This window comes from Oncorhynchus mykiss, chromosome 3, assembly GCF_013265735.2.
Source record: "Oncorhynchus mykiss isolate Arlee chromosome 3, USDA_OmykA_1.1, whole genome shotgun sequence".
In the NCBI taxonomy this organism is placed as follows: Eukaryota; Metazoa; Chordata; class Actinopteri; order Salmoniformes; family Salmonidae; genus Oncorhynchus; species Oncorhynchus mykiss.
The window spans coordinates 75,081,144-75,140,653 of record NC_048567.1 but is presented as its reverse complement, the minus strand read 5'-3'; the positions used below and the strand labels follow the sequence as shown (position 1 = coordinate 75,140,653).

At 49.1% G+C, this 59,510-nt stretch overlaps 1 protein-coding gene across 1 annotated transcript; it reads right to left on the bottom strand.

Moving 5' to 3' along the window:
- Window positions 1–9,856: 9,856 nt before the first annotated feature.
- LOC110520589 (coiled-coil domain-containing protein 80) lies at window positions 9,857–47,082 on the bottom strand. Its single transcript, XM_036975211.1, has 9 exons — window positions 45,622–47,082; window positions 37,936–38,699; window positions 37,416–37,781; window positions 36,707–36,863; window positions 33,022–33,158; window positions 30,555–30,706; window positions 27,946–28,049; window positions 25,900–25,983; window positions 9,857–10,986 (listed from the first exon to the last, which is right to left on the bottom strand). The coding sequence occupies exons 1-9, from the start codon at window positions 46,316–46,318 to the stop codon at window positions 10,667–10,669; spliced, it is 2,781 nt and encodes a 926-aa protein (XP_036831106.1). The 5' UTR covers window positions 46,319–47,082; the 3' UTR covers window positions 9,857–10,666.
- Between the last annotated feature and the right edge of the window lie 12,428 nt (window positions 47,083–59,510).

The following is a 59,510-nucleotide window of genomic DNA, read 5'->3' as shown; positions in this document are numbered from 1 at the left end:
CCTCGGGGCCGTGGTCATCAGTACCTAGTGGATTGGGAGGGGTACGGTCCTGAGGAGAGGAGTTGGGTTCCCTCTCGGGACGTGCTGGACCGTTCGCTGATCGATGATTTCCTCCGTTGCCGCCAGGTTTCCTCCTCGAGTGCGCCAGGAGGCGCTCGGTGAGTGGGGGGGTACTGTCATGTATTGTCATGTTGTGTCTTGTTTCTGTCCTTTCTCTTCACCCTGTCTCCCTCTGCTGGTCGTACTAGGTTACCTTTTCTTCCCCTCTTTCCCCCAGCTGTTCCTTGTCTTCTCTGACTACCTCGTTCACCCCTTTTCCCACCTGTTCCCTTTTTCCCTCTGATTAGGTCTCTATATCTCTCTCTGTTTCTGCTCCTGTCTTTGTCGGATTCTCGTTTGTGTTTCTCATGCCTGAACCAGACTATCGTCGTGTTTGCTGCAACCTTGTCCTGTCCTGTCGGAATCTGCCAGTTCATCTAACCTTGTCCTGTCCTGTCGGAATCTGCCTGTCCATCTGAGCCTACGTGTGTTTCGTCATTAAAGAAACTCTGTTTTGTTAATTCGCTTTTGGGTCCTCATTCACGCACCTGACAATAGGAACTAAGGGCTGAATCCAATAGGAACTAAGAGTTGAATAATATAGGAACTAGGGGATGAATAATATAGGAACTAAGGGCTGAATAATATAGGAACTAAGGACTGAATAATATAGGAACTAAGGGCTGAATAATATAGGAACTAAGGGCTGAATCCAATAGGAACTAAGGGCTGAATCCTATAGGAACTAAGGGCTGAATAATATAGGAACTAAGAGCTGAATAATATAGGAACTAAGATCTGAATAATATAGGAACTAGGGGATGAATAATATAGGAACCAAGGGCTGAATAATATAGGAACTAAGGCCTGAATAATATAGGAACTAGGGGATGAATAATATAGGAACTAAGGGCTGAATAATATAGGAACTAAGGGCTGAATAATATAGGAACTAAGAGCTGAATAATATAGGAACTAAGAGCTGAATAATATAGGAACTAAGGGCTGAATCCAATAGGAACTAAGAGTTGAATAATATAGGAACCAAGGGCTGAATAATACAGGAACTAAGGGCTGAATCCAATAGGAACTTTGGGCTGAATTTAATAGGAACTAAGAGCTGAATAATATAGGAACCAAGGGCTGAATAATATAGGAACTAAGGGCTGAATAATATAGGAACTAAGGGCTGAATCCAATAGGAACTAAGAGCTGAATAATATAGGAACCAAGGGCTGGATCCAATAGGAACTAAGTGTTGAATCCTAATCTGAGAAACATAATTCATACTTTAGCTCATATTTTCTATTGACATCAATGCATGATGTATGTGCTAGTTTGGTTTAAAGTGTATGTGCCTGATGCTTGGATGTGTGTGATACTCATGAATACCACATATTTGATCAGTGCATGTGTGTGTCCCTTTCCACTGTATCTGCTATCCTTCTAGGAAAGTGTCTATCACTTAAAGTCACAGCTGCAGGTGTGTGTATGCGCGTGACTGAGGTGTGGGCTCTAATAGAGGATTGGGGAGCAGACAGAGAGGGCAGGGGGACTGACTTTGAGACAACTAGAAGCATGTAAAGACGTTGTTTTAGTTTAACCTGTGCGGTCCATTATACATGTACTGTATGTGTAGTCCTAGTCCCAGGCACTGCAGCGATATGGTAGTATTTCTTCCTGTCTAAGGGCTTCTCTGCTTTAGAAGCTGGAGACTTTGAGCCCCTTGTCAAGGAATTAAGTCTCATGTCTGAGGTTGAAACTCCAGGTATGAGTGGTCCGTCTGTTCTAGATGGCAGGAAACTTAGATCTGACAAGAAGAGTCCCCTCTGTGCTTTATCACAGGACACAGACAAAAGACAAAAGACAACGGACACACACAGGCAGGCAGGCAGGCAGGCAGGCAGGCAGGCAGGCAGGCAGGCAGGCAGGCAGGCAGGCAGGCAGGCAGGCTCAAACAGAATATGGCACACAGACTTGCACGTACACACTCACACACACTCTCTTTCACACACGCAAACACACACGCACAAAACAAGTATCAACCAGGGCATTGCTCATGTTGTTCCCTTGTTAATTGAAACCATGTGTTTACTGCTAGACACTCCCAGTGAAGTTATTCCCATCACACATGTTACAATGCACTGGAGATGGCCCTCTTGTTTTGATATTTAATCAGAACTGTTCCTGACCTCAGACTCAAGAGAACATTTGATTCTTTACTGTGCACCATGGGTGTCCCACAGATGATTCTCCAGAAAAATTTCAGATAAGCCTGGTCCTGTTCATTGATCCCCAGGGACTGACAGTTCAATAACCCATGCACAACAATGGTCAGGAAGACAAACAGGAAGACTGATCAGTTAGACAAACAGGAAGACTGATCAGCTAGACAAACAGGAAGACTGATCAGTTAGATAAACAGGAAGACTGATCAGTTAGACAAACAGGAAGACTGATCAGTTAGACAAACAGGAAGACGGATCAGCTAGACAAACAGGAAGACTGATCAGCTAGACAAACAGGAAGACTGATCAGTTAGACAAACAGGAAGACTGATCAGTTAGACAAACAGGAAGACTGATCAGCTAGACAAACAGGAAGACTGATCAGTTAGACAAACAGGAAGACTGATCAGTTAGACAAACAGGAAGACTGATCAGCTAGACAAACAGGAAGACTGATCAGCTAGACAAACAGGAAGACTGATCAGCTAGACAAACAGGAAGACTGATCAGCTAGACAAACAGGAAGACAGATCAGCTAGACAAACAGGAAGACTGATCAGCTAGACAAACAGGAAGACTGATCAGCTAGACAAACAGGAAGACTGGTCAGCTAGATAAACAGGAAGACTCTGATCAGTTAGACAAACAGGAAGACTCTGATCAGCTAGACAAACAGGAAGACCCTGATCAGCTAGACAAACAGGAAGACTCTGATCAGCTAGACAAACAGGAAGCCGCTGGTGAGCTAGACAAACAGGAAGCCTCAAAAGAGAGGTGCTAGCATTAGCTCCTGTCAGGACAACACTAGTTACTGTATATAGGTCATGGGATGGCAGATACCCTAGTGGTTAGAGCATTGGGCCAATAACCAAAAGGTTACTAGATCAAATCACCAAGCTGACAAAGTAAAAATCTTGTACTCTGCACCTGAACAAGGCAATTAACCCAGTGTTCCTAGGCCGTCATTGTAAATAAGAATTTGTTCTTACCTGACTTGCCTAGTTAAATAAAGGTTAAATAAAAAATATCCTGTGGCTTAAGGGAGGAGAAGAATAGTTCAACCTTATCTGTGACTAAGATGTTGTTGATTGGGAGGTGGACGAGTTAAATGTGGCTACTGTTGAGGCCTTAATGTAAACGTGTGTGTCGTGAACAACATTGGTGAGAGAAAAAAATTGTGGAATCTGCGGTTCACCTTCAAAATGAATGTCCCCCATTTGAAATGAATAAAAATAGTGAAAGCATGCCTGACCTGGACTAGATAATGCTAAACAGGATTAGAATGTTGTTATATACAGCAACAGTCAAAGGCTTGGACACACCTACTCATTCAATGGTCTTTCTCTATTTTACTATGTTTTACATTGTAGAAACATTGTCAAGACCATACAAAGCTGTCATACAGACAAAGGGTGGCTACTTTGAAGAACCTAAGATCTCAAATATATTTTGATTTGTTTAACACTTTTTTGGTTACTACATGATTCCATATGTGCTATTTCATAGTTTTGATGTATTCACTATTATTCTGCAACGTATAAAATTGTAAAATAAAGAAAAACCCTTGAATTAGTAGGTGTGTCCAAACGTTTGACTGGTACTGTGAGCCCGCAACATTTCAATTTGAACCAAATACTTTCCCTCATTCAATGAACCAGGGAGGAAATGGCTAAGGTGGGCGACTTCAAAGAAAGGTAGCTAACTAAGACATTTTTATCTATTTGTAAGGCTAAAATATTACATTTTCAGATTTTGACAGCATAGCAGTTACTTGTCAATTAGCCTATTCAAATAATATATATTTTTTACGTTGTCAGAAGTACGTTACATGGCCAGTATTGAATGACCAAAAATGTGCTATAACTGGGCAAATAACTAACTAGCAACGAATATCAACAAATGTGCACACTTGCTTTGATCTCACAAACGTATCTGACAACTGCGTGATTGATAGACTGCATGGTGCCTGGCAATGCAAGCCTAGAATAAGTCTACTGTGATGAGCTCTGCAGAGATTGGGAAGACAGATGCATCTTATCCAAAGGACACACTAATGTAATTCTAATTGGAGTAGCCTAATTGTTTGATATTGTGATTTTTGCCTGATTTTGTCTCACTTTTGAATCTATAATCTGCTTGTACGACAATTTGTTTTCCTTGCCCCCGGACAGGTGTTAATGTAGAGTCCTGATGTATCTGATGATCCACCCAAAGAGGGAAAGCACACCAGAGCAACGGATGGACGAGTGTACTTAAAAACAGCGGGAGGCCATCCTATTGCCCTTTGACCACAGAACATTGGCCGTCAATTTCAGGTTCATTTCCTGTCGATTCTACATGTTAAATTTTCACCGTTCGTTGACACCCAGCAGGTAACCGCTGACAGGTCGCGGCAACACACTGCTTTAAGACATTTGTCTTGCTTGTGTGTTTCCTCTCTGCGTCCTCTCTGTGTTTTGTGTTGTTTATGAGGAGGAGTTTGGAGACGCTGACCAAGCCCAACACAGACAGCGAATCAAAGGAGGAGGCTCTCTAGCCACCCATTATGACCATTATCATAATGGCTCAACCCTTGTGATGTCATAAGAAATCCACTTTGCACTGTTGGCCGCTAAATGTATTTATCTCTCTGATGGTCAAACATAAACATGCAGCGGTAGGGAATGCTAGCCTTACCGTTATTCTTTACTCACACAGACCATACAGTAACCTCACACAGACCATACAGTAACCTCACACAGACCATACAGCAACCTCACACAGACCATACAGCAACCTCACACAGACCATACAGTAACCTCACAAGGACCATACAGCAACCTCACACAGACCATACAGCAACCTCACACAGACCATACAGCAACCTCACACAGACCATACAGTAACCTCACACGGACCATACAGCAACCTCACACAGACCATACAGCAACTTCACACAGACCATACAGCAACCTCACACAGACCATACAGCAACCTCACACAGATCATACAGTAACCTCACACGGACCATACAGCAACCTCACACAGACCATACAGCAACTTCACACAGACCATACAGCAACCTCACACAGACCATACAGTAACCTCAAAACAGACCATACAGTAACCTCACACAGATCATACAGCAACCTCACACAGACCATACAGTAACCTCACAAAGACCATACAGTAACCTCACAAAGACCATACAGCAACCTCACACAGACCATACAGCAACCTCACACAGACCATACAGCAACCTCACACAGACCATACAGTAAACTCACACAGACCATACAGTAACCTCACAAAGACCATACAGTAACCTCACACAGACCATACAGCAACCTCACACAGACCATACAGCAACCTCACACAGACCATACAGTAAACTCACACAGACCATACAGTAACCTCACACAGACCATACAGTAACCTCACACAGACCATACAGCAACTTCACACAGACCATACAGCAACCTCACACAGACCATACAGCAACCTCACACAGACCATACAGCAACTTCACACAGACCATACAGCAACCTAACACAGACCATACAGTAACCTCAAAACAGACCATACAGTAACCTCACACAGATCATACAGCAACCTCACACAGACCATACAGTAACCTCACAAAGACCATACAGTAACCTCACAAAGACCATACAGCAACCTCACAGAGACCATACAGCAACCTCACACAGACCATACAGCAACCTCACACAGACCATACAGTAAACTCACACAGACCATACAGTAACCTCACAAAGACCATACAGTAACCTCACACAGACCATACAGCAACCTCACACAGACCATACAGCAACCTCACACAGACCATACAGTAAACTCACACAGACCATACAGTAACCTCACACAGACCATACAGTAACCTCACACAGACCATACAGCAACTTCACACAGACCATACAGCAACCTCACACAGACCATACAGCAACCTCACACAGACCATACAGTAAACTCACACAGACCATACAGTAACCTCAAACAGACCATACAGTAACCTCAAACAGACCATACAGCAACCTCACACGGACCGTACAGCAACCTCACACAGACCACAACCTCACACAGACCATACAGTAACCTCACACAGACCACAACCTCACACATACCATACAGCAACCTCACACAGACCATACAGTAACCTCACACAGACCATACAGTAACCTCAAACAGACCATACAGCAACCTCACACGGACCGTACAGCAACCTCACACAGACCACAACCTCACACAGACCATACAGTAACCTCACACGGACCGTACAGCAACCTCACACAGACCACAACCTCACACGGACCATACAGTAACCTCACACGGACCGTACAGCAACCTCACACAGACCACAACCTCACACAGACCATACAGTAACCTCACACAGACCACAACCTCACACATACCATACAGCAACCTCACACAGACCATACAGTAAACTCACACAGACCATACAGTAACCTCACACAGACCATACAGTAACCTCAAACAGACCATACAGCAACCTCACACGGACCGTACAGCAACCTCACACAGACCACAACCTCACACAGACCATACAGTAACCTCACACGGACCGTACAGCAACCTCACACAGACCACAACCTCACACGGACCATACAGTAACCTCACACGGACCATACAGCAACCTCACAAATACCATACAGTAACCTCATAAGGCCCATGTGATTAACTCTGGTCACAGGGGTCCATGTTGCATTCAGAATACCGTATTTGATGACATGATGGTAGAACACATAAGGTTGTGGTTTACATTACACACAGGGACCAACTGCCTTCCCTACTGGTTACAGAAACCCACAGCTATCAAATCAAATCAAATCAAATTTTGTTTGTCACATACACATGGTTAGCAGATGTTAATGCGAGTGTAGCGAAATGCTTGTGCTTCTAGTTCCGACAATGCAGTAATAACCAACAAGTAATCTAGCTAACAATTCCAAAACTACTACCTTATAGGGATAAAGAATATGTACATAAAGATATATGAATGAGTGATGGTACAGAGCGGCATAGGCAAGATGCAGTAGATGGTATTGAGTGCAGCATATCCATATGAGATGAGTATGTAAACAAAGTGGCATAGTTTAAAGTGGCTAGTGATACATGTATTACATAAAGATGCAGTAGATGATATAGAGTACAGTATATACGTATGAGATTAATAATGTAGGGTATGTAAACATATTAAGTAGCATTGTTTAAAGTGGCTAGTGATATATTTTACATCATTTCCCATCAATTCCCGTTATTAAAGTGGCTAGTGATATACAGTGCCTTGCGAAAGTATTCGGCCCCCTTGAACTTTGCGACCTTTTGCCTCATTTCAGGCTTCAAACATAAAGGTATAAAACTGTATTTTTTTGTGAAGAATCAACAACAAGTGGGACACAATCATGAAGTGGAACGACATTTATTGAATATTTCAAACTTTTTTAACAAATCAAAAACTGAAAAATTGGGCATGCAAAATTATTCAGCCCCTTTACTTTCAGTGCAGCAAACTCTCTCCAGAAGTTCAGTGAGGATCTCTGAATGATCCAATGTTGACCTAAATGACTAATGATGATAAATACAATCCACCTGTGTGTAATCAAGTCTCCGTATAAATGCACCTGCACTGTGATAGTCTCAGAGGTCCGTTAAAAGCGCAGAGAGCATCATGAAGAACAAGGAACACACCAGGCAGGTCCGAGATACTGTTGTGAAGAAGTTTAAAGCCGGATTTGGATACAAAAAGATTTCCCAAGCTTTAAACATCCCAAGGAGCACTGTGCAAGCGATAATATTGAAATGGAAGGAGTATCAGAACACTGCAAATCTACCAAGACCTGGCCGTCCCTCTAAACTTTCAGCTCATACAATGAGAAGACTGATCAGAGATGCAGCCAAGAGGCCCATGATCACTCTGGATGAACTGCAGAGATCTACAGCTGAGGTGGGAGACTCTGTCCATAGGACAACAATCAGTCGTATATTGCACAAATCTGGCCTTTATGGAAGAGTGGCAAGAAGAAAGCCATTTCTTAAAGATATCCATAAAAAGTGTTGTTTGCCACAAGCCACCTGGGAGACACACCAAACATGTGGAAGAAGGTGCTCTGGTCAGATAAAAACAAATTTGAACTTTTTGGCAACAATGCAAAATGTTATGTTTGGCGTAAAAGCAACACAGCTCATCACCCTGAACACCATCCCCACTGTCAAACATGGTGGTGGCAGCATCATGGTTTGGGCCTGCTTTTCTTCAGCAGGGACAGGGAAGATGGTTAAAATTGATGGGAAGATGGATGGAGCCAAATACAGGACCATTCTGGAAGAAAACCTGATGGAGTCTGCAAAAGACCTGAGACTGGGACGGAGATTTGTCTTCCAACAAGACAATGATCCAAAACATAAAGCAAAATCTACAATGGAATGGTTCAAAAATAAACATATCCAGGTGTTAGAATGGCCAAGTCAAAGTCCGAACCTGAATCCAATCGAGAATCTGTGGAAAGAACAGAAAACTGCTGTTCACAAATGCTCTCCATCCAACCTCACTGAGCTCAAGCTGTTTTGCAAGGAGGAATGGGAAAAAATTTCAGTCTCTCGATGTGCAAAACTGATAGAGACATACCCCAAGCGACTTACAGCTGTAATCGCAGCAAAAGGTGGCGCTACAAAGTATTAACTTAAGGGGGCTGAATAATTTTGCACGTCCAATTTTTCAGTTTTTGATTTGTTAAAAAAGTTTTAAATATCCAATAAATGTCGTTCCACTTCATGATTGTGTCCCACTTGTTGTTGATTCTTCACAAAAAAATACCGTTTTATATCTTTATGTTTGAAGCCTGAAATGTGGCAAAAGGTCGCAAAGTTCAATGGGGCCGAATACTTTCGCAAGGCACTGTATTTTACATCATTTCCCATCAATTCCCATTATTAAAGAAATTACAAGTGATCAACGCTCTTTTTACTCTCCTATACATACTTATTGTCCCATAGAACTGACACTTCTGCCATGTATTCACAGAAAGCTTCTTGTGGAGTGGATATGAAGTGGTTATCAGTAATATAATTTTATAAATCAAATCAAACTTTATTTGTCACACCCTTACGGAGAAATGCAGACTTACAAGCCCTTAACCAACAGTGCAGTTCAAGAAGAGTTAAGAAAATATTTACCAAATAAACTAAAGTAAAAAAAATAAAAAATATTGAGGCTATGACTGGGGTGTCTGGTGTGTTTTACTGCACATCTTTAAGGCAATGAACACCGGGTTAATAACATGTACAGTATTTTGTTATGATACAGTGCATCATTATTCAGTTCATAACTGCTCAGTTTCTCACACAAAATAGTCTATAGATTACCAAACGGACACATTTTGTTTTAGTTGCTGACTGTATTTTTCCGTTCTGTTGGTCTGTATTGTTCAATCTGTATTGTTCAATCTGTATTGTTCAACTTGAACCAACAGGGGGCTGTGTAACATAATACATTTGTATACTGCGCCTAAAGAACGTTTGACTACAATACAAAGTACTGAGATACAGTTTGTATTAAAACTCAGAGAAAAGTGTTGTCAGGAAAAAAAAGCTTTATTTTTCATAAATATACAGTACAACAGAGTCTTTCATGCACAACAGAGTATGTTATAGGAACAATATGTAACAACAGGAAAATGACAAAACAGAAATGAAGTTGAAAGTTCATTGCAGAAACAGACCGTTATAGCCACAAGTTAAAGACAGACATCCAAAACAAACAAAACGTTTGACTGATCCTTACACTTCTATCTACAATAAGGTTCAGACTGTGAAAGTGAACATGTACAGTACATTTGGTCAAGAATGGAAATGTAGTCGACCGAACATGTGAAATGTAAAACAACTGTTGATTGTAATTCTTTATATCAAAAGAGCGATACTGATATAGAGAAGGATAGCCTCTATGCCCCAGATTGATGACATCACTATCCAATCCTTCTTTATTTCATTCTGGAAGCAGGAAGCACAGAGCTAACCCCTAGACCATTTAACCCTCCATAAACTTCCTGAAAACAAAAACCGCCGTTCAAGAGGCGAGACAAAGGTTATACTCATGCACCTCTCCCAATGGAAATCAACCCCCTATCCCTAGGAACTTCTTAATTAATGCCTACAGATCCGAAACCAGGGGCTAAGTACAAGGAACATGGTGTACAGCCCATCTAGACTACCATGGGGCTAGGTAGAGCCATACCTTACTGCTTACACCTATCTGATTCATTGGAATCTACAAAGGGCCATCAAGAAGCATTCATGGGATAAACGCAAAAGAGATTGATTTGAGATTAAGTAACATACCCCTTAGTAACCATATCATTGCTTATAGACTATTGACACCCCCTTTAGTAACCGTATCCCTGGTGATAGCCGTCCTGGTAACCGTCGTAGCCGTGGTGATGGTACCCGTAGCCTCCGTACTCGTCTTCCGGGCAGCGCATGCCCAGTGACTGCTGGATGGCCATCTCCTGCCTGCGGAGCTGCATAGAGTCCACCAGGTCGTAGATAATGGCCATGGACCACATGGGGCTCGGGTACCACGACTTGACGTTGCCATCCTTTCCCACCAGCAGCATGGAGAAGTACTCTGGGCTGATCTGGAAGTAGTTGCGGATGTCTTTGACCAGGGTGGCCGAGAGGCCCTCACGATCCACCGTGGCACTGCCTGGAAGGAGGAGAGAGAGATGGATAAGAGTCAGTCAATATTCCTTGGTAGGATTGATGTCTTTGACTGAAGAGGCAGAGAGGCATATTTGCTCCACGGTCAAGCTGCCCGTCTCAAGAGAAAGAAGGAATTAGGCCAAGAGGCCCCAGCCCCACCTCTCTGCCCCACCTCTCTACCCCAGCCCCAACTCTCTGCCCCAGCCCCACCTCTCTGCCCCAGCCCCACCTCTCTGCCCCAGCCCCACCTCTCTGCCCCAGCTCTGCCCCAGCTCCACCTCTCTGCACCCAGCTCTCTGTCCCAGCTCTGCCCCAGCCCCACCTCTCTGCCCCAGCTCTGCCCCAGCTCTGCCCCAGCCCCACCTCTCTGCCCCAGCCCCACCTCTCTGCCACAACTCTGACCCAGCCCCACCTCTCTGCCCCAGCTCTCTGTCCCAGCTCTGCCCCAGCCCCACCTCTCTGCCCCACCTCTCTGCCACCAGCTCTCTGCCCCACCTCTCTGCCCCAGCCCTACCTCTCTGCCCCAGCTCTCTGCCCCAGCCCCACCTCTGCCCCACCTCTCTGTCCCAGCCCAAACCTCTCTGCCCCAGCCCCAGCTGTCTGCCCCAGCACCACCTCTCTGCCCCACCTCTCTGCCCCAGCCCCAGCTCTCTGCCCCAGCTCCAACTCTCTGTCCCACCTCTCTGCCCCAGCCCCAGCTCTCTGCCCCAGCCCCAGCTCTCTGCCCCAGCTCTCTGCCCCAGCTCTCTGCCCCAGCCCCAGCTCTCTGCCCCAGCTCAACCTCTCTGTCCCAACTCTCTGCCCCAGCCCCAGCTCTCTGCCCCAGCCCCACCTCTCTGCCACAGCCCCAGCCCCAGCTCTCTACCCTAGCCCCAGCTCTCTAACCAACCTCTCTGCCTAAGCCCCACCTCTCTGTCCCAGCTCTCTGCCACAGCTCTCTGCCCCAGCTTTCTGCCCCAGCTTTCTGCCCCAGTTCTCTACCCCACCTTTCTACACCATCTCTCTATCCCAGCTCTCTATCCCACCTCTCTGCCCCAGCTCTCTGCCCCACCTCTCTACCCCACCTCTCTGCCCCACCCCTCTGCCCCCCCTCTCTGTCCCAGCTCTCTACCCCAGCCCCACCTCTCTGCCCCAGCTATCTGTCCCACCTCTCTGCCCCAGCCCCAGCTCTCTGCCCCAGCCCCACCTCTCTGCCCCAGCTCTCTGCCCCAGCTCTCTGCCCCAGCACCAGCTCTCTACCCCAGCTCAACCTCTCTGTCCCACCTCTCTGCCCCAGCCCCAGCCCCAGCTCTCTGCCCCAACCCCACCTCTCTGCCCCAGCTCTCTGCCCCAGCCCCAGCCCCAGCTCTCTAACCAACCTCTCTGCCTGAGCCCCACCTCTCTGTCCCAGCTCTCTGCCACAGCTCTCTGCCCCAGCTTTCTGCCCCAGCTTTCTGCCCCAGTTCTCTACCCCACCTTTCTACAACATCTCTCTATCCCAGCTCTCTATCCCACCTCTCTGCCCCAGCTCTCTGCCCCACCTCTCTACCCCACCTCTCTACCCCACCTCTCTGCCCCCCTCTCTGCCCCAGCTCTCTGGCTCAGCTCTCTACCCCAGCCCCACCTCTCTGCCCCAGCTATCTGTCCCACCTCTCTACCCCAGCTCTCTGCCCCACCTCTCTGCCCCACCTCTCTGCCCCAGCTCTCTTACCCCACCTCTCTGCCCCAACTCTCTGTCCCAGCCCCACCTCTCTGCCCCAGCCCCAGCTCTCTGCCCCAGCTCTCTGCTCCAGCTCCAGCTCTCTGTCCAACCTCTATGCCCCAGCCCCACCTCTCTGTCCCAGCTCTCTACCCCAGCTCTCTACCCCAGCCCCAGCTCTCTACCCCACCTCTCTGCCCCACCTCTCTGTCCCAGCCCCACCTCTCTGCCCCAGCCCCAGCTCTCTGTCCCAGCTCTCTGCCCCAGCCCCAGCTCTCTGTCCCAGCTCTCTACCCCAGCCCCAGCTCTCTTTCTCAGCTCTCTGTCCCAGCTCTCTGCCCCAGCCCCACCTCTCTGCCCCACCTCTCTGTCCCAGCCCCACCTCTCTGCCCCAGCCCCAGCTCTCTGTCCCAGCTCTCTGTCCCAGCCCCAGCTATCTGTCCCAGCTCTCTGCTCCAGCCCCACCTCTCTGTCCCAGCTCTCTGCCCCAGCACCAACTCTCTGTCCCAACTCTCTGCACAAGCCCCAGATCTCTGCCCCAGCTCTCTGCCCCAGCCCCACCTCTCTGCCCCAGCTCTCTTCCCCAGCCCCAGCTCTCTGCCCCAGCCCCAGCTCTCTGCCCCAGCCCCACCTCTCTGCCCCAGCCCCACCTCTCTGCCCCAGCCCCAGCTCTCGGCCCCAGCCCCACCTCTCTGCCCCAGCTCTCTACCCCAGCCCCACCTCTCTGCCCCAGCTCTCTACCCCACCTCTCTGCCCCACCTCTCTGTCCCAGCCCCACCTATCTGCCCCACCTCTCTGCCCCAGCCCCAGCTCTCTGTCCCAGCTCTCTGTCCCAGCTCTCTGTCCCCAGCTCTCTACCCCAGCCCCAGCTCTCTTTCTCAGCTCTCTGTCCCAGCTCTCTACCCCAGCCCCAGCTCTCTGCCCCAGCCCCACCTCTCTGCCCCAGCTCTCTGCCCCAGCCCCAGCTCTCTGCCTAAGCCCCACCTCTCTGTCCCAGCTCTCTGCCACAGCTCTCTGCCCCAGCTTTCTGCCCCAGCTTTCTGGCCCAGCTTTCTGCCCCAGTTCTCTACCCCACCTTTCTACACGATTCTCTATCCCATCTCCTTATCCCACCTCTCTGCCCCAGCTCTCTGCCCCACCTCTCTACCCCACCTCTCTGCCCCACCTCTCTGCCCCCCTCTCTGCCCCAGCTCTCTGCCTCAGCTCTCTACCCCAGCCCCACCTCTCTGCCCCAGCTATCTGTCCCAACTCTCTGCCCCACCTCTCTGCCCCACCTCTCTGCCCCAGCTCTCTTACCCCACCTCTCTGCCCCAACTCTCTGTCCCAGCCCCACCTCTCTACCACAGCCCCAGCTCTCTGCCCCAGCTCTCTGCCCCAGCCCCAGCTCTCTGTCCAACCTCTATGCCCCAGCCCCACCTCTCTGTCCCAGCTCTCTGCCCCAGCTCTCTACCCCAGCTCTCTACCCCAGCCCCAGCTCTCTGCCCCAGCTCTCTACCCCAGCCCCAGCTCTATACCCCACCTCTCTGCCCCACCTCTCTGTCCCAGCCTCACCTCTCTGCCTCAGCCCCAGCTCTCTGTCCCAGCTCTCTGCCCCAGCCCCAGCTCTCTGTCCCAGCTCTCTACCCCAGCCCCAGCTCTCTTTCTCAGCTCTCTGTCCCAGCTCTCTGCCCCAGCCCCACCTCTCTGCCCCACCTCTCTGCCCCAGCCCCAGCTCTCTGTCCCAGCTCTCTGTCCCAGCCCCAGCTATATGTCCCAGCTCTCTGCCCCAGCCCCACCTCTCTGTCCCAACTCTCTGCCCCAGCACCAACTCTCTGTCCCAGCTCTCTGCCCCAGCCCCAGATCTCTGTCCCAGCTCTCTGCACCAGCCCCAGCTCTCTGCCCCAGCTCTCTGCCCCAGCCCCACCTCTCTGCCCCAGCTCTCTTCCCCAGCCCCAGCTCTCTGTCCCAGCTCTCTGTCCCAGCCCCAGCTATCTGTCCCAGCTCTCTGCCCCAGCCCCACCTCTCTGTCCCAACTCTCTGCCCCAGCCCCAGCTCTCTGCCCCTGCCCCACCTCTCTGCCCCAGCTCTCTGCCCCAGCCCCAGCTCTCTACCCCACCTCTCTGCCCCACCTCTCTGTCCCAGCACCACCTATCTGCCCCACCTCTCTGTCCCAGCCCCACCTCTCTGCCCCAGCCCCAGCTCTCTGTCCCAGCTATCTGCACCAGCCCCAGCTCTCTGTCCCAGCTCTCTACCCCAGCCCCAGCTCTCTTTCTCAGCTCTCTGTCCCAGCTCTCTGCCCCAGCCCCACCTCTCTGCCCCACCTCTCTGTCCCAGCCCCACCTCTCTGCCCCAGCCCCAGCTCTCTGTCCCAGCTCTCTGTCCCAGCCCCAGCTATCTGTCCCAGCTCTCTGCTCCAGCCCCACCTCTCTGTCCCAGCTCTCTGCCCCAGCACCAACTCTCTGTCTCAGCTCTCTGCCCCAGCCCCAGATCTCTGTCCCAGCTCTCTGCACCAGCCCCAGCTCTCTGCCCCAGCTCTCTGCCCCAGCCCCACATCTCTGCCCCAGCTCTCTTCCCCAGCCCCAGCTCTCTGCCCCAGCCCCAGCTCTCTGCCCCAGCCCCACCTCTCTGCCACAGCTCTCTGCCCCAGCCCCACCTCTCTGCCCCAGCTCTCTACCCCAGACCCACCTCTCTGCCCCACCTCTCTGTCCCAGCCCCACCTCTCTGCCCCACCTCTCTGCCCCAGCCCCAGCTCTCTGTCCCACCTCTCTGTCCCAGCCCCACCTCTCTGCCCCACCTCTCTGCGCCAGCCCCAGCTCTCTACCCCACCTCTCTGCCCCACCTCTCTGTCCCAGCCCCACCTATCTGCCCCACCTCTCTGCCCCAGCCCCAGCTCTCTGTCCCAGCTCTCTGCCCCAGCTCTCTGTCCCAGCTCTCTGTCCCAGCTCTCTACCCCAGCCCCAGCCCTCTTTCTCAGCTCTCTGTCCCAGCTCTCTTACCCCACCTCTCTGCCCCAACTTTCTGTCCCAGCCCCACCTCTCTTCCCCAGCCCCAGCTCTCTGCCCCAGCTCTCTGCCCCAGCCCCAGCTCTCTGCCCCAGCTCTCTGTCCCAGCTCTCTGTCCCAGCTCTCTGCCCCAGCCCCACCTCTCTGCCCCACCTCTCTGCCACCAGCTCTCTGCCCCACCTCTCTGCCCCAGCCCTACCTCTCTGCCCCAGCTCTCTGCCCCAGCCCCACCTCTGCCCCAGCCCCAGCTCTCTGTCCCAGCTCTCTGTCCCCAGCTCTCTACCCCAGCCCCAGCTCTCTTTCTCAGCTCTCTGTCCCAGCTCTCTACCCCAGCCCCAGCTCTCTGCCCCAGCCCCACCTCTCTGCCCCAGCTCTCTGCCCCAGCCCCAGCTCTCTGCCTAAGCCCCACCTCTCTGTCCCAGCTCTCTGCCACAGCTCTCTGCCCCAGCTTTCTGCCCCAGCTTTCTGGCCCAGCTTTCTGCCCCAGTTCTCTACCCCACCTTTCTACACCATTCTCTATCCCATCTCCTTATCCCACCTCTCTGCCCCAGCTCTCTGCCCCACCTCTCTACCCCACCTCTCTGCCCCACCTCTCTGCCCCCCTCTCTGCCCCAGCTCTCTGCCTCAGCTCTCTACCCCAGCCCCACCTCTCTGCCCCAGCTATCTGTCCCAACTCTCTGCCCCACCTCTCTGCCCCACCTCTCTGCCCCAGCTCTCTTACCCCACCTCTCTGCCCCAACTCTCTGTCCCAGCCCCACCTCTCTACCACAGCCCCAGCTCTCTGCCCCAGCTCTCTGCCCCAGCCCCAGCTCTCTGTCCAACCTCTATGCCCCAGCCCCACCTCTCTGTCCCAGCTCTCTGCCCCAGCTCTCTACCCCAGCTCTCTACCCCAGCCCCAGCTCTCTGCCCCAGCTCTCTACCCCAGCCCCAGCTCTATACCCCACCTCTCTGCCCCACCTCTCTGTCCCAGCCTCACCTCTCTGCCTCAGCCCCAGCTCTCTGTCCCAGCTCTCTGCCCCAGCCCCAGCTCTCTGTCCCAGCTCTCTACCCCAGCCCCAGCTCTCTTTCTCAGCTCTCTGTCCCAGCTCTCTGCCCCAGCCCCACCTCTCTGCCCCACCTCTCTGCCCCAGCCCCAGCTCTCTGTCCCAGCTCTCTGTCCCAGCCCCAGCTATATGTCCCAGCTCTCTGCCCCAGCCCCACCTCTCTGTCCCAACTCTCTGCCCCAGCACCAACTCTCTGTCCCAGCTCTCTGCCCCAGCCCCAGATCTCTGTCCCAGCTCTCTGCACCAGCCCCAGCTCTCTGCCCCAGCTCTCTGCCCCAGCCCCACCTCTCTGCCCCAGCTCTCTTCCCCAGCCCCAGCTCTCTGTCCCAGCTCTCTGTCCCAGCCCCAGCTATCTGTCCCAGCTCTCTGCCCCAGCCCCACCTCTCTGTCCCAACTCTCTGCCCCAGCCCCAGCTCTCTGCCCCTGCCCCACCTCTCTGCCCCAGCTCTCTGCCCCAGCCCCAGCTCTCTACCCCACCTCTCTGCCCCACCTCTCTGTCCCAGCCCCACCTATCTGCCCCACCTCTCTGCCCCAGCCCCAGCTCTCTGTCCCAGCTCTCTGCCCCAGCTCTCTGTCCCAGCTCTCTGTCCCAGCTCTCTACCCCAGCCCCAGCCCTCTTTCTCAGCTCTCTGTCCCAGCTCTCTTACCCCACCTCTCTGCCCCAACTCTCTGTCCCAGCCCCACCTCTCTTCCCCAGCCCCAGCTCTCTGCCCCAGCTCTCTGCCCCAGCCCCAGCTCTCTGTCCCAGCTCTCTGTCCCAGCTCTCTGTCCCAGCTCTCTGTCCCAGCTCTCTACCCCAGCCCCAGCTCTCTTTCTCAGCTCTCTGTCCCAGCTCTCTACCCCAGCCCCAGCTCTCTGCCCCAGCCCCACCTCTCTGCCCCAGCTCTCTGCCCCAGCCCCAGCTCTCTGCCCCAGCCCCACCTCTCTGCCCCAGCTCTCTACCCCAGCCCCACCTCTCTGCCCCAGCTCTCTACCCCACCTCTCTGCCCCACCTCTCTGTCCCAGCCCCAAATATGTGCCCCACCTCTCTGCCCCAGCCCCAGCTCTCTGTCCAACCTCTCTGCCCCAGCCCCAGCTCTCTGTCCCAGCTCTCTACCCCAGCCCCAGCTCTCTTTCTCAGCTCTCTGTCCCAGCTCTCTGCCCCAGCCCCACCTCTCTGCCCCACCTCTCTGTCCCAGCCCCACCTCTCTGCCCCACCCCCGGCTCTCTGTCCCAGCTCTCTGTCCCAGCCCCAGCTATCTGTCCCAGCTCTCTGCCCCAGCCCCACCTCTCTGTCCCAGCTCTCTGCACCAGCACCAACTCTCTGTCTCAGCTCTCTGCCCCAGCCCCAGATCTCTGTCCCAGCTCTCTGCACCAGCCCCAGCTCTCTGCCCCAGCTCTCTGCCCCAGCCCCACCTCTCTGCCCCAGCTCTCTTCCCCAGCCCCAGCTCTCTGCCCCAGCCCCAGCTCTCTGCCCCAGCCCCACCTCTCTGCCACAGCTCTCTGCCCCAGCCCCACCTCTCTGCCCCAGCTCTCTACCCCAGACCCACCTCTCTGCCCCACCTCTCTGTCCCAGCCCCACCTCTCTGCCCCACCTCTCTGCCCCAGCCCCAGCTCTCTGTCCCACCTCTCTGTCCCAGCCCCACCTCTCTGCCCCACCTCTCTGCGCCAGCCCCAGCTCTCTACCCCACCTCTCTGCCCCACCTCTCTGTCCCAGCCCCACCTATCTGCCCCACCTCTCTGCCCCAGCCCCAGCTCTCTGTCCCAGCTCTCTGCCCCAGCTCTCTGTCCCAGCTCTCTGTCCCAGCTCTCTACCCCAGCCCCAGCCCTCTTTCTCAGCTCTCTGCCCCAGCTCTCTGCCCCAGCCCCAGCTCTCTGCCCCAGCTCTCTGTCCCAGCTCTCTGTCCCAGCTCTCTACCCCAGCCCCAGCTCTCTTTCTCAGCTCTCTGTCCCAGCTCTCTACCCCAGCCCCAGCTCTCTGCCCCAGCCCCACCTCTCTGCCCCAGCTCTCTGCCCCAGCCCCAGCTCTCTGCCCCAGCCCCAACTCTCTGCCCCAGCTCTCTACCCCAGCCCCACCTCTCTGCCCCAACTCTCTACCCCACCTCTCTGCCCCACCTCTCTGTCCCAGCCCCACCTATGTGCCCCACCTCTCTGCCCCAGCCCCAGCTCTCTGTCCCACCTCTCTGCCCCAGCCCCAGCTCTCTGTCCCAGCTCTCTACCCCAGCCCCAGCTCTCTTTCTCAGCTCTCTGTCCCAGCTCTCTGCCCCAGCCCCACCTCTCTGCCCCACCTCTCTGTCCCAGCCCCACCTCTCTGCCCCAGCCCCAGCTCTCTGTCCCAGCTCTCTGTCCCAGCCCCAGCTATCTGTCCCAGCTCTCTGCCCCAGCCCCACCTCTCTGTCCCAGCTCTCTGCCCCAGCACCAACTCTCTGTCTCAGCTCTCTGCCCCAGCCCCAGATCTCTGTCCCAGCTCTCTGCACCAGCCCCAGCTCTCTGCCCCAGCTCTCTGCCCCAGCCCCACCTCTCTGCCCCAGCTCTCTTCCCCAGCCCCAGCTCTCTGCCCCAGCCCCAGCTCTCTGCCCCAGCCCCACCTCTCTGCCCCAGCTCTCTGCCCCAGCCCCACCTCTCTGCCCCAGCCCCAGCTCTCTACCCCAGCCCCAGCTCTCTTTCTCAGCTCTCTGTCCCAGCTCTCTGCCCCAGCCCCACCTCTCTACCCCACCTCTCTGCCCCACCTCTCTGCCCCCCTCTCTGCCCCAGCTCTCTGCCCCAGCCCCACCTCTCTGTCCCAGCTCTCTACCCCAGCACCAACTCTCTGTCTCAGCTCTCTGCCCCAGCCCCAGATCTCTGTCCCAGCTCTCTGCACCAGCCCCAGCTCTCTGCCCCAGCTCTCTGCCCCAGCCCCACCTCTCTGCCCCAGCTCTCTTCCCCAGCCCCAGCTCTCTGCCCCAGCCCCAGCTCTCTGCCCCAGCCCCACCTCTCTGCCCCAGCTCTCTGCCCCAGCCCCACCTCTCTGCCCCAGCCCCAGCTCTCTACCCCAGCCCCAGCTCTCTTTCTCAGCTCTCTGTCCCAGCTCTCTGCCCCAGCCCCACCTCTCTACCCCACCTCTCTGCCCCACCTCTCTGCCCCCCTCTCTGCCCCAGCTCTCTGCCTCAGCTCTCTACCCCAGCCCCACCTCTCTGCCCCAGCTATCTGTCCCAACTCTCTGCCCCACCTCTCTGCCCCACCTCTCTGCCCCAGCTCTCTTACCCCACCTCTCTGCCCCAACTCTCTGTCCCAGCCCCACCTCTCTACCACAGCCCCAGCTCTCTGCCCCAGCTCTCTGCCCCAGCCCCAGCTCTCTGTCCAACCTCTATGCCCCAGCCCCACCTCTCTGTCCCAGCTCTCTGCCCCAGCTCTCTACCCCAGCTCTCTACCCCAGCCCCAGCTCTCTGCCCCAGCTCTCTACCCCAGCCCCAGCTCTATACCCCACCTCTCTGCCCCAGCTCTCTGTCCCAGCTCTCTACCCCAGCCCCAGCTCTCTTTCTCAGCTCTCTGTCCCAGCTCTCTGCCCCAGCCCCACCTCTCTGCCCCACCTCTCTGCCCCAGCCCCAGCTCTCTGTCCCAGCTCTCTGTCCCAGCCCCAGCTATATGTCCCAGCTCTCTGCCCCAGCCCCACCTCTCTGTCCCAACTCTCTGCCCCAGCACCAACTCTCTGTCCCAGCTCTCTGCCCCAGCCCCAGATCTCTGTCCCAGCTCTCTGCACCAGCCCCAGCTCTCTGCCCCAGCTCTCTGCCCCAGCCCCACCTCTCTGCCCCAGCTCTCTTCCCCAGCCCCAGCTCTCTGTCCCAGCTCTCTGTCCCAGCCCCAGCTATCTGTCCCAGCTCTCTGCCCCAGCCCCACATCTCTGTCCCAACTCTCTGCCCCAGCCCCAGCTCTCTGCCCCTGCCCCACCTCTCTGCCCCAGCTCTCTGCCCCAGCCCCAGCTCTCTACCCCACCTCTCTGCCCCACCTCTCTGTCCCAGCCCCACCTCTCTGCCCCAGCCCCAGCTCTCTGTCCCAGCTCTCTGCCCCAGCTCTCTGTCCCAGCTCTCTGTCCCAGCTCTCTACCCCAGCCCCAGCCCTCTTTCTCAGCTCTCTGTCCCAGCTCTCTTACCCCACCTCTCTGCCCCAACTCTCTGTCCCAGCCCCACCTCTCTTCCCCAGCCCCACCTCTCTGCCCCAGCTCTCTGCCCCAGCCCCAGCTCTCTGCCCCAGCTCTCTGTCCCAGCTCTCTGTCCCAGCTCTCTGTCCCAGCTCTCTACCCCAGCCCCAGCTCTCTTTCTCAGCTCTCTGTCCCAGCTCTCTACCCCAGCCCCAGCTCTCTGCCCCAGCCCCACCTCTCTGCCCCAGCTCTCTGCCCCAGCCCCAGCTCTCTGCCCCAGCCCCACCTCTCTGCCCCAGCTCTCTACCCCAGCCCCACCTCTCTGCCCCAGCTCTCTACCCCACCTCTCTGCCCCACCTCTCTGTCCCAGCCCCAAATATGTGCCCCACCTCTCTGCCCCAGCCCCAGCTCTCTGTCCAACCTCTCTGCCCCAGCCCCAGCTCTCTGTCCCAGCTCTCTACCCCAGCCCCAGCTCTCTTTCTCAGCTCTCTGTCCCAGCTCTCTGCCCCAGCCCCACCTCTCTGCCCCACCTCTCTGTCCCAGCCCCACCTCTCTGCCCCACCCCCGGCTCTCTGTCCCAGCTCTCTGTCCCAGCCCCAGCTATCTGTCCCAGCTCTCTGCCCCAGCCCCACCTCTCTGTCCCAGCTCTCTGCCCCAGCACCAACTCTCTGTCTCAGCTCTCTGCCCCAGCCCCAGATCTCTGTCCCAGCTCTCTGCACCAGCCCCAGCTCTCTGCCCCAGCTCTCTGCCCCAGCCCCACCTCTCTGCCCCAGCTCTCTTCCCCAGCCCCAGCTCTCTGCCCCAGCCCCAGCTCTCTGCCCCAGCCCCACCTCTCTGCCACAGCTCTCTGCCCCAGCCCCACCTCTCTGCCCCAGCTCTCTACCCCAGACCCACCTCTCTGCCCCACCTCTCTGTCCCAGCCCCACCTCTCTGCCCCACCTCTCTGCCCCAGCCCCAGCTCTCTGTCCCACCTCTCTGTCCCAGCCCCACCTCTCTGCCCCACCTCTCTGCGCCAGCCCCAGCTCTCTACCCCACCTCTCTGCCCCACCTCTCTGTCCCAGCCCCACCTATCTGCCCCACCTCTCTGCCCCAGCCCCAGCTCTCTGTCCCAGCTCTCTGCCCCAGCTCTCTGTCCCAGCTCTCTGTCCCAGCTTGGGGCGGCAGGGTAGCCTAGTGGTTAGAGCGTTGGACTAATAACCGGAAGGTTGCGAGTTCAAACCCCCGAGCTGACAAGGTACAAATCTGTCGTTCTGCCCCTGAACAGGCAGTTAACCCACTGTTCCCAGGCCGTCATTGAAAATAAGAATTTGTTCTTAACTGACTTGCCTGGTTAAATAAAGGTAAAATAAAAAAATAAATAAAAAAGCTCTCTACCCCAGCCCCAGCCCTCTTTCTCAGCTCTCTGTCCCAGCTCTCTTACCCCACCTCTCTGCCCCAACTTTCTGTCCCAGCCCCACCTCTCTTCCCCAGCCCCAGCTCTCTGCCCCAGCTCTCTGCCCCAGCCCCAGCTCTCTGCCCCAGCTCTCTGTCCCAGCTCTCTGTCCCAGCTCTCTACCCCAGCCCCAGCTCTCTTTCTCAGCTCTCTGTCCCAGCTCTCTACCCCAGCCCCAGCTCTCTGCCCCAGCCCCACCTCTCTGCCCCAGCTCTCTGCCCCAGCCCCAGCTCTCTGCCCCAGCCCCAACTCTCTGCCCCAGCTCTCTACCCCAGCCCCACCTCTCTGCCCCAGCTCTCTACCCCACCTCTCTGCCCCACCTCTCTGTCCCAGCCCCACCTATGTGCCCCACCTCTCTGCCCCAGCCCCAGCTCTCTGTCCCACCTCTCTGCCCCAGCCCCAGCTCTCTGTCCCAGCTCTCTACCCCAGCCCCAGCTCTCTTTCTCAGCTCTCTGTCCCAGCTCTCTGCCCCAGCCCCACCTCTCTGCCCCACCTCTCTGTCCCAGCCCCACCTCTCTGCCCCAGCCCCAGCTCTCTGTCCCAGCTCTCTGTCCCAGCCCCAGCTATCTGTCCCAGCTCTCTGCCCCAGCCCCACCTCTCTGTCCCAGCTCTCTGCCCCAGCACCAACTCTCTGTCTCAGCTCTCTGCCCCAGCCCCAGATCTCTGTCCCAGCTCTCTGCACCAGCCCCAGCTCTCTGCCCCAGCTCTCTGCCCCAGCCCCACCTCTCTGCCCCAGCTCTCTTCCCCAGCCCCAGCTCTCTGCCCCAGCCCCAGCTCTCTGCCCCAGCCCCACCTCTCTGCCCCAGCTCTCTGCCCCAGCCCCACCTCTCTGCCCCAGCCCCAGCTCTCTACCCCAGCCCCAGCTCTCTTTCTCAGCTCTCTGTCCCAGCTCTCTGCCCCAGCCCCAGCTCTCTGTCCCAGCTCTCTGTCCCAGCCCCAGCTCTCTGTCCCAGCTCTCTGCCCCAGCCCCACCTCTCTGTCCCAGCTCTCTGCCCCAGCCCCACCTCTCTCTCCCAGCTCTCTGCCCCAGCCCCAGATCTCTGCCCCAGCCCCAGCTCTCTGCCCCAGCCCCACCTCTCTGCCCCAGCTCTCTGCCCCAGCCCCAGCTCTCTGCCCCAGCCCCAGCTCTCTTCCCCAGCTCTCTGCCCCAGACCCAGCTCTCTGCCCCAGCCCCACCTCTCTGTCCCACATCTCTGCCCCAGATCTCTTCCCCTGCAAAGCTACCACTTCATTCAAGGAAAGCTCCCCAAAGAGCTCATATGAATGCTATTTGGATGGCCAGAGAAATTAAAGGGAGGGTTTACATATTTCCTCCCTAACACCCCTACCACAGCAAATGTCTGTGTGCTTATGCAGCTGTGAGGGGTGTATGGATGGAGGGCTGTATGTGTTTGTGTTGATGGTGTGGTGTAGGCAGCAGCACCAACATGTTTTTGAGGTTGAGCCCCATACCACAGAGGAAAGATCAAAAAAGTGTATCTGGTAGCATGGAGAGAATAAATAAACAAGGCTGGGCAATAGGGACGTGGACCGGGGGAGACAGCAGGAGTTAGGGCTGAGGCTGGGCTATAGGGACGTGGACCAGGGGAGACAGCAGGAGTTAGGGCTGAGGCTGGGCTATAGGGACACGGACTGGGGGAGACAGCAGGAGCTAGGGCTGAGGCTAGGCTATAGGGACGTGGACCGTGGGAGACAGCAGGAGCTAGGGCTGAGGCTGGGCTATAGGGTCGTGGACCGGGGGAGACAGCAGGAGTTAGGGCTGAGGCTGGGCTATAGGGACACGGACTGGGGGAGACAGCAGGAGCTAGGGCTGAGGCTGGGCTATAGGGACGTGGACCGGGGGAGACAGCAGGAGTTAGGGCTGAGGCTGGGCTATAGGGACACGGACTGGGGGAGACAGCAGGAGCTAGGGCTGAGGCTGGGCTATAGGGACAAGGACTTAGGGAGACAGCAGGAGCTAGGGCTGAGGCTGGGCTATAGGGACGTGGACTGGGGGAGACAGCAGGAGTTAGGGCTGAGGCTGGGCTATAGGGACTTGGACCGGGGGAGACAGGAGGAGTTAAGGCTGAGGCTGGGCTATAGGGACGTGGACCGGGGGAGACAGCAGGAGTTAGGGCTGAGGCTGGGCTATAGGGACTTGGACCGGGGGAGACAGCAGGAGTTAGGGCTGAGGCTGGGCTATAGGGACGTGGACCGGGGGAGACAGCAGGAGTTAGGGCTGAGGCTGGGCTATATGAACGTGGACCGGGGGAGACAGCAGGAGTTAAGGCTGGGCTATAGGGACAAGGACTTAGGGAGACAGCAGGAGTTAGGGCTGAGGCTGGGCTATAGGGACGTGGACTGGGGGAGACAGCAGGAGTTAAGGCTGGGCTATAGGGACGTGGACCGGGGGAGACAGCAGGCGTTAGGGCTGAGGCTGGGCTATAGGGACGTGGACCGGGGGAGACAGCAGGAGTTAGGGCTGAGGCTGGGCTATATGGACGTGGACCGGGGGAGACAGCAGGAGTTAAGCATGAGGCTGGGCTATAGGGACTTGGACCGGGGGAGACAGCAGGAGTTAGGGCTGAGGCTGGGCTATAGGGACGTGGACCGGGGGAGACAGCAGGAGTTAGGGCTGAGGCTGGGCTATAGGGACTTGGACCGGGGGAGACAGCAGGAGTTAGGGCTGAGGCTGGGCTATAGGGACGTGGACCGGGGGAGACAGCAGGAGTTAGGGCTGAGGCTGGGCTATAGGGACATGGACTGGGGGAGACAGCAGGAGTTAGGGCTGAGGCTGGGCTATTGGGACTTGGACCGGGGGAGACAGCAGGAGTTATGGCTGAGGCTGGGCTATATGAACGTGGACCGGGGGAGACAGCAGGAGTTAAGGCTGGGCTATAGGGACTTGGACCGGGGGAGACAGCAGGAGTTAGGGCTGAGGCTGGGCTATATGAACGTGGACCGGGGGAGACAGCAGGAGTTAAGGCTGGGCTATAGGGACTTGGACCGGGGGAGACAGCAGGAGTTAGGGCTGAGGCTGGGCTATATGAACGTGGACCGGGGGAGACAGCAGGAGTTAAGGCTGGGCTATAGGGACTTGGACCGGGGGAAACAGCAGGAGTTAGGGCTGAGGCTGGGCTATAGGGACGTGGACCGGGGGAGACAGCAGGAGTTAGGGCTGAGCTACTGCGACAAGGACTGGGGGAGACAACAGGAGTTAGGGCTGAGGCTGGGCTATAGGAACAAGGACTGGGGGAGACAGCAGGAGTTAAGGCTGGGCTATAGGGACTTGGACTAGGGGAGACAGCAGGAGTTAGGGCTGAGGCTGGGCTATAGGGACTTGGACTCGGGGGAGACAGCAGGAGTTAGGGCTGAGGCTGTGCTATAGGGACTTGGACTCGGGGGAGACAGCAGGAGTTATGGCTGAGGCTGGGCTATAGGGTCGTGGACCGGGGGAGACAGCTGGGAGCTGGGCTATAGTCTTGGACTGGGGGAGACAGCAGGAATTTGGGCTAAAGTTGAGCTACCTGCGTGCTGTGACAATTAAACAACATCAGACATTCAACAGCATGGGTGTATTAACTGAAGAACAAAACATAACACAGCCCATTTACCCTCCATGTGTTTCCTGTTTTGTTTCATCTTCACAGCCATTTCCTGTATGAAGTATGATACACATAGGCGCTGTGGAGACAACAGGGTTCTCACCGTTGATTGGATAGAGCTCTAGTACTCCTCCCTGATCCACTGCCTCCATGCCGACCAGCTTCAGGATGGAGATGTGTCTCAGGCCTGGGTCACCATGGAAACCACCACCATACAGACAAACCCACAATAGAGAGGCCGTAGAAGCACATTAGAACAACAAAAACACCCAACAACAACAACATACAACGTAAAGTCAAACGCCTCCTACTGAGCATCTAAGTCAGGGTTCTTCAACCTGTAAACAATAAGGAAGGGAGGCGTTGATTGGTTAGATTGTAGATTGAAGGTGTTCCTTAGCAAGAGAAAAACCTGTAGCGCCACTGAGTGTGCAGGGTTTTGATCCAACCCCCTGCAATAACACACACCTGATTCAGCTAAGTAACGGCCCAGAGAGAAGACCTTGATCTCCAGGATCAGAGTCGGAGCCTCCCCCCAAAACGGATATAATTCAACCACTTGTTTCATATTCATCTCTAAACGTATTTATTCAATAAGTGGATGCGGCTGTTCCTGATTAGAACCATCTGTGAGTTAGTCGTGATAATAGCGAGGGAATGTGAAGGACTTGTGTCCTGCTGAGCCAGACAGATGGTTGTTCTGAAGACAGAAAAACCACAGTAACCACATGAAAACACTGCTCTCTAAGGTGAGAGCCAAGAGCTGAATACCGCGGTACGAACCCAAAGCAGAGTCAGCAGCTAGGAGAAGCCTTGTTTATCAGAGAAGCCAGGTTTGAACACACACACACCTAGCCAAGAGAAACAGAGGAGGGGATCACAGTCTTTGATCTGAGACTACAGAACTGGTAGATGAGTAGGGAGTTACACGTCCATGAACCTTTTCTGAGGAGTATATGTTGTGTGTGTGTGTGTGTGTGTGTGTGGTTGTGTGTGTGTGTGTGTGTGTGTGTGGTTGTGTGTGTGTGTGTGTGTGTGTGTGTGTGTGTGTGTGTGTGTGTGTGTGTGTGTGTGTGTGTGTGTGTGTGTGTGTGTGCGTGAGTGAGTGAGAAGCAGTTATCATGGTCCTCCTCAGTTTCAGCGGCAGCAACACATGTATCATGACTACCTCAGCGTGTTTACCTATCAAGCTAAAATCTAAAAGATGAATTGAGAGCCTGAGTGTTGTTGACCGTGTTCCTCCAGATGAGGTATTTTCTGAATGGAGGCTGTTGTAAATCTAATATGATTTACACCTGCTGGGAACCACAGGGTGCTGTGTGTGTGTGTGTGTGTGTGTGTGTGTGTGTGTGTGTGTGTGTGTGTGTGTGTGTGTGTGTGTGTGTGTGTGTGTGTGTGTGTGTGTGTGTGCTGATTTACATTTGTTGTGTGTGTACCAGAGGTTGGCACAAAAAGTCCCAGACTGGTAAAACTCCTGACCCTATACGGACATGATTCATTTGTTGTTAAAAGGTTTAATATTGGTAATGGTGGAACCAGAGCAGGTCACATGGTTTAAAAAATCAAACTCCTGGAAAAACTCCTGACCCTGGGAAGGATGAAAATCCTGTTACAGCTACAGCCACCTTGTTCTTGTTCACATAAATTATATTTTAAGGAAGGACTAGGGGGTTTCCTATACACAAACACAGAGAAAGCAAAATGATTGCACAGTAAAATGGCTGAGCTTGCTTTATTCAGGTTTGCATCGTGTAGTCCCGCCCTATGCAACCGTAGGCCTTAATTAAAAATGAACTCAGTCTATGTCAGCTATTGTGTTTATTGATCAATTCCAGTGTCAATATATTTCAGTAAATATATATATTTTTTTTAAATCAAGAGTGGTTTGAAAAGCGTGTCCTCGCTACAAGTTTTCCAGAGGCCATGGTGAGACCACTGGATGATCTACACAGAGCCCAGATGATACTGCTGGCAGCACGCTGCTAGTGGATAGCTCTGATTTGACAACTGCCCAGTTTGTGTGTGTGCCTGTGTGCGTGTGAGCAGTTTATGGCCTGCTTCAGAAACAACGTGTCTTCCTGTTGATCTGAAAGTATAAGATAAATATGGTAAATATGGTAATAACTCAATGATTCCTTCTCATCCTCACCCAGGTTGCAGGCTTGGCTGGTCAGGGCGTGAAGCTGCTGCTGATAGGCCCATTCCTCATCGTTGGGGGCGGAGATTACAAACAGGCGACGCCTCCAACGGAACCTGAGAACTCAAAGACGGAACGAGGATGAGATGCAGTAGGATTAAACTATACGGTGATGTCATCAATCTCACGTATTTAAAGATCCTACAAGGCTCTTCCTCAAGACTTGAACAAGTCACTTCCTGTATAAACACTGTGAGTCAATGTCATTAGAACCAACAACCAACCCACTGGGTACTGACATCGTTTCAACGTCTAGTTTAGATTTACATCTGGTTGAGTTGTCAACTAACGTGAATTCAACAAAACATGTCACCATGTCATTGAATTTCGGTAACAAGTTATGTGAGAAAAAAGACATTTCTTTACGTTGATGACTCTACAATCAGTTTTCCACGTTGATTCATCGTCATCACATATAACTTTTTTTTTATTTTGAAATGATGTGGAACACAGTTGACTCAACCAGTTTTTGCCCAGTGGGAAGTCATTTCCTGTCTGAACACTGTGGGTCACGGTCATTAGACTGGAATTTAGTCTCCATGGCAACAAACCACAGTCAATCTGGTTAAAACATTTCAGTTAAATACAATATGCAGCACCAGTCAAAAGTTTGGACACACCTACTCATTCAAGGGATTTTCTTCATTTTTACTATTTTCTACATTGTAGAATAATAGTGATGACATCAAAACTATGAAATAACACATATGGAATCAAATAGTAATCAAAAAAGTGTTAATTAAACAAATCAAAATATATATGAGATTTGAAATTCTTCAAAGTAGCCACCCTTTTGTCTTGATAACAGCTTTGCATACCCTTGGCATTCTCTCAACCAGCTTCATGAGGTAGCCACCTGGAAGACATTTCAATGAACAGGTGTGCCTTGTTAAAGTTAATTTGTGGAATTTCTTTCCTTCTTAACAGTGTGTGAGCCAATCAGTTGTGTTGTGACAATGTAGGGTGTTATAGGTGTGTCCAAACATTTGACTGGTACTGTACATATTTAAAAGTGTGTGGACCCCTTTCAAATTAGTGGATTCGGCTACTCCAGCCACACCTGTTTGTGACAGGTGTATAAAATCGATCACACATCTATGCAATCTCCATAGACAAACATTGGCAGTAGAATTACCTTACTAAAGAGCTCAGTGACTTTCAACCTGGCACGGTCATAGGGTGCCAAATTTACCACAAATCAGTTTGTCAAATTCCTGCCCTGCTAGGGCTGCCCCGGTCAACTGTATGTTCCGTTATTTTAAAGTGGAAATGTCTAGGAGCTACAAAGAGTCAGCCGTAAAGTGGTAGGCCACACAAGTTGACAGAACCGGACCAACGAATGCTGAAGTCCGTAGCGCTGTCCTAAGGTTAAAACACTGAATACCGAGATCCAAACTGCCTCTGGAAGCAACGTCAGCATAAGAACTGTTTGTTGGGAGCTTAATGAAAAAAGGTTTCCATGGCCGAGCAGCCCACAAGCCTTAGATCACCATGCGCAATGCCAAGTGTCGGCTGGAGTTGTGTAAAGCTCGCCGCCACTGGCCTCTGCAATGGAAACACCTTATCCAGAGTGATGAATCACGCCTCACCATCTGGCAGTCTGATAGACCAATCTGGGTTTAGCAGACGCCAGGAGAATGCTACCTGCCTGAAAGTGCTAACTGTAAAGTTTGGTTTATGAGGAATAATGGCATGGGGCTGTTTTTCATAGTTTGGGCTAGGCTTCTTAGTTCCAGTGAAGGGAAATCTTAACGCTACAGCATACAAGAACATTCTAGACGATTCTGTGCTTCCAACTTTGTGGCAACAGTTTGGGGACGGCCCTTTTCGGTTTCAGCATTACAATGCCCCCGTGCAATAATTGAGAACCATACAGAAATGTTATTTTTTCGAGATCGGTGTGGAAGAAGTGGCCTGCATAGAGCCCTGACCTCAACCCCATCGAACATCTTTGGGAAAAATTGGAAAGCCTAATCGCCCAAAATCTGTGCCCGACCTCACTAATGCTCTTGTGGCTGAATGGAAGCAAGTCCCTGCAGCAATGTTCCAACATCTAGTGGAAAGCCTTCCCAGAAGAGTGGAGGCTGTTATAGCAGCAAAGGTGGGACCAACTTCATATGAATGCCCATGATTTTGGAATGAGATGTTCGCCAAGCAGGTGTCCACATACTGTTGGTCATGTTGTGTATAAACGGTACCATAGTCAATTGATCCAAGACCAAGGTGTTAGTGTATCCTACAATACTGGAAATAAAATATTAATTTAGCAGACACATTTATCCAAAGAGACTTACAGTTATGTGCACATGCATTTTTTTTAACATATGGGTGGTTAGTGTTAATATTAATGTTGACATGGCCACCTGTCAATTCTGACCAATCCTCAGCCAGATCCTTACCTGGCAGAATGAGGCAATATTCGCACCGGCTATGGAGCAAAATGTATGTTTCATATGGAGCAAAATTTCAGATTCCAGCCATGACCATAGGCGTGACACACACACACACACACACACACACACACACACACACACACACACACACGCGCGCACACACACTACCTGGAGAGGAAGTTCTCAAGTGATCTTGGTTTGTCCTCCTTCTTGCAGGCCACTCCATCTCTCTTCTGCTGTTCCATCTCTCTGATGCGAGAGGTGAAGGTGTCAATGTAATCGAACACAGCCTTCATGGCAATGGGAACCTCATAGGATTGCTGTTGGAGGGACACACATCATTAAGTCAGTGGACCAAAAAGGTAACCAACCAATGAAGGATTTGAGTGTACATATTATTCTAGTGGTCAGGAGAGAAATGTAAGAAATGCTATAATGATTCCAATATTCCTAGAAAAACCTTGAAAACCCTGTATCCTGTATTCCAAGAGACTGAGCAATGTGTTCCAATTTGCTGTGACTTCACAGGCATTCTCTGCATGTTTCTGAGAAGCACAACCAGAGCAGCGGGCCATGGGGTTCAACAGAGCGGGCCATGGGGTTCAACACAGTGGGCCATGGGGTTCAACAGAGCGGGCCATGGGGTTCAACACAGCGGGCCATGGGGTTCAACACAGTGGGCCATGGGGTTCAACACAGTGGGCCATGGGGTTCAACACAGAGGGCCATGGGGTTCAACACAGTGGGCCATGGGGTTCAACACAGTGGGCCATGGGGTTCAACACAGTGGGCCATGGGGTTCAACACAGCGGGCCATGGGGTTCAACACAGCGGGCCATGGGGTTCAACACAGCGGGCCATGGGGTTCAACACAGCGGGCCATGGGGTTCAACACAGCGAGCCACAGGGTTCAACACAATAGTTCAGAACGTGATAAATTCCACCATGCAGCTTATTTTTTAGGAACAGCAGGGATCCCAGCATAAAATATGATATTTTATAGGGCACACACCCCCATTTCTCTCATACCCACACCCTGTAATAGACTGTCCTGTCTGTAATAGACTGTCCTGTCTGTAATAGACCATCCTGTCTGTAATAGAACGTCCTGTCTGTAATAGAGTGTACTGTCTGTAATAGACTGTACTGTCTGTAATAGACTGTCCTGTCTGTAATAGACTGTCCTGTCTGTAATAGAGTGTACTGTCTGTAATAGACTGTCCTGTCTGTAATAGACTGTCCTGTCTGTAATAGAGTGTACTGTCTGTAATAGACTGTCCTGTCTGTAATAGAGTGTACTGTCTGTAATAGACTGTCCTGTCTGTAATAGACTGTCCTGTCTGTAATAGACCGTCCTGTCTGTAATAGACCGTCCTGTCTGTAATAGACTGTCCTGTCTGTAATATACTGTCCTGTCTGTAATAGACTGTCCTGTCTGTAATAGACCGTCCTGTCTGTAATAGACCGTCCTGTCTGTAATAGACTGTCCTGTCTGTAATAGACTGTCCTGTCTGTACTGACAGCAGTAGAGGGTTGGTTAAACACTGGAGTCTTTGTTTAATATGTCTAAAAACAACCTGCCGATTTACACACTGCTGTTATGAGAAGGTCCCGTTGTGTGAATTGAACCCGTGTTTGATCACTGCAGGATGTTTACAGTATGGTGAAGGCTGGTCAACCAACATGAGTATTGGTCTAATGGGCTCAACAGAGAGGTTGGGTGTGTGTGCTTCATTTAGTTCACTTGGCAAGACGATTGGGTTGAGTACAGGCTTTAGGTCTAAATGGAATGGTCTCAAAAGTACCGACAATCAGGTGGACCAGATGAGCTAAATTAAGCATATCTATTAGGAAAGAGAGAGATACAGAGAGAGAAAGAGATACAGAGAGAGAGAGAGATGCAGAGAAACAGAGAAAGAGAGAGATACAGAGAGAGAGAGATGCAGAGAAACAGAGAAAGAGAGATACAGAGAGAAACAGAGAAAGAGAGTGATAGAGAAAGAGAGATATACAGAGAGAGAGAAAGATACAGAGAAAGAGAGATACAGAGAAAGAGATAAACAGAGAGAGAGAACGATACAGAGAGAGAGAGGGATACGGAGAATGCGAAAGAGGTACAGATGATATACAGAGAGAGAGAGATACAGAGAAAGAGAGCGATACGGAGATACAGAGAGAGAGAGGGAGAGATACAGAGGGAGAGATACACAGAGAGATAAAGAGAAATACACAGAGAGTGAGATAGAGAGTGAGCGAGAGAGAGAGACTGATAGAGAATGAGAGAGAGATACAGACAGAAGGAGAGAGATACAGAGAGAGAGATACAGACAGAGAGATACACAGAGAGAGATACAGACAGAAAGAGAGAGATACAGAGAGAGAGAGATATAGAGATACAGAGAGAGAGAGATACAGACAGAAAGAGAGAGATACAGAGAGAGAGAGATACAGAGAGAGAGAGAGATACAGACAGAAAGAGAGAGATACAGAGAGACAGAGAGATATAGAGAGAGAGATACAGAGAGAGCAAGAGATACCAAGAGAGAATGAAAGAGATACTGATAGACAGAGAGTTAACCCCATAGAACTCCTATGAAATGATTGTTATAATTCATAATTGTATTGGTAACCCCACCTTGAATCTCATGTCAGTGTCAGTGACGACCATGTAGAAGTGGTTGACGGTCATACTGAACTCCTTCCTCAGCTCTGTAATCACATCCTGGTTCACCAGATCCTCCTGACGAAGACCCTTCATAGGCTTATCATTCTCTGAGAGGAGAGGAATGAGAGAGACAGAGACAGAGACAGAGACAGAGACAGAGTGAGATAGAAACAGAGAGAGAGAGAGAGAGAGAGATAGAGAGAGAGAAAATTAAGAAAGAGTCAGCATTTAACACGAATTGGACAACCCCCTTCCAATCAGAGGACCGGATTGGTTGACAATTGACCGACCAGAAGGCGTGTGCAGCCTCAATAGTAAACATAGGTCCATATCAGTCCACAGCATGTTCGGCATAGATTATTAGTACTCCACCTATGCCTGTCTCTTCAGCTCTGCAAACATCAGAGTAGTAAGGAGGAGACAAGTGGAAGGGACTAAGAGTTGTTTTTTGATGAGCGTCTCTGAGGTCAAATAATCTCAAGGGCAGAGATTTACCATCCAAAACGAGGGCAATCGTGTGTTTACTCTAGGTTTACTGCTTCCTCTACGGAGAAGAGACACACACGCCCACACACCTCAGTCACTCACTCACTCACTCACTCATTCACACTGACACCCTCTCTAATACAAAACACTGGCACTTCCCTCTCTCAAAAAGAGTTAAAGGAAGATGGCTGAAGCGGGAGAAGCCCACCTAGATTGTTTATCTTATTTTTATTTCCTTCAAATCTAAGGAATTTCTCACTCTGTTTTAACATGGATATTCCTTCTCAAAAAAATGTATTCACAATTTCTTTCCTCCTCATTCTTGAAAACCATGTACCAGGTCTTCCTCTGTTTTCGACTTGAATCCAGAACACCCAGAAGACCACAGCTGTCTTTAATATCAGGTGATGATAGAAGACCACAGCTGTCTTCAATATGAGGTGATGATAGAAGACCACAGCTGTCTTCAATATGAGGTGATGATAGAAGACCACAGCTGTCTTTGTTATGAGGTGATGATAGAAGACCACAGCTGTCTTTAATATCAGGTGATGATAGAAGACCACAGCTGTCTTTAATATCAGGTGATGATAGAAGACCACAGCTGTCTTTAATATCAGGTGATGATAGAAGACCACAGCTGTCTTCAGTAGAGACTATATGTTAAGTTACTGCATGTTTTGACTGGAAACCGATCATTCTCCACACTTAGGATGATTTTGACACGATATGTTAATTAGGGATCCAAAACGTCTGAAATGCATGATGTTAGTACCGTATCAACAAAGGTTTTACACCGATATATAACCAATATGAAGATGAAGATTTTTTCAACCCAAAATCAAACCCTTTCTACAGAAAACATTTTCATCTTCACTTGGATTACATACAGTATATCTGTAGGTATATGGTTTCTAAGGAAAAGCAGTGTTGAGTCCTATCTGGTTTGGGTAAGTTTAAATAGTCACAGTGGGAACAACATCCCTTATACACTTTCTAATGAACTCAGTCACCGTGTTCGTGTATACATCAATGTTATTCTCCGAGGCTACCCAGAACATATCTCAGTTCACGTGATCAAAACAATATTTAAGCATGGATTCTGATTGGTCAGACCAGCGCTGAATAATGAAAAATGAAAAATGGAATCGTGATCTGATTTGCCGAAGGGAGGGCGGGGGAGGGCCTTGTCGGCTTCCCGCAAGAGAGAATATCAGTGGTTGAGTGTTTTCCCAGCGCGAGTACTATAGTCAATATATTGATAGAACTTCGTTAGCGTTTTCCTCAAATTTGTTTTAATAAAATCCCCAGCTACAATAAATGTCGCCTCAGGATATGTGGTGTCCAATTTGCAAAAAGTCCGGTGTAGATCCTTGAGGGCCGTTGTGGTATCGGCTTGAGGGGGAATATACACGGCTGTGACTGTAACCCGAAGATAATTATCTTCGGAGGTAATACGGTCAGCATGTGTTTTTTGAACACATATTTTAACCCCTTATTGTTGGGAATGAGGTGCATGCATAAACAGATACAGTGGGGCAAAAAAAAGTACTTAGTCAGCCACCAATTGTGCAAGTTCTCCCACTTAAAAAGATGAGAGAGGCCTGTAATTTTCATCATAAGGTACACTTCAACTATGTATCTCTAGCTTAAACTGACAGATTTTGATGGGGATTTTTTTCTTATGTTTCTTAGATTGACCAATGGGTGCTTCAATAGACTCTGAAGGATTACCCCAGAAAGCTTAGATAAGTTCTCACTGCTTAAGCCTGTCTTTCCTCTCAGTACCCTATCACGTTCACTTGCTCTGTCCTATCACCAGGCTTACTTAAAGATGAATCCAGATCTGCTTCTTTCCACTTTCATTTTCAGCCCAATGAGACATGGGTTCCAACCTGAATGTGTGTTTTGCTCATTTCCTGTCAATGATCCCACAGTTAGTTTCCTGTAACTGCCTATTATAGTCTACAGTGACATACAGAGGCCAATCAACTGAGCACACATCTGGTATGAGAGAGTAAACGCCATTACGTTTCATCTCTGGGAGCCAGAGGTATTTGCCACTGTCACATTGTCATCATAACCAGTATGTTCAGTGTCATCGTTTGAGCCTCTGTGCTGCAGACACTGTAAAAACACCTGGAATCCTTCAGTTTAAGACAGAAGGGGTGAAATAAGGATACAACAGTCACAAGGTCCTTATTCAGTTTCCATCTGGAACTCGGCATGTAAGTTAGGGGACTTGAAGCACTAGAGGAAATGTGTACAAGTGGAGAGGATATTTAAGACATGAATTACAGTAGGGCTGAATATTTTACAAATACATTTACTTGAAGAACAGTGCAGATGAAGAGTTTGGTAACATAATGATAGTTTGTGCTGTTTGTGTTGTCATTCAGTTATCAAACATTGCATCTGCACTGTTCTTCAAGTAAATTCGTTTTTTCTTCAGACACTGTCTTCTCCTCCTGACACAGACCCGGTCTTCTCCTCCTGACACAGAACCTGTCTTCTCCTCCTGACCCAGACCCTGTCTTCTCCTCCTGACCCAGACCCTCTCTTCTCCTCCTGAACTGGACTCTGTCATCTCCTCCTGACCCGGACCCTGTCTTCTCCTCCTGAACCGGACCCTGTCTTCTCCTCCTGAACCGGACCCTGTCTTCTCCTCCTGAACCGGACCCTGTCTTCTCCTCCTGAACCGGACCCTGTCTTCTCCTCCTGAACCGGACCCTGTCTTCTCCTCCTGAACCGGACCCTGTCTTCTCCTCCTGACCCAGACCCTGTCTTCTCCTCCTGACACGGACCCTGTCTTCTTCTCCTGACCCGGACACTGTCTTCTCCTCCTGAACCGGACCCTGTCTTCTCCTTCTGAACCGGACCCTGTCTTCTCCTCCTGACCCAGACCCTGTCTTCTCCTCCTGACACGGACCCTGTCTTCTTCTCCTGACCCGGACACTGTCTTCTCCTCCTGAACCGGACCCTGTCTTCTCCTCCTGAACCGGACCCTGTCTTTGTGAAACCCTTCCATATCTTACATCCTCTCTGTATACTGTTTACCATTCAATGTTTATAGTGCCCCATTCACCTCCATTCACCGAACCATTTTACACCACATTAAGATGGTGGTGCCGACCCTGTCTGTAGTGGTATGATGGTTTAAGGTACTTACCCAGCTGGTAGTGGTCTATCTTCATGGTGGAGTTGGTGAGTGTGCCAAAGATGGTGATGATGGAGACTTTCCTGATGGCCATCTCACACACCGTCTCCAGGTACTCATCCCTCTGTTGCAGGTACATAGTGCTCTCCTCACTGGGGGCTGTTATGATCTGGAGACACACACAGAGAAAGAAAGACTGGGTTAGACCGGGTTACACACACACACACCGCTGTTGAGATTATGTTTACATTAGACAGTGGGGAGGGAGAGGATGAGGACTGTATTTCCCACCCTGCCCTTGGCTGCACACCTATCATCAAATTCTTGAAAGGCTATACTCCAATCTATAACAACACAACTATACAGTCTGCTAGTACTCTAAAGCTGTTAAGTCAGTGAGAGGCAGTTTACTACAGCACTTATGTCAGTGCTATGACGTTTCTGGCAGTGTGCTATTGCTGCTATTGTATTGTGGCTTTGATATGTTCTTGGGAAGTGGAACAAATTATATTTAAATCAAATGTATTTTTGTTATTAGTTACAATATCCCATATATTGCTTCATTAGTTCTCTAAAGTCTTCTATTTGTTTCAGTGGTGCGTTTGTAGTCCTGACGGTTTCTCTGGGGATCCTGACGCCACACCCAGAAACAAGGGGAAACACTTTTCTTACCACGAGTCATCGCTTGTTCTCAAAGCAGTCCAGGAAGGAAGCCACTTACCACGAGTCGTCTCCTGTTCTCAAAGTAGTCCAGGAAGGAAACCAGGGATCCCCTAGAAGGCGGAGGCTTCTTGGTGGGTTTGTAGTACTCCTCTTTCTCAGGATTCTTCGACACCTTCTTTCCGTTCTTCTTTCCGTTGTTTTTGCCCTCCTTCCCTGCCTTCGCTCCTCTCCTCTCGGCCTTGTCCCTCTTGGCGGCCTTGTCTGGTTTGCCCTTCTTCTTTTTCTTCTTCTTCTCAGTATTGTCGTGTTTTCCCTTGCCCCTCTTGGCTGGGCTGACCTTTGTGTTGACCTCTGTCTGTGTCTCTGGGTCGCCGACGGTGGGCCGGCCAGATTCATACTTCTCCTCATACTCATTATTTAACACCTGTATGAGAGGAGAGGAGAGGAGAGGAGAGGAGAGGAGAGGAGAGGAGAGGAGAGGAGAGGAGAGGAATATTTAATTGATCACCAAAATCAAGGCTGATCCAACATTCTCAACAGCAATGTAATAAGTGAAATGTAATAAGTCCACTGCATACCATCTCATTCTTCCTCTTGGTAGGTTTGCCCTTGGCAGGTTTGTGCTGGGTGGGCACCACTTCTGGCTGCTGACGGCCATTGTGTTCCTTTCCCTCCTTGTCTGTTCGGTTGTCCCCAGACGGGGTGGTCGTGGCTGCGTACCTGTCCCTGTCCCTGTCTCTGCCGTTATAGTAATATGGCTCAGCCGTGGTCCTAGGGACAGGCAGCCAGTCAGGGGTGGTCTGGGCTTTTGTGGGTCTCTGGGTTGTGGTGGTAGTAGCAGTGGTGGTCTGTCGTGTGGTAGTCTGTTTAGTTGTGGTCGTTGTAGTCTGTTTAGTTGTGGTTGTTGTGGGTTTTGGTGTGGTTGTCGTGGTGGCTTTTGTCGTGGTGGCTTTTGTCGTGGTGGCTTTTGTCGTGGTCCTTGTGGGTCGCATAGTTGTGGTAGTTGCCGCTGTGGTAGTTGTCGTTGGCCTCGTTGTCATTGTGGCAACAGTGGTGGTTGTCGTGGGTCTCCTCATTGGTTTCCTCACATGCTTCCTCTCTGGGGGCGGGTCTACCTGTCCACCTGTTTCCACTACCGTCCCTGAGTCTCCGCCCCCCTCCTCCACCTGGCCCTCTACTCCCGCCCCTTTACACTTCTGGACGAATCCTTTCTGTCGGATCTTCTCAAACTTCCTCATTGGTGCCTTGTCGATGACCTCGTACATAGCCTCCAGCCTGACTGGATAGGGATACCTCTCCTCCACCTGGAGGGTTTTCCTCAGGAGTACCATTCCAAACTTACCTGGACAGGACAGGGTGACAGATAAGAGAATACATTTACTTAATAAAATAGTCTGGATTTCATCACTTTGGCCACAATCAACATGCAGAAAGGAGACAATCTCACCAAGCACGCTGTAAGCATCCCAAACTTACCTGGAAAGACTCAGATTTATGTTTTTTCCCTCACAATTAAATTTTTACATTCACTGCTTTTCAGCATATCATATGCAGCAAAACATGCAAATAGCCAACACCACACGCCCCTGTAACCCCCACATCAAACAGCTGACAGGTTTGAATGGACTAGGACAGGTGTGACCAGTATGGTGATGGTTCATTGCTGGGTTGTTGGCGTTGTGTCACTAAGTTGGTTTGTTTTGTTAAAAACTGCTGGGGTATTGATGCTGGGTGCTGGGTTATTGGTGCTGGGTTATTGAGATCACAGGAGGCTGCTGTAGGGAGGACGGCTCATAATAATGGCTGGAACGGAGTAAATGGAATCAAGCACATGGAAACTAAAGGTTGACCAATTATGATTTAGATTTTTCAACGCCGATACCGATACTGATTATTGGAGGACCAAAAAAAGCTGATACCGATTAATCGGACAATTTTTTTATTTATTTATTTGTAATAGTGACAATTACAACAATACTGAATTAACACTTATTTTAACATTTAAAATAATACATAAATAATATCAATTTAGCCTCAAATAAATAATGAAACATGTTCAATTTGGTTTAAATAATGCAAAAACAAAGTGTTGGAAAATAAATTAAAAGTGCAATATGTGCCATGTAAAAAAGCTAACGTTTAAGTTCCTTGCTCAGAACATGAGAACATATGAAAGCTGGTGGTTCCTTTTAACGTGAGTCTTCAATATTCCCAGGTAAGAAGTTTTAGGTTGTAGTTATTCTAGGAATTATAGGACTATTTCTCTCGATACGATTTCTCTCTATACAATTTGTATTTCATATACCTTTGACTATTGGATGTTCTTATAGGCACTTTAGTATTGCCAGTGTAACAGTATAGCTTCCGTCCCTCTCCTCGCTCCTACCTCCTACCTCGAAGCATCGTTACCCATCGCTCCACAAAATCTGCGGGAGGATCAAATCAAGGGGAACAACTACTCCAAGTCTCAGAGCGAGTGACGTTTGAAATGGTATTAGCGTGCACCTCGTTAACTAGCTAGCCATTTCACATCGGTTACTCCAGCCTAATCTGGGGAGTTGATAGGCTTGAAGTCATAAACAGAGCACGAAAGTGCTGTTTAACACGAAAGTGCTGTTTGAATGAATGCTTACGAGCCTGCTGCTGCCTACCATCACTCAGTCAGACTGCTCTATCAAATATCAAATCATAGACTTAATTATCGAACAACAAATCCAAGACGTATTTGTCTTTGTCTTGTCTCGTCCCATGTGTATATATATTTTTCTTTGCGTTCTTTTTAATATTTTTCTTAAACCTCAACTTCAAAATACTCTCCTGCAACCCGCCTCACCCAATGTGGTGTGGATCTGTTTTTTTCCTAAAGCATTTCCATTTACCTCCGAACTGGAATACCTCAACTGAAGCTAGCTAGCTACCAGCTATCAGTCAGCTAACCACTGCTAGTGGTCATCATCTAACCTTTAGCTCGGAAAGCTCTCGCCAGTTCGTACAACGCATTTCAAACCAGAAACATACCGGACCTATTTTTCTCTACATATCCACGAATTCCTACCATAAACTCTGAACCTTTTCATCTGGATACTCACAGCTAGCTAACCGCAACCTGGGTTGACTACTCCTGGCTAATGTTTCTGTCCCGGAGCTAGCACCAACTAGCCTGTGGCTAGCCCATGCTAGACCCATCTCCCGGCTTACTCCTGGGCTACAATACCCGGACCCCTTCTACTGCCGATACGGGGCACGGTACCCCACCTATCCTCTACGACTGGAATACCGACATAATCTGCCCGAGGATTCCAACATTCCCCTCAGGCGCGATGTCCGCTGCTAGGCCTGCTAGCTACCTAGAGCTACTTGGATCCCAACTAATTCCACGACTGGTGTATTGACGTCACCGCACGAAGAGGCAAAAACAGACTTACCCCCATCGCGACGTCCCCCACAGGTTAACTTGCTAGACCCTGGCTGTTAACTGCTAGTTTGCCTTCCCCATTCTGCTAACTGCTAGCTTGCCTGCCCCGTTCTGCTAACTGCTAGCTTGCCTGCCCCGTTCTGCTAACTGCTAGCTTGCCTGCCCCGTTCTGCTAACTGCTAGCTTGCCTGCCCCGTTCTGCTAACTGCTAGCTTGCCTGCCCCGTTCTGCTAACTGCTAGCTTGCCTGCCCCATTCTGCTAACTGCTAGCTTGCCTGCCCCGTTCTGCTAACTGCTAGCTTGCCTGCCCGGTCTTCTAACTGTTAGCGTGTTAGCATCGGCCTGCTAACTGTCTGAATCGCCGTGTCCCCAGTCTGCCCAACCACTCACTGGACCCATATGTTCACTTGGCTACGCATGCCTCTCTCTAATATCAATATGCCTCATCCATTACTGTCCTGGTAAGTGTTTACTGTCTTATTTCACTGTAGAGCCTCTAGCCCTGCTCAATATGCCTTAACCAACCATGTTGTTCCACCTCCTACATATGCGATGACATCACCTGCTTTAAACGTCTCTAGAGACTATATCTCTCTCATCATTACTCAATGCCTAGGGTTACCTCCAATGTACTCACATCCTACCTTACCTTTGTCTGTACACTATGCCTTGAAACAATACTATCGTGCCCAGAAACCTGCTCCTTTTACTCTCTGTTCCGAACGTGCTAGATGGCCAGTTCCTATAGCATTTAGCCGTACCCTTATCCTACTTCTCCTCTGTTCTTCTGGTGATGTAGAGGTTAATCCAGGTCCTGCAGTGCCTAGCTCCACTCCTACTCCCCAGGTGCTCTCATTTGTTGACTTCTGTAACCGTAAAAGCCTTGGTTTCATGCATGTTAACATTAGAAGCCTACTCCCTAAGTGTGTTTTACTCACTGCTTTAGCACACTCTGCCAACCCAGATGTCTTAGCCGTGTCTGAATTGTGGCTTAGGAAAACCACCAAAAACCCTGAAATCTCCATTGCTAACTGTAACATTTTCCTCCAAGCTACAACTGCCAAAGGGGGCGGTGTTGCAATCTACTGCAGAGATAGCCTACAGAGTTCTGTATTACTATCCAAGTCTGTACCCAAACAATTTGAGCTTCTACTTTTAAAAATCCAACTTTCCAGAAACAAGTCTCTCACTGTTGCGCTTGCTATAGACCTCCCTCTGCCCCCAGCTGTGCCCTCGATACCATATGTGAATTGATATCCCCCCATCTATCTTCTGAGCTTGTGCTACTAGGTGACCTAAACTGGGACATGCTTAACACCCCGGCCATTCTACAATCCAAGCTTGATGCCCTCAATCTCACACAAATTATCAATGAATCTACCAGGTACAACTCCAAATCCGTAAGCATGGGCACCCTCATAGATGTCATCCTAACTAACTCGCCCTCCAAATACACCTCTGCTGTTTTCAATCAAGATCTCAGCGATCACTGCCTCATTGCCTGCATCCGTAATGGGTCTGCGACCAAACGACCACCCCTCATCACTGTCGAACACACCCTAAAAAACTTCTGCAAGTAAGCCTTTCTAATCGACCTGGCCGGGATATCCTGGAATGACATTGACCTCATCCTTTCAGTAGATGATGCCTGGCTATTCTTTAAAAGTGCCTTCCTCACCATCTTAAATAAGCATGCCCCATTCAAAAAATGTAGAACTAGGAATAGATATAGTCCTTGGTTCACTCCAGACCTGTCTGCCCTTGACCAGCACAAAAACATCCTGTGGCGTTCTGCATTAGCATCGAATAGCCCTCGTGATATGCAACTTTTCAGGGAAGTTAGGAACAAATATACACAGGCAGTTAGGAAAGCTAAGGCTAGCTTTTTCAAACAGAAATTTTGATCCTGTAGTACTAACTCATAAAAGTTCTGGAACACTATAAAGTCCATGGAGAATAAGAGCGCCTCCTCCCAGCTTCCCACTGCTCTGAGGCTAGGAAACACTGTCACGACCGATATATCCACTATAATTGAGAATTTCAATAAGCATTTCTCTACGGCTGGCCATGCTTTCCACCTGGCTACCCCTACCCCGGTCAACTGCCCGGCACCCTTCACAGCAATCCGCCAAAGCTCCCACCATTTCTCCTTCACCCAAATCCAGATAGCTGATGTTCTGAAAGAGTTGCAAAATCTGGACCCTCTCTTTCTAAAATGATCTGCCGAAATGGTTGCAACCCCTATTACTAGCCTGTTCAACTTCTCTTTCGTATCGTCTGAGATTCGCAAAGATTGGAAAGCTGCCGCGGTCATCCCCCTCTAGACCCAAACTGCTACAGACCTATATCTATCCTACCCTGTCTTTCCAAGGTCTTCGAAAGCCAAGTTAACAAACAGATTACCAACCATTTCGAATCCCACCGTATCTTCTCCACTATTCAATCTGATTTCAGAGCTGGTCATGGGTGCACCTCAGCCACGCTCAAGGTCCTAAACAACATCATAACCGCCATCGATAAGAGACATTACTGTGCAGATGTATTCATTGACCTGGCCAAGGCTTTCGACTCTGTCAATCACCACATTCTTATTGGCAGACTCGGCTGCCTTGGTTTCTCAAATGATTGCCTTGCCTGGTTTACCAACTACTTCTCAGACAGAGTTCAGTGTTCACTGGCTACAGGTTATCTACAAGTCCCTGCTAGGTAAAGCCCCGCCTTTTCTCAGCTTACTGGTCACCATTGCAGCACCCACCCGTAGCACGCGCTCCAGCAGGTACATCTCACTGGTCACCCCCAAAGCCAATTCCTCCTTAGATCGTCTTTCCTTCCAGTTCTCTGCTGTCAATGCCTGGAACGAACTGCAAAAATCTCTGAAGCTGGAGACTCATATCTCCCTCACTAGCTTTTTAAGTGCCAGAGCAACTCACATATCACTGCACCTGTACATAGCCCATTTGTAAACAGCCCATCTATCCACCTACCTCATCCCCATACTGTATTTATTTATTTATTTATCTTGCTCCTTTGCACCCCAGTATCTCTACTTGCACATCTACCATTCCAGTGTTTAATTGCTATATTGTAATTAATTTGCCACCATGGCCTATTTATTGCCTTAACTCCCTTATCTTTCCTCATTTGCACTCACTGTATATATACTTTTTTGTTTTCTTTTGTTCTACTGTATTATTGACTATGTTTTGTTTATTCCATGTGTAACTCTGTGTTGTTGTATGTGTAGAATCGCTATGCTTCATCTTGGCCAGGTCGCAGTTGCAAATGAGAACTTGTTCTCAACTAGCCTACCTGGTTAAGTAAAGGTGAAATAAAAAAATAAAATAAAAATGTATAACGTAATAACACACAGAAATACGAGCCTTTGGTCATTATTATGGTGATATCCGGAAAATATCATTTCGAAAAAAGATTATTTTTTTTTATTATTTCAGTGAAATATGGAACCGTTCAGTATGTTATCTTACGGGTGGCATCCCTATGTCTAAATATTGCTGTTACATTGCACAACCTTCAATGTTATGTCATAATTATATACAATTCTGCAAAATTAGTTACAGTCTTAGTTAGGAATAGGAGTTCTCAATGAGCCACGCGGCTCAAACTGCTAAATATACCCTGACTCTGCTTGCACAGAACGCAAGAGAAGTGACACAATTTCCCTTGTTAATTTCAAAAGATATTCATGTTAACAGGCAATATTAACTAAATATGCAGGTTTAAAAATATATACTTGTGTGTTGATTTTAAAGAAAGGCATGGATGTTTATGGTTAGGTACATTGGTGCACTGACAGTGACAGCACTGACAGCAAATGCGCTTGTTAAATCGTCACCCGTTTGTCGAAGTAGGCTGTGATTCGATGAGAAATTAACTGGCACCGCATCGATTATATGCAACGCAGGACACGCTAGATAAACTAGTAATATCATCAACCACGTATAGTTAACTAGTGATTATGTTAAGATTGATTGTTTATTATAAGATAAGTTTAATGCTAGCTAGCAGCTTACCTTGGTTTCTTGCTGCCCTCTCATCACAGGTAGTCAGCCTGCTACCCCGGCTCCTCGTGAAGTGCAATGTAAGTCAGGTGGTTAGAGCGTTGTGCCAGTAACAGGAAGGTTGCAAAAACAAATCCCCGAGCTGACAAGGTAAAAATCTGTCATTCTGCCCCTGAACAAGGCAGTTAACCCACTGTTCTTAGGGCGTCATTGAAAATAAGAATGTGTTCTTAACTGACTTGCCTAGTTAAATAAAGGTTAAATAAAAGTGTAAAAAAACAAAACAGATTACCGATTGTTATGAAAACTTGAAATCGGCCCTAATTAATCGGCCATTCCGATTAATCGGTCGACCTCTAATGGAAACCAACTGTTTGATGTATTTGATACCATTCAACCTATTCCCGCTCCATCCATTACTATGAGCCCGCCCTCCCCAATTAAGGTGCCACCAACCTCCTGTGATTGAGATATGACCAAGTGGCTCAGATCAGAAGAGATGTTGCTTAGTAGGGGCTTGGCTTTGATATAGTTCATTTTGGGCACCTGTGACAGTAAATGCCATTCCGGTTCATCCGTTCTGTTGTATTGTTATCACATATTAAAACTGAACACTTTTAAAGAAGCTTGAAAGTATCAGAGTTCCTCAAGATCCTATGCATATCCCAATGCTGGGATATGTAAACAATAATGTTATTGGAATATGTAATGTGCAAAAGGAAGGACATTTTTCATTTGTCATATACAAACTTATCATGATGAACAGGAGTGACAGATCTGCCAACACTAAAGGAGTGGGGGATAGTTATCAGATAGGACCATGCATTTACCTTTCTCCAGTTTGAGGAAGGTCATAAGGCGGGGGATGAGCGCTGTGTCCAAAGGTTCCTCCATCACCTTCCCCTCTCTGGTGATCCGCCTCACCTTCCCACCCATCTCCCCCTCCTGGTGGAATATCACGATCTGCTGCACATGCCGCTCCGCCAGCTCACAGTACACGTCTGGCTTCAGCAGTGTCATCATTAGCCGGTAGTAACCGTCTGAGTCATGGGGGGCAGAAATCACCAGAATTCGGTTTTTCCCTGCAAAGCTCGCCAGGAGGTTAGGTGAGCCTGCACTGCTTGGTATGCGGGTCTGTCTGGTCCTCACCCCGAGAGCGCCTTCATCCTGAAGCATGACAGGCTGGAGAGGAACACGCTGCCCGGCTGCCCTTCTCCCTACTGCCCCTGCCAGCGCTCCACCTCTTCTGCCTTGTCCAGCCCCAGTCCTGGCCCGAGGAACAGAGGCCTGGTCTGCCTGCATGTCCTCCCCGCGCCTAGCGCTGAGACCGGTGGGCACCGAGGCTGAGCTGGGTCCAGGGCGGGAGGTCCCTCTCCCTCCGACAATGCGCTTTCTTTCGGCTGCGCCCGGCTGCAGACGCCCGTTGTTGAGTATGCGCATCTGTTTGAGATGGGTCTGTTTGTCTGCGTGTCCTGCCCACGCTAGCAGACAGAGCAGGAACAGACCCAGAACAAACGCTCCCCGCATTATGGGAAGTTGTCAATTACAATGAACAATCTGACAGAGTGATAAATATCCAATAGTACACATGGGACCTGTATGCCTATTTAGAACATTTATTTTCAGCAAATAAAAAATACAGTACAGCGCAGTAAAAATTTGAGTGCAAGAGAGAGGCAAAGTGTTGTGTTTCAAAGCATGCCTTGAGTTTTCGCAGTGGAACAGCAGATAACCCAACACACTACTTCACCAGCCTGCTATCAACATGACAGCTGCACAAAAACGCAGACAGGAAAACTCAACAAATTAGCCACTCATGGATGGAGTCAGCAATTCCTAAAAATCATTCCGGGTATTAGAAACCGTTATTCCAAACCTCCAAGTTCAGCTCTCCAAATCACCACACTATTTAGGAAAAGACGCTGACTTTGCGCTACCGGAATTTCTTTGCATATCAGTTATACACTCCAAGTGTACACAGCATTTTAACATCCACAAGTTAACAAGTTAACTGATAGAGCACTCTCGAAAATGAATGCGTTTTACTTCATTCTCTGACCGTTATTTGAAAAGACTGTCCAACTGTCCAAATAAGCCATCTAAAAAGCTGGGAGTTTTAGGCAGAAAAGGCTTTTTCCGGATTCAAGAGGAAAACCTGTAGAGAGTGGCTCTTCTGTATGGGAAACGCATCTCTATCTCCAGTCTCCTGATTTCCCAACCTAAAACTCTGGCGCTATCCGAGTAATGTCCACACAAACCATCTGCCCTGCCTTCGACTCTTCTCGCTGGCGCAGCAGCGCTACACAGCACCAGCCCCTGCACAGCGGGTTGCCAGTTGCAACCTAAATCTCTTTATCTGGAAATGTTGTAGTCTTTCAGTCTTTTAGGAAACCCTTCTGAATAAAACTACTCTTGTAAAACACCAAATGATTCACAAAATACAATATCTAATTTATGCATTTATTTTACTTTTACTGCTCATTTTAATTCAATTTGAAGTTAGGATTTTATTCACAACTGGCAACCCAGCTGGAGAGAACACTCTGGGAAGAGAACTGACCATAGCTAATCTCAATGTCAAGTTCCTCCCATAAACTGTAATGGGGAACGGCTTCTATTGCCCACATCCATTCCCTTTGAAATGTTCAAAAATAGCCGGGGCTTTCCCCATGCAAGACTTGTTCAAATGGCAACAATAATAAATAAGCAGCGCATTAAAGATCAATGGACTTTTGGGTCATTTAAGAACTGAAAGCTGTGGTAAATTTAGACTGAGACTTTGGCAGTGCATCTATTCTCCTTTAAACTGTAGGCTACGTATTATTACTGTAAGCCTCCACAGAGTCAAGTTGTGTAACTATGATATGTATCCCTCTGTATACTTCATAAAATATAATTGCAATGCATTATAACCTCTTTATACGATTCTCATTTAGCCCACAGGAGTTTTTTCAACCGCTCAGCTCATTGCCGACATGGGTTGAACAACCTGGTTTGTAGCCACGTTTACTGCCTCATCTCTCATGGCTTCTCTGCCATGCTTATATTTCCAGAAGTGTTTCAAGATGAAAGTTGCAAAGGTGCGTGTGTGCGTGTGTGCGTGCGTACGTGCGTGCGTGTGTGCGTGCGTGCGTGCGTGCTTGCGTGCGAGTGAGCGAGTGAGCGAGTGAGTGAGTGCACGGCTGCTATAGTTCTTCATCAGGCCGGGACACCTGATGAGATATAATCTATCAGTTCTGTATGGAACTATATAAAGTAGCAGGAAAAGTGCAAACTATCAGTCCATGTGCAACTGTAACACTTCAATTACAGTGTGTATATATATATATATACACACACAGTACCAGTCAAAAGTTTTGACTCACCCACTCATTCCAGGTGTTTTTCTTTATTTGTATTATTTCTACATTGTCGAATAATAGTGAAAACATCAAAACTATGAAATAACACATATAGAATCATGTAGTAACCAATAAAAGTGTTAAACAAATCCAAATCTATTTTATATATGAGATTCTTCAAAGTACAGTGGCTTTCAAAAGTATTCACCCCCTTTGTCATTTTTCCTATTTTCTTGCCTCACAACCTGGAATTGAAATGTTTTTTTTGGGGGGGTTGTATAATTTTATTTACCCAACATGCCTACCACTTTGAAGATGAAAAACATGTTTTATTGTGAAACAAACAAGAAATAAGACAAAAAAAAAAAACGGAAAACTTGAACGTGCATAACTCTTCACCCCCCAAAGTCAATACTTTGTAGAGGCACCTTTCACAGCAATTACAGCTGCAAGTCTCTTGGGGTATGTCTCTATCCCACTGGGATTTCACCCCATACATGCTCCAGCTCCTTCAAGTTGGATGGGTTCCTCTGATGTACAGCAATTTTAAGTCATTGCACAGATTCTCAATTGGATTGAGGTCTGGGCTATGACTAAGCCATTCCAAGACATTTAAATGTTTCCCCTTAAACCACTTGAGTGTTGCTTTAGCAGTATGCTTCAGGCCATTGTCCTGCTGAACGTTGAACATGCGTCCCAGTCTCAAATCTCTGGAAAACTAAAACAGGTTTCCCTAAAGAATTCCCTGTATTTAGCACCATCCATCAATTCCTTTAATTTTGACCAGACTCCCAGTACCTGCCAATAAAAAACATCCCCACAGCATGATGCTGCCACCACCATATTCACTGTGGGATGGTGTTCTCGGGGTGATGCGAGGTGCTGGGTTTGCACCAGACATAGCATTTTCCTTGATGGCCAAAAAGCTCCATTGTAGTCTCATCTGACCAGAGTAACTTCTTGCATATGTTAGTGGAGTCTCCCACATGCCTTTTGGCGAACACCAAACATGTTTGCTTATTTTTTTCTTTAAGCCATTGCTTTTTCTGGGCACTCTTCCGTAAAAGCCCATCTCTGTGGAGTGTATGGCTTAAACTGGTCCTATGGACAGATACTCCAATCTCCACTGTGGAGCTTTGCAGCTCCTTCAGGGTTATCTTTGGTCTCTTTTTTGCCTCTCTGATTAATGCCTTCATTGACTGGTCCTTGAGTTTTGATGGGTTTGTTGTGGTGCCATATTCTTTAAATTTTTTAATAATGGATTAAGTGGTGCTCCGTGGGATGTTCAAAGTTTCTAATATTTTTTTAGCAAGTTCTTCTTTTCATTTCACTTCACCAATTTGGACTATTTTGTGTATGTCCATTACATGAATTCCAAATAAAAAATTAAGTTAAATTACAGGTTGTAATGCAACAAAATAGGGAAAATGCCAAGAGGGACGAATACTTTTGCAAGGCACTGTAGCCACCCTTTGATTTGATGACATCTTTGCATACTCTTGGCATTCTGTCAACCAGCTTCATGAGGTAGTCACCTGGAATTCATTTCAGTTACTAGGTGTGCCTTGTTAAAAGTTAATTTGTGGAATTTCTTTCCTTCTTAATGCATTTGAGCCAATCAGTTGTGTTAGGGGTGATATACAGGTAGGGGTTGTATACAGAAGATAGACCTAGTTAGTAAAATAGCAAGTCCATATTATGGCAAGAACAGCTGAAATAAGCAAAGAGAAATGACAGTCCATCATTACTTTAAGACATTAAGGTCTGTCAATATGGAACAGTTCAATAACTTTGAAAGTTTCTTCAAGTGCAGTCGCAAAAACCATCATGCGCTATGATGAAACTGGCTCTCATGAGGACCGCCACAGGAATGGAAGACCCAGTTGTCTCTGCTACAGAGGATAAGTTCATTAGAGTTGCCACCCTCAGAAATTGCAGCCCAAATAAATGCTTCACAGAGTTCAAGTGACAGACACATCTCAACATCAACTGTTCAGAGGAGACTGAGTGAATCAGGCCTTCGTGGTCCAATTGCTGCAAATAAACCACTACTAAAGGACACCAATAATAAGAGGCTTGCTTGGGCCAGGAAACACGAGCAGTGGACATTAAACTGGTGTAAATGTGTCCTTTGTTCTGGAGTCCAAATTGAAGATTTTTGTTTCCAACTGCCTTGTCTAGGTGAGACGCGATGTGGGTGAACAGATGATCTCCGCATGTGTATTTCCCACCGTGAAGCATGGAGGAGGTGGTATGGTGTGGGGTTCCTTTGCTTTGCTTTGCTGGTGACACTGATTTATTTAGAATTCAAGGCAAGCTTAACCAGCATGGCTAGCACAGCATTTTGCAGCAATACGCCATCCCATCTGGTTTGTGATAGTGGGACTATCAGTTTGTTTTTCAACAGGACAATGACCCAACACACCTCCAGGCTGTGTAAGGGCTATTTGACCAAGAAGGAGAGTGATGGAATGCTGCATCGAATGACATGGCCTCCACAATCACCGACCACAACCAAATTGAGATGGTTTGGGATGAGTCAGACCACAGAGTGAAGGAACAGCTGCCAACAAGTGCTCAGCATATGTGGGAACTCTTTCAAGACTGTTTGAAAAGCATTACATTTGAAGCTGGTTGAGAGAATGCTAAGAGTGTGCAAAGCTGTCATCAAGGAAAAGAGTGGCTACTTTGAAGAATCTCAAATATAAAATATATTATGATTTGTTTAACACTTTTTTGGTTACTACATGATTCCATGTGTTATTTCATTAGGTTTGATGTCTTCACTATTATTTTACAATGAATAATGTAGTACAAAAAAATAAAAACCCTGGAATGAGTAGGTCTTCTAAAACTTTTGACTGGTAGTGTATAAATATATAACAAATATTAATACCATTTTAGTTCCAGTAGTATGATTGCCCTGTAGCTGCAAGATGGTTGGTTCCTCCGAATATTCGCTACATTGTGTGTGTGTGTGTGTATATATGTGTTAGACAGTATCACAGAGCAATACAGCTATGCAAGAATACAATCATTGACCTCTGTACAAAGACATAGAAAGCCATTCTCTATCAACATTCACCCTGGTAAGAGAACTTTATCTCAAAGCCCTGATGCTGACTGTAGTGAAGAAGGGGAGAGCAGCTGGGAATGATGAACATTCCTCTACTGTGTCTTTGAGCAAGGCAGTTAACCCCCAACCCTTTCCCTTTTTCTTTCCACTGATGCTGAACCAATTAAAACTCCCAGGGCCAGCTATGGGCCAGCCCTGTGTACCCCAATATGATCACTCCGAACTTCAATAGACACACACACACAGCTGGCCAGCGTAAATGTTTTATAGAGGATATGAAAGGAAACTATCAGTATCTTGACTCAGAGTTTTCTGAGTATTCTGAGGAAGAACTGGGGATGTTAGTGCAGGCACACACACACACACTGTCACACTTGTCAAAATGATTTTACCAAGGCGCAGCGTGTGTAGAATTCCACGTTTAATAATTAATAAACTCACCAAACAAAACACAAGAAAAACGAAACATGACATTCTGGGCTGCTCACTGGCAGCTACACAAAAACAAGATCCCACAAAACACAAAGGGGAAATGGCTGCCTAAATATAACGATAAACAGCTGCCTCTGATTGGGAACCATACCAGGCCAATATAGAAATCTAAATCACCAAGATGACTCTCCCTAGTCACACCCCGACCTAACCAACATAGAGAATGAAAAGCTTTCTATGGTTAGGGTGTGACACACCCCCCCCCCCTGCAAAACCTGACTGAATAGGGGAGGGTCCGGGTGGGCATATACTGCCGGGGGCGGCTCCAGTGCGTGGCGAAGTACCCACTCCGCTAGAGGATACGTCATCATCTTCAATGAAGGCTCTGGTGCGGGGATCATCACTAGATGCTCCGGACCGTGGATCGTCGCCTGGAGGCTCCAGACCGTGGATTGTCGCCGGAGGAACCGGACCGTGGGTCGTCGTGTCGCCGGGAACTCCGGACCGTGGTTCGTCGCCGGAGGCTCCGGACTGGGAACCCTTGCAGGAGGCTCCGGACTGCAGACCGTCGCTGGAGGCTCCGGACCGCCGACCTTCTCAGGAGGCTCTGGACCGCCGACCTTCTCAGGAGGCTCTGGACCGCCGACCGCCTCAGGAGGTTCCAGACCGTGGACCGTCTCAGGGGACTCCGGACCATTGTTCGTCGCCGTGGATTCTGGACTGGGAACCCTTACAAGGAGGCTGTGGACTCAGAACCTCCCCTGGAGGCCCCGGACCGCCGACTGTCTCTGGAGGCTCTGGACCGCCTCAGGAGGCTCCGGACAGCCGACCGTCTCAGGAAGTTCCGGACCGCCTCAGGAGGTTCCGGACCGTGGACCGTCTCAGCAGGTTCCGGACCGTGGACCGTCTCAGCAGGTTCCGGACTGTGAAGCGCCATTGGAGGATGACAACCCTCGCACGGCAAGTGCGGGGAGTTAGCACAGGACGTACTGGACTGTGAAGGCACACTGGGGACCGGCGCAGAATCTACTGGACCCTGGAGGCGCACTGGAAACAAGGAGCGCTGAGCCAGCACAACCTTTCCTGGACAGATACCCATTTTAGCACGACAAGTGCGAGGAGCTGACACAGGACGTACTGGGCTGTGAAGGCGTACTGGATACCTGGTGCGTATAGCCAGCATCAATTGTACACAATGGCACACTTCTCAGGACAAGTGCGAGGAACTGGCACAGGTGGCATCGGACAGCTAACACACTCCTCAGGGCGAATGCCGTGCATACTATGCCAAACCAACAGCTCTCTCTCTTTACTCTCCTCCAATTTGTCCAATAACTCCTCAAAGTTCTCTAACTCTCCCCTCTGTTCACTCTCCTCCAATTTGTCCATTAACTTCTCGACAGTCTGACTCACCCCTCAACTTCGCCGACCACTCAGTGTGCCTCCCCCCCAAAAAATGTGGGCTGTCTTTTGGGCTTGTGTCGTGGCCGCGAACCCTGGCGTCGTCGCTGTTGTTTCCTCGCTGCTTCTGTCTCCTGCCATAATCTCTTCCCACGCCCAGGATGTCCTCCACTCCTGGCTTTCCTCCTGGGCACGCTGCTTGGTACATTGTTGGTGGGATCTTCTGTCACGCTCGTCGAAATGATTGGACCAAGGCGCAGATTGTGTAGAATTCCACATGTTTAATAATTAATAAACTCACCAAACAAAACAGAAGAAAAACGAAACGTGACGTTCTGGGCTGTTCACAGGCAGCTACACAAAAACAAGATCCCACAAAACACAAAGGGGAAATGGCTGCATAAATATGATCCCCAATCAGAGACAACAATAAACAGCTGCCTCTGATTGGGAACCAAACCAGGCCAACATAGAAATATAAATCACCTAGATGAACCACCCTAGTCACACCCCGACATAACCAACATAGAGAATGAAAAGCTTTCTATTGTCAGGGCGTGACACACACACAGGTCGTTGAGTAGAACATGAGATGTCCGGATGACTGTATGTATGTGTAAGTAGTAGAGTAGTCTGATTCTAACACAGGATTCATAGTAGAGAGAAGCCAACCAGAATACTGTCTTCATCTGCCTCCATTATCTCAACCAATCATGTCTTTTTATCATACAAATCACATTAAAGCGTATGTGGTATTCTTTTCCATCTAATTCATTGTTTTTAAACTTTAGATCCAATTGTTGCTTCGCTGTGCCACTTCTTCTTCTTTTGGTAAGTAACGTATATTATTTTGATAAAAAGGGCTACTTGCCGTCACATCTTAGATTGCATTCCATCTTTGTTGTTTACTCAGTGAAGCCTGTACTCGAGTGAACTGTGTGTGTGGGCGTGTAACATCTGTATTGAAAACCGGATGGGAATTAAAGTACATGGTTCAGTCGGGGTTAATATAGGCTGATTCAAAGTGTGTAGTCTCTGTAGTGGGCTGAAACCCAGTGATTCTCCACTGAATGTTGGTTGTAATTACAGAGTAAGGCATGGAGAGTTCTCATATGTTTCATTCTACAGAAGAGGGAGGAAACGTTTTTGTTTTTCAACAGCAACATGAAAGCTTTAATATGGGGGGTATCAAACAGACGGCCCTCTGGCGTGTGTCTCATGGTTGACTTACTATCCACAATATAGAGAAGCAGCCAATGACATGTTGCACCTGTTAGTGTACAATCACCTTGAGTCAAGCAACAGTGAGCCCCACTAACACATCAACGGCAGTAAAGTTTTGTCACCCAGTATGTCCTGTCTACTCTCCCATGCCATAGAGATAATGTTGTATCTCCATTTTAAAGTAGTCAATTTTCTTCTTTTGATGTTTGAAAAGTGTAAAGCTAATATTGGTGACTTACGAACCAAATATTTTGTTGTTCATGTATTGTGGACAGTAGATGGAGTTGATATAGACTACATATACAAAAGAACATGGACAACGCTTCAAATTAGTGGAGTCAGCTATTTCAGTCACACCCGTCGCTGACAGGTGTATAAAAATCGAGCACACTGCCATGCAATCTCCATAGACAAACATTGGCCTTACTGAAGAACTCAGTGGCTTAATGTATTGTGTGGTAACATCTTAAAGCCTTTTACAAACCAATAAAGGCAATACTCAGATTTGCTGATTGCTCCCAACCCATTGGAATCCTCACCCAGTTGACTACTTTAAAATGCTGGAAGCCCTCAATAGCAATGTGCATGCAAAAAAAAGCTAGTTATTTTCAAGTAATGACCTCCATGTCCCATTTGTAGACATTATTGACCCCTGGCAGGTCAGCGAGAGAGGACTACCAGCACGTGCACACACAGATGGGTATTTATCCTGTTTAATTATTTCAAATGATCAGTTTAAAAATCACCCGTTTATAGTGTCAGTTGAAGTGGATTTTCCCAGTCGTAGGTGGTAAATATCACCTTCCCACTTTGTTTTGAACTCAGCATCAGTCCTGGAGATAATGTCTGTGCTGCTGGAGGATTGTTCAAGTCGGTTGCTCATCTGTTGGTTGAATTGTTTGTTTGGCAGCCACTCGTCGTCTACCGTTGTAGTCAAGCGTCTGTGGAACCCAGCCCAAGGTCAGTCCAGTCCGGTATGCTACAGAGAGGAAAACACACATGAGCAAGGAGCCATTCTGAACAGAAGTATTCCACCACACATGTATGGTCCACCTCTGGTGGCAAGGACATCGGCGGCTGGTTGTTGTTGTTGTAGCAGCATCAGTTTGGCGGTAGTCTTCCTTCTCTAGCAGACAACCCCAGAGTGAAATGGAAATTCCATCTTAAGAAGTTCAGATTGCTCGTTAGTCAATGAGGCCGAAGTGCGGCAGACCTCGGCCAATTCTCTTCTCCAAGGCGAACAGCCAAGGGGGTGGAGTCTACAATAAATACATTCAGACAACAAGGAAGAGAACACAGAGAACACACCCTGAACAAACAAAACCGCCCCCCCCCCCCCCCCCCATTGTCTCCCTCTGTTCATGTTCCTCCTTTTTTTTCATGTCATAGGCAGCTAATGTATTGTTCACATCCAAGAGAATCTCTCTCTCTCTCTCTCTCTCTCTCTCTCTCTCTCTCTCTCTCTCTCTCTCTCTCTCTCTCTCTCTCTCTCTCTCTCTCTCTCTCTCTCTCTCTCTCTCTCTCTCTCTCTCTCTCTCTCTCTCTCTCTCTCTCTCTCTCTCTCTCTCTCTCTCTCTCTCTCTCTCTCTCTCTCTCTCTCTCTCTCTCTCTCTCTCTCTCTCTCTCTCTCTCTCTCTCTCTCTCTCTCTCTCATTGCATGGGAAACATATGTTTACATTGCCAAAGCAATTGAAATAGACAATAAACAAAAATTTACAGTTAACATTACCCTTACAAATTTATTATTATTTGGTTTTAAATATACTGAAGTATCAAAAGTAAAGTATGGATCATTTCAAATTCTTTATGTTAAGCATCAGTTTCTTTTTTTCAATTTACAGATAGCCAGGGGCACACTCCAACACTCAGACATCATTTACAGATAGCCAGGGGCACACTCCAACACTCAGGCATAATTTACAGATAGCCAGGGGCACCACACTCCAACACTCAGACATAATTTACAGATAGCCAGGGGCACACTCCAACACTCAGACATCATTTACAGATAGCCAGGGGCACACTCCAACACTCAGACATAATTTACAGATAGCCAGGGACACACTCCAACACTCAGACATCATTTACAGATAGCCAGGGACACACTCCAACACTCAGACATCATGTACAGATAGCCAGGGACACACTCCAACACTCAGACATCCTTTACAGATAGCCAGGGACACACTCCAACACTCAGACATCATTTACAAATAGCCAGGGACACACTCCAACACTCAGACATAATTTACAGATAGCCAGGGACACACTCCAACACTCAGACATCATTTACAGATAGCCAGGGACACACTCCAACACTCAGACATGATTTACAGATAGCCAGGGACACACTCCAACACTCAGACATAATTTACAGATAGCCAGGGACACACTCCAACACTCAGACATAATTTACAAATAGCCAGGGACACACTTCAACACTCAGACATCATTTACAGATAGCCAGGGGCACACTCCAACACTCAGACATGATTTACAGATAGCCAGGGGCACACTCCAACACTCAGACATCATTTACAGATAGCCAGGGGCACACTCCAACACTCAGACATCATTTACAGATAGCCAGGGGCACACTCCAACACTCAGACATCATTTACAGATAGCCAGGGGCACACTCCAACACTCAGACATCATTTACAGATAGCCAGGGACACACTCCAACACTCAGACATCATTTACAGATAGCCAGGGACACACTCCAACACTCAGACATCATTTACAGATAGCCAGGGGCACACTCCAACACTCAGACATAATATACAGATAGCCAGGGACACACTCCAACACTCAGACATACTTTACAGATAGCCAGGGACACACTCCAACACTCAGACATCATTTACAGATAGCCAGGGACACACTCCAACACTCAGACATCATTTACAGATAGCCAGGGACACACTCCAACACTCAGACATCATTTACAGATAGCCAGGGACACACTCCAGCACTCAGACATCATTTACAGATAGCCAGGGGCACACTCCAACACTCAGACATGATTTACAGATAGCCAGGGACACACTCCAACACTCAGACATCATTTACAGATAGCCAGGGACACACTCCAACACTCAGACATCATTTACAGATAGCCAGGGACACACTCCAACACTCAGACATCATTTACAGATAGCCAGGGACACACTCCAACACTCAGACATCATTTACAGATAGCCAGGGGCACACTCCAACACTCAGACATAATTTACAGATAGCCAGGGGCACATTCCAACACTCAGACATAATTTACAGATAGCCAGGGGCACATTCCAACACTCAGACATCATTTACAGATAGCCAGGGGCACACTCCAACACTCAAACATCATTTACAAATGAAGCATGTGTGCTTAGTGAGTCCGTCAGATCAGAGGCAGTAGGGATGACCAGAAATGTTATCTTGATAAGTGCGTGAATTGGACCATTTTCCTGTCCTGCTAAGCATTCAAAATGTAATGAGTATTTTGGGGGTCAGGGAAAATGTATGGAGTAAAAAGTACATACTTTTCTTCAGGAATGTAGTAAAGTAAAAGTAAAAGTGGTCAAAAAAAAGATATAGTAAAGTACAGATGAAAATGACTTAAGCAGTACTTTCAAGTATTTTTACTTAATTACTTTACACCACTGGCCCCAATGTCCACCAACCAACCTACAGTAACAACCTACAGGCCAGTTGTCACACACACACACACAAGTATTTTTACTTAATTACTTTACACCACTGGCCCCAATGTCCACCAACCAACCTACAGTAACAACCTACAGGCCAGTTGTCACACACACACACACACACACACAAGTATTTTTACTTAATTACTTTACACCACTGGCCCCAATGTCCACCAACCAACCTACAGTAACAACCTACAGGCCAATTGTCACACACACACACACACACACACACACACACACACACACACACACACACACGTATTTGCAGTGAGAGGTTGTCTATGTTCCATAGGGATGGGCACGGTTATTCGAATATCCAAACGAACGTTACTATTTAAATACTTGCGAGAGTATTTGTTTTTTTAGGAAACAAATCATAGGCCTAATTTAACAATGGAAAGTTTTTGTCTCAAATAAATAAAATGATCTATGTGACATTGCTACACACAAGGATGTATACCATGAATTGAATAAAACAACAAACTTTTGAACATAGTTTTTTATAACGTGCACCCCATAAAAAAAGAGATACCGGTAGAATACACAGGTTTCACGCATGTAGCTTGTTGTTGTTGACACCAGTCAGACGCTCCATGTGCAGCAACGTGAAGAGGGAGATCTCTAATCAATAGAATTGAAAATTATGGAATTAAGTTAGCTAAATGAGAAGGGGTAGGCTACAACGAGCTTGTAGGCTGCGGTTGATTCTGAATGGAGTTGTTGTAGACAAACATATGTTGGCTACGTGTTGAAATGCTCATATGTTTCATTGTAGCTTCATGTGTTGTCTTATCACCATGACCACAACTTTCTAAAACAATGTCAAATATATAGAAGAAATATAGACCATCCACTGAGCACACAATGGTTGAATCAACGTTGTTTCCACGTCATTTTAAATGAAATTGCGTTGAACTTGCGTTGCCTGTGCCCAGTGGGTAATGATATCAGGAGGCCCAAAGAAGATGGTGAGAAGGACCACTTCAACTATTTTAGAAGAAGGGGACGGCTGTTGAGTGAGAAACCCTCTCTTCCTGTCTGGTGTGAACTGAGGACACATTGGACAGTGACAGGTTTACTTTGAAGAGGATCAAATATAGACACACACACGCACACACACATACACACACACACACTCTTCCAAGAGCCTTGCCAGTGCCTGAGGAGGATGACAGGTTGACTTTGTGGGGGATTAAGGATGTTTGCACAGGCCAGCTCAGAGCTCCAGCCTTGCAGTGTCTCCCCAGTGTCTCCCCAGTGTCTCCTAGTGCCAAGTCCCCCTCCGGCTGGCTGCTTTGTCTAACCTCCGCCAGGCACAGAGACAGTACTGATCTCTGACTGGGACATGGTGAATATACCACTCCACTCGAGCAGACTAATGTCTGGGGCTTGGTGAATGGGGCCCTAATACCAGCTCAATGAAGGGAGAGAACAAGGAGAAAATACACACATACGCACATCACCAAGGCACACACACACACAGGCATGTACACACACACACACACACACACACACACACAGAGGAGGTGTAGAAACTTGATGTTCAG

What these genes read in the sequence shown, in the direction of transcription:
- LOC110520589 (XM_036975211.1), bottom strand. Translation starts at nt 46,318, where the DNA reads ATGCGGGGAGCGTTTGTTCTGGGTCTGTTCCTGCTCTGTCTGCTAGCG. An exon ending in AGAACAGGAGACGACTCGTG is followed by an intron (nt 36,864 to 37,415) that starts GTAAGTGGCTTC and finishes GTGTGTCTCCAG; the next exon opens with ATCATAACAGCCCCCAGTGA. An exon ending in CTTGAGAACTTCCTCTCCAG is followed by an intron (nt 28,050 to 30,554) that starts GTAGTGTGTGTG and finishes TTGAGTTCTCAG; the next exon opens with GTTCCGTTGGAGGCGTCGCC.